The sequence below is a fragment of the Schistocerca gregaria genome, chromosome 6, assembly GCF_023897955.1.
Source record: "Schistocerca gregaria isolate iqSchGreg1 chromosome 6, iqSchGreg1.2, whole genome shotgun sequence".
Taxonomy (NCBI): domain Eukaryota; kingdom Metazoa; phylum Arthropoda; class Insecta; order Orthoptera; family Acrididae; genus Schistocerca; species Schistocerca gregaria.
In genome coordinates this window covers 23,341,628-23,413,716 of record NC_064925.1, presented here as the reverse complement: position 1 = coordinate 23,413,716, position 72,089 = coordinate 23,341,628, and positions in this window count along the sequence as shown.

The following is a 72,089-nucleotide window of genomic DNA, read 5'->3' as shown; positions in this document are numbered from 1 at the left end:
CATTACTCCTGTGGGGGAAAGTGCGCATGGTGACTGTAGTATTCAATCGCTATGCAATTTCTGTGTTTCATCAACACCCTGATAGTTCACAGATTACAGAATGCCACCAGATGTGCATCGGAAGCTACTACTGGTCTTCCAATGAACGATCAAAACGTAGACTGTTTGAGTTATTACTTCCATGAAGGAAAGTGCGAATGGTGACTGTTCAATTCAATCCCTATGCAATATTTGTGTTTCATCAACACTCTGATAGTCCACAGATTACAGAATGCCACCAGATGTGCATCGGAAACTACTACCGGTCTTCCAGGTAACGATCAAAGCGTAGACTGTTTGAGACATTACTAACATGGAGGAAAGTGCGCATGGTGACTGTTGTATTCAATCCCGATGAAATTTCTGTGTTTCATCAACACTCTGACAGTCCACAGATTACAGAATGCCACCAGATGTTCATCGGAAACTACTACTGGTCTTCCAGGGAACGATCAAAGCCTAGACTGTAGGAGACATTACTCCTGTGGAGGAATGTCCGCATGGTGACTGTTGTATTCAATCGCTATGCAATTTCTGTGTTTCATCAACACTCTGATATTCCACAGATTACAGAATGCCACCAGATGTGCATCGGAAGCTACTACTGGTCTTCCAATGAACGATCAAAGCGTAGACTGTTTTAGATATTACTCCCTTGGAGGAAAGTGAGTATGGTGACTGTTGTATTCAATCCCGATGCAATTTCTGTGTTTCATCAACACTCTGATAGTCCACAGGTTACAGAATGCCTCCAGATGTACATCGGAGACTACCACTGGTCTTCCAGGGAACGATCAAAGCGTAGACTGTTTGAGACATTACTCCCATGGAGGAAAGTGCGCATGGTGACTGTTGTATTCAATCTAGATGCAATTTCTGTGTTTCATCAACACTCAGTTAGTCCACAGATTTCAGAATGCCTCCAGATGTGCATCGGAAACTACTACTGGTCTTCCAGGGAACGATCAACGCGTAGGCGGTTTGACACATTACTCTCATGCAAGAAAGTGTGCATGGTGACTGTTGTATTGAATCCCGATGCAATCTCTGTGTTTCATCAACACTCTGATAGTCCACAGATTACAGAATGCCTCCAGATGTGCATTGGAAACTACCACTGGTCTTCCAGGTAACGATCAAATCGTAGACTGTTTGAGACATTACTAACATGGATTAAAGTGCGCATGGTGACTGTAGTATTCAATCCCGATGCAATTTCTGTGTTTCATCAACACTTTGAAGGTCCACATATTACAGAATGCCTCCAGATGTGCATCGGAAACTGCTACTGGTCTTCCAGGGAACGACCAAAGCGTAGACTGTTTGAGACATTACTCCCGTGGAGTAAAGTGAGCATGGTGAGTGTTGTATTCAATCCCGATGCAATTTCTGTGTTTCATCAACACTCTGATACTCTACAGTTTACAGAATGCCTCCAGATGTGCATCAGAAACTAGTACTGATCTTCCTAAAAACGATCCAAGCGTAGACTGTTAGAGACATTACTCCCATGGAGGGAAGTGCGCATGGTGACTGTTGTAATCAATCCCGATGCAATTTCTGTGTTTCATCAACACTCTGATAGTCCACAGATTACAGAATGCCAAAAGAAGTGCATCGGAAACTACTACTTGTCTTCCAGGTAACGATCAAAGCGTAGACAGATTGAGACATACCTCCCGTGGAGGAAAGTGCGCATGGTGACTGTTGTATTCACTCCCGATGGAATTTCTGTGTATCATCAACATTTTGAAGGTCTACAGATTACAGAATGCCTCCAGATGTGCATCAGAAACTACTACTGATCTTCCTAAAAACGATCCAAGCGTAGACTGTTAGAGACATTACTCCCATGGAGGGAAGTGCGCATGGTGACTGTTGTAATCAATCCCGATGCAATTTCTGTGTTTCATCAACACTCTGATAGTCCACAGATTACAGAATGCCACCAGATGTGCATCGGAAACTACTACCGGTCTTCCAGGTAACGATCAAAGCGTAGACTGTTTGAGACATTACTAACATGGAGGAAAGTGCGCATGGTGACTGTTGTATTCAATCCCGATGAAATTTCTGTGTTTCATCAACACTCTGACAGTCCACAGATTACAGAATGCCACCAGATGTTCATCGGAAACTACTACTGGTCTTCCAGGGAACGATCAAAGCCTAGACTGTAGGAGACATTACTCCTGTGGAGGAATGTCCGCATGGTGACTGTTGTATTCAATCGCTATGCAATTTCTGTGTTTCATCAACACTCTGATATTCCACAGATTACAGAATGCCACCAGATGTGCATCGGAAGCTACTACTGGTCTTCCAATGAACGATCAAAGCGTAGACTGTTTTAGATATTACTCCCTTGGAGGAAAGTGCGTATGGTGACTGTTGTATTCAATCCCGATGCAATTTCTGTGTTTCATCAACACTCTGATACTCCACAGTTTACAGAATGCCTCCAGATGTGCATCAGAAACTAATACTGGTCTTCCTGATAACGATCCAATCGTAGACTGTTAGAGACATTACTCCCATGGAGAGAAGTGCGCATGGTGACTGTTGTATTCAATTCCGATGCAATTTCTGTGTTTCATCAACACTCTGATGGTCCACAGGTTACAGAATGACTCCAGATGTGCATCGGAAACTACTACTGGTCTTCCTAAAAACGATCCAAGCGTAGACTGTTAGAGACATTACTCCCATGGAGGGAAGTGCGCATGGTGACAGTTGTATTCAATCCCGATGCAATTTCTGTGTTTCATCAACACTCTGATAGTCCACAGATTACAGAATGCCAAAAGAAGTGCATCGTAAACTACTACTTGTCTTCCAGGTAACGATCAAAGCGTAGACTGATTGAGACATACCTCCCGTGGAGGAAAGTGCGCATGGTGACTGTTGTATTCAATCCCGATGGAATTTCTGTGTTTCATCAACATTTTGAAGGTCCACAGATTACAGAATGCATCCTGATGTGTTTCAGAAACTACTACTTGTCTTCCTGGGAACGATCCAAGCGCAGACTGTTTGAGACATTACTCCAGTGGAGGAAAGTGCGCATGGTGACTGTTGTATTCAATCCCTATGCAATTTCTGTGTTTCATCAACACTCTGATAGTCCACAGATTACAGAATGCCTCCCGATGTGCATTGGAAACTACCACTGGTCTTCCAGGGAACGATCAAGACGTAGACTGTTTGAGACATTACTAACATGGAGGAAAGTGCGCATGGTGAATGTTGTGTTCAATCCCGATGCAATTTCTGTGTTTCATCAACACTCTGATAGTCCACAGGTTACAGAATGCCTCCAGATGTGCATCGGAGACTACCACTGGTCTTCCAGGGAACGATCAAAGCGTAGACTGTTTGAGACATTACTCCCATGGAGGAAAGTGCGCATGGTGACTGTTGTATTCAATCTAGATGCAATTTCTGTGTTTCATCAACACTCAGTTAGTCCACAGATTTCAGAATGCCTCCAGATGTGCATCGGAAACTACTACTGGTCTTCCAGGGAACGATCAACGCGTAGGCGGTTTGACACATTACTCTCATGCAAGAAAGTGTGCATGGTGACTGTTGTATTGAATCCCGATGCAATCTCTGTGTTTCATCAACACTCTGATAGTCCACAGATTACAGAATGCCTCCAGATGTGCATTGGAAACTACCACTGGTCTTCCAGGGAACGATCAAATCGTAGACTGTTTGAGACATTACTAACATGCATTAAAGTGCGCATGGTGACTGTAGTATTCAATCCCGATGCAATTTCTGTGTTTCATCAACACTTTGAAGGTCCACAGATTACAGAATGCCTCCAGATGTGCATCGGAAACTGCTACTGGTCTTCCAATGAACGATCAAAGCGTAGACTGTTTGAGTTATTACTTCCATGGAGGAAAGAGCGCATGGTGACTGTTGTATTCAATCCCGATGCAATTTCTGTGTTTCATCAACTCTCTGATACTCCACAGTTTACAGACTGCCCTCCAGATGTGCATCGGAAACTACTACTGGTCTTCCAGGTAACGATCAAAGCGTAGACAGATTGAGACATTGATCCTGTGGAGGAAAGTGCGCATGGTGACTGTAGTATTCAATCGCTATGCAATTTCTGTGTTTCATCAACACCCTGATAGTCCACAGATTACAGAATGCCACCAGATGTGCATCGGAAACTACTACCGGTCTTCCAGGGAACGTCCAAGCGTAGACTGTTTGAGACGTTACACCCATGGAGGAGAGTGCGCATGGTGACTGTTGTATTCAATCCCGATGCAATTTCTGTGTTTCATCATCACTGTGATAGGTCACAGATTACAGAATGCCACCAGGTGTGCATCGGAAACTACTACTGGTCTTCCAGGTAACGATCAAAGCGTAAACTGTGTGAGTCATTACTAACATGGACTAAAGTGCGCATGGTGACTGTTGTATTCAATCCCGATACAATTTCTTTGTTTCATCAACACTCCGATAGTCCACAGATTACAGAATGCCTCCAGAGGTGCATCGCAAACTACTACTGGTCTTCCAGGGAACGATCAAAGCGTAAACTGTTTTAGACATTACTCCCTTGGAGGAAGGTGAGCATGGTGACTGATGTATTCAATCCCGATGAAATTTCTGTGTTTCATCAACACTCTGACAGTCCACAGATTACAGAATGCCTCCAGATGTTCATCGGAAACTACAACTGGTCTTCCAGGGAACGATCAAAGCGTAAACTGTTTGAGACATTACTCCTGTGGAGGAAAGTCCGCATGGTGACTTTTGTATTCAAACGCTATGCAATTTCTGTGTTTCATCAACACACTGATAGTCCACAGATTACAGAATGCCACCAGAAGCGCATCGGAAACTACCACTTGTCTTCCAGGTAACGATCAAAACGTAGCCTGTTTGAGACATTACTCCCGTTGAGGAAAGTGCGCATGGTGACTGTTGTATTCAATCCCGATGCAATTTCTGTTTCATCAACATTCTGATGGTCCACAGATTACAGAATGACTCCAGATGTGCATCGGAAACTACTACTGGTGTTCCAGGGAACGATCAACGCGTAGGCTGTTTGACACATTACTCCCATGGAGGGAAGTGTGCATGGTGACTGTTGTATTCAATCCCGATGCAATCTCTGTGTTTCATCAACAATCTCATAGTCCACAGATTACAGAATGCCTCCAGATGTGCATTGGAAACTACCACTGGTCTTCCAGGGAACGATCAAATCGTAGACTGTTTGAGACATTACTAACATGGAGGAAAGTGTGCATGGTGACTGTAGTATTCAATCCCGATGCAATTTCTGTGTTTCATCAACACTTTGAAGGTACACAGATTACAGAATGCCTCCAGATGTGCAACGGAAACTACTACTGGTCTTCCAGGGAACGATCAAAGCGTAGACTGTTTGAGACATTACTCCCGTGGAGGAACGTGCGCATGGTGAGTGTTGTATTCAATCCCGATGCAGTTTCTGTGTTAAATAAACACTCTGATAGTCCACAGATTACAGAATGCCACCAGATGTTCATCGGAAACTACTACCGGTCTTCCAGGGAACGATCAAAGCGTAGACAGTTTGAGACATTACTTCTGTGGGGGAAAGTGCGCATGGTGACTGTAGTATTCAATCCCGATGCAATCTCTGTGTTTCATCAACACTTTGAAAGTCCACAGATTACAGAATGCCTCCAGATGTGCATCGGAAACTACTACTGGTCTTCCAGGGAACGATCAAAGCGTAGACTGTTTGAGACATTACTCCCTTGGAGGAAAGTGAGCATGGTGAGTGTTGTATTCAATCCCGATGCAATTTCTGTGTTTCATCAACACTCTGATACTCCACAGTTTACAGAATGCCTCCAGATGTGCATCAGAAACTACTACTGATCTTCCTAAAAACGATCCAAGCGTAGACTGTTAGAGACATTACTCCCATGGAGGGAAGTGCGCATGGTGACTGTTGTAATCAATCCCGACGCAATTTCTGTGTTTCATCAACACTCTGTTAGTCCACAGATTACAGAATGACAAAAGAAGTGCATCGGAAACTACTACTTGTCTTCCAGGTAACGATCAAAGCGTAGACTGATTGAGACATACCTCCCGTGGAGGAAAGTGCGCATGGTGACTGTTGTATTCACTCCCGATGGAATTTCTGTGTATCATCAACATTTCGAAGGTCTACAGATTACAGAATGCCTCCAGATGTGCATCAGAAACTACTACTGATCTTCCTAAAAACGATCCAAGCGTAGACTGTTAGAGACATTACTCCCATGGAGGGAAGTGCGCATGGTGACTGTTGTAATCAATCCCGATGCAATATCTGTGTTTCATCAACACTCTGATAGTCCACAGATTACAGAATGCCAAAAGAAGTGCATCGGAAACTACTACTTGTCTTCCAGGTAACGATCAAAGCGTAGACTGATTGAGACATACCTCCCGTGGAGGAAAGTGCGAATGATGACTGTTCTATTCAATCCCGATGCAATTTCTGTGTTTCATCAACACTCAGTTAGTCCACAGATTTCAGAATGCCTCCCGATGTGCATTGGAATCTACCACTGGTCTTCCAGGGAACGATCAAATCGTAGACTGTTTGAGACATTACTAACATGGAGGAAAGTGCGCATGGTGAGTGTTGTATTCAATCCCGATGCAATTTCTGGGTTTCATCAACACTCTGATACTCCACAGTTTACAGAATGCCCTCCAGATGTGCATCGGAAACTACTACTGGTCTTCCAGGTAACGATCAAAGCGTAGACAGATTGAGACATGGATCCTGTGGAGGAAAGTGCGCATGGTGACTGTAGTATTCAATCGCTATGCAATTTCTGTGTTTCATCAACACCCTGATAGTCCACAGATTACAGAATGCCACCAGATGTGCATCGGAAGCTACTACTGGTCTTCCAATGAACGATCAAAGCGTAGACTGTTTGAGTTATTACTTCCATGGAGGAAAGAGCGCATGGTGACTGTTGTATTCAATCCCGAAGCAATTTCTGTGTTTCATCAACTCTCTGATACTCCACAGTTTACAGACTGCCCTCCAGATGTGCATCGGAAACTACTACTGTTCTTCCAGGTAACGATCAAAGCGTAGACAGATTGAGACATTGATCCTGTGGAGGAAAGTGCGAATGGTGACTGTTCTATTCAATCCATATGCAATTTTTGTGTTTCATCAACACTCTGATAGTCCACAGATTACAGAATGCCACCAGATGTGCATCGGAAACTACTACCGGTCTTCCAGGGAACGTCCAAGCGTAGACTGTTTGAGACATTACACCCATGGAGGAGAGTGCGCATGGTGACTGTTGTATTCAATCCCGATGCAATTTCTGTGTTTCATCATCACTGTGATAGGTCACAGATTACAGAATGCCACCAGGTGTGCATCGGAAACTACTACTGGTCTTCCAGGTAACGATCAAAGCGTAGACTGTTTGAGACATTACTAACATGGACTAAAGTGCGCATGGTGACTGTTGTATTCAATCCCGATGCAATTTCTGTGTTTCATCAACACTCTGAGAGTCCACAGATTACAGAATGCCTCCAGAGGTCCATCGCAAACTACTACTGGTCTTCCAGGGAACGATCAAAGCGTAAACTGTTTGAGACATTACTCCCTTGGAGGAAGGTGAGCATGGTGACTGTTGTATTCAATCCCGATGAAATTTCTGTGTTTCATCAGCACTCTGACAGTCCACAGATTACAGAATGCCACCAGATGTTCATCGGAAACTACTACTGGTCTTCCAGGGAACGATCAAAGCGTAGACTGTTTGAGACATAACTCCTGTGGAGGAAAGTCCGCATGGTGACTGTTGTATTCAATCGCTATGCAATTTCTGTGTTTCATCAACACACTGATAGTCCACAGATTACAGAATGCCACCAGAAGTGCATCGGAAACTACCACTTGTCTTCCAGGTAACGTTCAAAGCGTAGACTGATTGAGACATACCTCCCGTGGAGGAAAGTGCGCATGGTGACTGTTGTATTCACTCCCGATGGAATTTCTGTGTTTCATCAACATTTTGAAGGTCCACAGATTACAGAATGCATTCAGATGTGTTTCAGAAACTACTACTTGTCTTCCTGGTAACGATCCAAACGGAGACAGTTTGAGACATTACTCGAGTGGAGGAAACTGCGCATGGTGACTGTTGAATTCAATCCCTATGCAATTTCTGTGTTTCATCAACACTCTGATAGTCCACAGATTACAGAATGCCTCCAGATGTGCATTGGAAACTACCACTGGTCTTCCAGGGAACGATCAAGACCTAGAATAATTGAGACATTACTAACATGGAGGAAAGTGCGCATGGTGACTGTTGTGTTCAAACCCGATGCAATTTCTGTGTTTCATCAACACTCTGATAGTCCACAGGTTACAGAATGCCTCCAGATGTGCATCGGAAACTACCACTGGTCTTCCAGGGATCGATCAAAGCGTAGACTGTTTGAGACATTACTCCCATGGAGGAAAGTGCGCATGGTGACTGTTGTATTCAATCTAGATGCAATTTCTGTGTTTCATCAACACTCACTTAGGCCACAGATTTCAGAATGCCTCCAGATGTGCATCGGAAACTACTACTGGTCTCCCAGGGAACGATCAACGCGTAGGCTGTTTGACACATTACTCCCATGGAGGAAAGTGTGCATGGTGACTGTTGTATTCAATCCCGATGCAATCTCTGTGTTTCATCAACACTCTGATAGTCCACAGATTACAGAATGCCTCCAGATGTGCAATGGAAACTACCACTGGTGTTCCAGGGAACGTTCAAATCGTAGACTGTTTGAGACATTACTAACATGGAGTAAAGTGCGCATGGTGACTGTAGTATTCAATCACGATGCAATTTCTGTGTTTCATCAACACTTTGAAGGTCCACAGATTACAGAATGCCTCCAGATGTGCATCGGAAACTACTACTGGTCTCCCAGGGAACGATCAAAGCGTAGACTGTTTGAGGCATTACTCCCATGGAGGAAAGTGCGCAAGGTGAGTGTTGTACTCAATCCCGATGCAGTTTCTGTGTTTCATCAACACTCTGATAGTCCACAGATGACAGAATGCCACCAGATGTTCATCGGAAACTACTACTGGTCTTCCAGGGAACGATCAAAGCGTAGACAGTTTGAGACATTACTCCTGTGGGGGAAAGTGCGCATGGTGACTGTAGTATTCAATCGCAATGCAATTTCTGTGTTTCATCAACACTCTGATAGTCCACAGATTACAGAATGCTACCAGATGTGCATCGGAAGCTAAAACTGGTTTTCCAATGAACGATCAAAGCATAGACTGTTTGAGTTATTACTTCCATGGAGGAAAGTGCGCATGGTGACTGTTGTATTCAATCCCGATGCAATTTCTGTGTTGCATCAACACTCAGTTGGTCCACAGATATCAGAATGCCTGCAGATGTGCATCGGAAATTACTACCGGTCTTCCAGGGAACGTCCAGACGTAGAATGTTTGAGACATTACACCCATGTAGGAAAGTGTGCATGGTGACTGTTGTATTCAATCCCGATGCAATTTCCGTGTTTCATCATCACTCTGATAGTCCACAGATTACAGAATGCCACCAGGTGTGCATCGGAAACTACTACTGGTCCTCCAGGTAACGATTAAACCGTAGACTGTTTGAGACATACCTCCCGTGGAGGAAAGTGCGCATGGGGACTGTTTTATTCAATCCCGATGTAATTTCTGGGTTTCATCAACACTCTGATAGTCCACAGATTACAGAATGCCTCCAGATGTGCATTGGAAACTACCACTGGTCTTCTAGGGAACGACCAAAACGTAGACTCTTTGAGACATTACTAACATGGATGAAAGTGCGCATGGTGACTGTTGTATTCAATCCGAATGCAATTTCTGTGTTTCATCAACACTCCAATAGTCCACAGATTACAGAATGCTTCCAGATGTGCATCGCAAACTACTACTGGTCTTCCAGGGAACGATCAAAGCGTAAACTGTTTGAGACATTACTCCCTTGGAGGAAGGTGAGCATGGTGACTGTTTTATTCAATCCCGATGCAATTTCTGTGTTTCATCAACAATCTGATACTCCACAGATTACAGAATGCTTCCAGATGTGCATCAGAAGCTACTACTGGTCTTCCTGGAAACGATCCAAGCGTAGACAGTTTGAGACATTACTAACATGGAGGGAAGTGCGCATGGTGACTGTTGTATTCAATCCCGATGCAATTTCTGCGTTTCATCAACACTCTGATAGTCCACAGATTACAGAATGCCTCCAGATGTGCATCGGAAACTCCCATTGGTTTTCCAGGGAACGATCAAAGCGTAGACTGTTTGAGACATTACTCCCATGGAGGAAAGTGCGCATGGTGACTCTTGAATTCAATTCCGATGCAATTTCTGTGTTTCATCAACACTCTGATAGTCCACAAAGTTCAGAATGCCTCCAGATGTGCATCGGGAACTACTACTGGTCCTCCAGGGAACGATCAAAGCGTAGACTGTTTGAGACATTACTCCTATGGAGGACAGTGCGCATGGTGACTGTTGTATTCAATCCCGATGCAATCTCTGTGTTTCATCAACACTCTGATAGTCCACAGATTACAGAATGCCTCCAGATGTGTATCGGAAACTACCACTGGTCTTCCAGGGAACGATCAAAGCGTAGACTGTTTGAGACATTACTCCCGTGGAGGAACGTGCGCATGGTGAGTGTTGTATTCAATCCCGATGCAGTTTCTGTGTTAAATAAACACTCTGATAGTCCACAGATTACAGAATGCCACCAGATGTGCATCGGAAGCTACTACTGGTCTTCCAATGAACGATCAAAGCGTAGACTGTTTGAGTTATTACTTCCATGAAGGAAAGTGCGCATGGTGACTGTTGAATTCACTCCCGATGGAATTTCTGTGTTTCATCAACACTCTGATATTCCACAGTTTACAGAATGCCTCCAGATGTGCTTCGGAAACTACTACTGGTCTTCCAGGTAACGATCAAAGCGTAGACAGATTGAGACATTGATCCTGTGGAGGAAAGTGCGAATGGTGACTGTTCAATTCAATCCCTATGCAATATCTGTGCTTCATCAACACTCTGATAGTCCACAGATTACAGAATGCCACCAGATGTGCATCGAAAACTACTACCAGTCTTCCAGGTAACGATCAAAGCGTAGACTGTTTGAGACATTACTAACATGGATTAAAGTGCGCATGGTGACTGTAGTATTCAATCCCGATGCAATCTCTGTGTTTCATCAACACTTTGAAAGTCCACAGATTACAGAATGCCTCCAGATGTGCATCGGAAACTACTACTGGTCTTCCAGGGAACGATCAAAGCGTAGACTGTTTGAGACATTACTCCCGTGGAGGAAAGTGAGCATGGTGAGTGTTGTATTCAATCCCGATGCAATTTCTGTGTTTCATCAACACTCTGATACTCCACAGTTTACAAAATGCCTCCAGATGTGCATCAGAAACTACTACTGATCTTCCTAAAAACGATCCAAGCGTAGACTGTTAGAGACATTACTCCCATGGAGGGAAGTGCGCATGGTGACTGTTGTAATCAATCCCGACGCAATTTCTGTGTTTCATCAACACTCTGTTAGTCCACAGATTACAGAATGCCAAAAGAAGTGCATCGGAAACTACTACTTGTCTTCCAGGTAACGATCAAAGCGTAGACTGATTGAGACATACCTCCCGTGGAGGAAAGTGCGCATGGTGACTGTTGTATTCACTCCCGATGGAATTTCTGTGTATCATCAACATTTTGAAGGTCTACAGATTACAGAATGCCTCCAGATGTGCATCAGAAACTACTACTGATCTTCCTAAAAACGATCCAAGCGTAGACTGTTAGAGACATTACTCCCATGGAGGGAAGTGCGCATGGTGACTGTTGTAATCAATCCCGATGCAATTTCTGTGTTTCATCAACACTCTGATAGTCCACATATTACAGAATGCCAAAAGAAGTGCGTCGGAAACGACTACTTGTCTTCCAGGTAACGATCAAAGCGTAGACTGATTGAGACATACCTCCCGTGGAGGAAAGTGCGAATGATGACTGTTCTATTCAATCCCGATGCAATTTCTGTGTTTCCTCAACACTCAGTTAGTCCACAGATTTCAGAATGCCTCCCGATGTGCATTGGAAACTACCACTGGTCTCCCAGGGAACGATCAACGCGTAGGCTGTTTGACACATTGCTCCCATGGAGGAAAGTGTGCATGGTGACTGTTGTATTCAATCCCGATGCAATCTCTGTGTTTCATCAACACTCTGATAGTCCACAGATTACAGAATGCCTCCAGATGTGCAATGGAAACTACCACTGGTGTTCCAGGGAACGTTCAAATCGTAGACTGTTTGAGACATTACTAACATGGAGTAAAGTGCGCATGGTGACTGTAGTATTCAATCACGATGCAATTTCTGTGTTTCATCAACACTTTGAAGGTCCACAGATTACAGAATGCCTCCAGATGTGCATCGGAAACTACTACTGGTCTCCCAGGGAACGATCAAAGCGTAGACTGTTTGAGGCATTACTCCCATGGAGGAAAGTGCGCATGGTGAGTGTTGTACTCAATCCCGATGCAGTTTCTGTGTTTCATCAACACTCTGATAGTCCACAGATGACAGAATGCCACCAGATGTTCATCGGAAACTACTACTGGTCTACCAGGGAACGATCAAAGCGTAGACAGTTTGAGACATTACTCCTGGGGGGGAAAGTGCGCATGGTGACTGTAGTATTCAATCGCAATGCAATTTCTGTGTTTCATCAACACTCTGATAGTCCACAGATTACAGAATGCTACCAGATGTGCATCGGAAGCTAATACTGGGTTTCCAATGAACGATCAAAGCATAGACTGTTTGAGTTATCACTTCCATGGAGGAAAGTGCGCATGGTGACTGTTGTATTCAATCCCGATGCAATTTCTGTGTTGCATCAACACTCAGTTGGTCCACAGATATCAGAATGCCTGCAGATGTGCATCGGAGGCTACTACTGGTCTTCTAGGGAACGAACAAATCGTAGACTCTTTGAGACATTACTCCTGTGGAGGAAAGTGCGCATGGTGAGTGTTGTATTCAATCCCGATGCAATTTCTGTGTTTCATCATCACTCTGATAGTCCACAGATTACAGAATGCCACCAGGTGTGCATCGGAAACTACTACTGGTCCTCCAGGTAACGATTAAACCGTAGACTGTTTGAGACATACGTCCCGTGGAGGAAAGTGCGCATGGGGACTGTTTTATTCAATCCCGATGTAATTTCTGGGTTTCATCAACACTCTGATAGTCCACAGATTACAGAATGCCACCAGGTGTGCATCGGAAACTACTACTGGTCCTCCAGGTAACGATTAAACCGTAGACTGTTTGAGACATACCTCCCGTGGAGGAAAGTGCGCATGGGGACTGTTTTATTCAATCCCGATGTAATTTCTGGGTTTCATCAACACTCTGATGGTCCACAGATTACAGAATGCCTCCAGATGTGCATTGGAAACTACCACTGGTCTTCTAGGGAACGAGCAAAACGTAGACTCTTTGAGACATTACTAACATGGACGAAAGTGCGCATGGTATCTGTTGTATTCTATCCGAATGCAATTTCTGTGTTTCATCAACACTCCAATAGTCCACAGATTACAGAATGCTTCCAGATGTGCATCGCAAACTACTACTGGTCTTCCAGGGAACGATCAAAGCGTAAACTGTTTGAGACATTACTCCCTTGGAGGAAGGTGAGCATGGTGACTGTTTTATTCAATCCCGATGCAATTTCTGTGTTTCATCAACAATCTGATACTCCACAGATTACAGAATGCTTCCAGATGTGCATCAGAAGCTACTACTGGTCTTCCTGGAAACGATCCAAGCGTAGACAGTTTGAGACATTACTAACATGGAGGGAAGTGCGCATGGTGACTGTTGTATTCAATCCCGATGCAATTTCTGCGTTTCATCAACACTCTGATAGTCCACAGATTACAGAATGCCTCCAGATGTGCATCGGAAACTCCCATTGGTTTTCCAGGGAACGATCAAAGCGTAGACTGTTTGAGACATTACTCCCATGGAGGAAAGTGCGCATGGTGACTGTTGAATTCAATCCCGATGCAATTTCTGTGTTTCATCAACACTCTGATAGTCCACAAAGTTCAGAATGCCTCCAGATGTGCATCGGGAACTACTACTGGTCCTCCAGGGAACGATCAAAGCGTAGACTGTTAGAGACATTACTCCTATGGAGGACAGTGCGCATGGTGACTGTTGTATTCAATCCCGATGCAATCTCTGTGTTTCATCAACACTCTGATAGTCCACAGATTACAGAATGCCTCCAGATGTGTATCGGAAACTACTACTGGCTTCCAGGGAACGATCCAATCGTAGACAGTTAGAGACATTACTCCCATGGAGGGAAGTGCGCATGGTGACTGTTGTATTCAATCCCGATGCAATTTCTGTGTTTCATCAACACTCTGATAGTCCACAGATTACAGAATGCCACCAGATGTGCATCGGAAGCTAATACTGGTCTTCCAATGAACGATCAAAGCGTAAACTCTTTGAGACATTACTCCCTTGGAGGAAGGTGCGCATGGTGAGTGTTGTATTCAATCCCGTTGCAATTTCTGTGTTTCATCAACAATCTGATACTCCACAGATTACAGAATGCCTCCAGATGTGCATCGGAAACTACTACTGGTCTTCCAGGGAACGATCAAAGCGTAGACTGTTTGAGACATTACTCCCATGGAGGAAAGTGCGCATGGTGATTGTTGTATTCAATCGCTATGCAATTTCTGTGTTTCATCAACACTCTGATAGTCCACAGATTACAGAATGCCACCAGAAGTGCATCGCAAACTACTACTTGTCTTCCAGGTAACGATCAAAGCGTAGACTGATTGAGACATACCTCCCGTGGAGGAAAGTGCGCATGGTGACTGATGTATTCACTCCCGATGGAATTTCTGTGTTTCATCAACATTTTGAAGGTCCACAGATAACAGAATGCATCCAGATGTGTTTCAGAAACTACTACTTGTCTTCCTGGGAACGATCCAAGCGCAGACTGTTAGAGACATTACTCCAGTGGAGGAAAGTGCGCATGGTGACTGTTGTATTCAATCCCTATGCAATTTCTGTGTTTCATCAACACTCTGATAGTCCACAGATTACAGAATGCCTCCAGATGTGCATTGGAAACTACCACTGGTCTACCAGGGAACGATCAAGACCTAGACTGTTTGAGACATTACTAACATGGAGGAAAGTGCGCATGGTGACTGTTGTGTTCAATCTCGATGCAATTTCTGTGTTTCATCAACACTCAGATAGTCCACACGTTACAGAATGCCTCCAGATGTGCATCGGAAACTACAACTGGTCTTCCAGGGAACGATCAAAGCGTAGGCTGTTTGACACATTACTCCCATGGAGGGAAGTGTGCATGGTGACTGTTGTATTCAATCCCGATGCAATCTCTGTGTTTCATCAACACTCTGATAGTCCACAGATTACAGAATGCCTCCAGATGTGTATCGGAAACTACTACTGGTCTTCCAGGGAACGATCCAATCGTAGACAGTTAGAGACATTACTCCCATGGAGGGTAGTGTGCATGGTGACTGTTGTATTCAATCCCGATGCAATTTCTGTGTTTCATCAACACTCTGATAGTCCACAGATTACAGAATGCCACCAGATGTGCATCGGAAGCTAATACTGGTCTTCCAATGAACGATCAAAGCATAGACTGACTTATTACTTCCATGGAGGAAAGTGCGCATGGTGACTGTTGTATTCAATCCCGATGCAATTTCTGTGTTTCATCAACACTCAGTTGGTCCACAGATTTCAGAATGCCTGCAGATGTGCATCGGAGACTACTACTGGTCTTCTAGGGAACGAACAAATCGTAGACTCTTTAAGACATTACTCCTGTGGAGGAAAGTGCGCATGGTGAGTGTTGTATTCAATCCAGATGCAATATCTGTGTATCATCAACACTCTGATAGTTCACAGATTACAGAATGCCACCAGATGTGCATCGGAAACTACTACTGGACTTCCAGGTAACGATCAAAGCGTAGACAGATTGAGAGATTGATCCTGTAGAGGAAAGTGCGAATGGTGACTGTTCTATTCAATCCCTATGCAATTTCTGTGTTTCATCAACACTCTGATAGTCCACAGATTACAGAATGCCACCAGATGTGCATCGGAAACTACTACCGGTCTTCCAGGAAACGTCCAAGCGTAGAATGTTTGAGACATTACACCCATGTAGGAAAGTGCGCATGGTGACTGTTGTATTCAATCCCGATGCAATTTCTGTGTTTCATCATCACTCTGATAGTCCACAGATTACAGAATGCCACCAGGTGTGCATCGGAAACTACTACTGGTCTTCCAGGTAACGATCAAAGCGTAGACTCCCGAATGAGATTTTCACTCTGCAGCAGAGTGTGCGCTGATATGAAACTTCCTGGCAGATTAAAACTGTGTGCCCGACCGAGACTCGAACTCGGGACCTTTGCCTTTCGCGTGCAAGTGCTCTACCAACTGAGCTACCGAAGCACGACTCACGTCCGGTACTCACAGCTTTACTTCTGCCAGTATCCGTCTCCTACCTTCCAAACTTTACAGAAGAGCTTCTGTAAAGTTTGGAAGGTAGGAGACGGATACTGGCAGAAGTAAAGCTGTGAGTACCGGACGTGATTCGTGCTTCGGTAGCTCAGTTGGTAGAGCACTTGCACGCGAAACGCAAAGGTCCCGAGTTCGAGTCTCGGTCGGGCACACAGTTTTAATCTGCCAGGAAGTTTCAAAGCGTAGACTGTTTGAGACATACCTCCCGTGGAGGAAAGTGCGCATGCTGACTGTTGTATTCAATCCGAATGCAATTTATGTGTTTCATCAGCACTCTAATAGTCCACAGGTTACAGAATGCCTCCAGATGTGCATCGCAAACTACTACTGGTCTTCCAGGGAAAGATCAAATCGTAAACTGTTTGAGACATTACTCCCTTGGAGGAAGGTGAGCATGGTGACTGTTTTATTCAATCCCGATGCAATTTCTGTGTTTCATCAACAATCTGATACTCCACAGATTACAGAATGCTTCCAGATGTGCATCAGAAGCTACTACTGGTCTTCCTGGAAACGATCCAATCGTAGACAGTTTGAGACATTACTCCCATGGAGGGAAGTGCGCATGGTGACTGTTGTATTCTATCCCGATGCAATTTCTGTGTTTCATGAACACTCTGATAATCCACAGATTACAGAATGCCTCCAGATGTGCATCGGAAACTACTACTGGTCTTCCACGGAACGATCAAAGCGTAGATTGTTTGAGACATTACTCCCATGGAGGAAAGTGCGCATGGTGATTGTTGTATTCAATCGCTATGCAATTTCTGTGTTTCATCACCACTCTGATAGTCCACAGATTACAGAATGCCACCAGATGTGCATCGGAAACTACTACTGGTCTTCCAAGGAACGATCAAAGCGTAGACTGTTTGAGACATTACTAACATGGAGGGAAGTGCGCATGGGGACTGTTGTATTCAATTCCGATGCAATTTCTGTGTTTCATCAACACTCTGATACTCCACAGATTACAGAATGCCTCCAGATGTGCATCGGAAACTACTACTGGTCTTCCAGGGAACGATCAAAGCATAGACTGTTTGAGACATTACTCCCATGGAGGAAAGTGCGCATGGTGATTGTTGTATTCAATCGCTATGCAATTTCTGTGTTTCATCAACACTCTGATAGTCCACAGATTACAGAATGCCACCAGAAGTGCATCGGAAACTACTACTTGTCTTCCAGGTAACGATCAAAGCGTAGACTGCTTGAGACATACCTCCCGTGGAGGAAAGTGCGCATGGTGACTGTTGTATTCACTCCCGATGGAATTTCTGTGTTTCATCAAAATTTTGAAGGTCCACAGATTACAAAATGCATCCAGATGTGTTTCAGAAACTACTACTTGTCTTCCTGGGAACGATCCAAGCGCAGACTGTTAGAGACATTACTCCAGTGGAGGAAAGTGCGAATGGTGACTGTTGTATTCAATCCCTATGCAATTTCTGTGTTTCATCAACACTCTGATAGTCCACAGATTACAGAATGCCTCCAGATGTGCATTGGAAACTACCACTGGTCTTCCAGGGAACGATCAAGACCTAGACTGTTTGAGACATTACTAACATGGAGGAAAGTGCGCATGGTGACTGTTGTGTTCAATCCCGATGCAATTTCTGTGTTTCATCAACACTCTGATAGTCCACACGTTACAGAATGCCTCCAGATGTATATCGGAAACTACCACTGGTCTTCCAGGGAACGATCAAAGCGTAGACTGTTTGAGACATTACTCCCATGGAGGAAAGTGCGCATGGTGACTGTTGTATTCATTCTAGATGCAATTTCTTGTTTCATCAACACTCAGTTAGCCCACAGATTTGAGAATGCCTCCCGATGTGCATCGGAAACTACTACTGGTCTTCCAGGGAACGATCAACGCGTAGGCTGTTTGACACATTAGTCCCATGGAGGAAAGTGTGCATGGTGACTGTTGTATTCAATCCCGATGCAATCTCTGTGTTTCATCAACACTCTGATAGTCCACAGATTACAGAATGCCTCCAGATGTGCATTGGAAACTACCACTGGTCTTCCAGGGAACGATCAAATCGTAGACTGTTTGAGACATTACTAACATGGAGGAAAGTGCGCACGGTGACTGTGGTATTCAATCCCGATGCAATTTCTGTGTTTCATCAACACTTTGAAGGTCCACAGATTACAGAATGCCTCCAGATGTGCATCGGAAACTACTACTGGTCTTCCAATGAACGATCAAAGCGTAGACTGTTTGAGTTATTACTTCCATGGAGGAAGGTGCGCATGGTGACTGTTGTATTCAATCCCGATGCAATTTCTGTGTTGCATCAACACTCAGTTGGTCCACAGATATCAGAACGCCTGCAGATGTGCATCGGAGGCTACTACTGGTCTTCTAGGGAACGAACAAATCGTAGACTCTTTGAGACATTACTCCTGTGGAGGAAAGTGCGCATGGTGAGTGTTGTATTCAATCCCGATGCAATTTCTGTGTTTCATCAACCCTCTGATAGTTCACAGATTACAGAATGCCACCAGATATGCATCGGAAACTGCTACTGGTTTTCCAGGTAACGATCAAAGCGTAGACAGATTGAGACTTTGATCCTGTAGAGGAAAGTGCGAATGGTGACTGTTCTATTCAATCCCTATGCAATTTCTGTGTTTCATCAACACTCTGATAGTCCACAGATTACAGAATGCCACCTGATGTGCATCGGAAATTACTACCGGTCTTCCAGGGAACGTCCAACCGTAGAATGTTTGAGACATTACACCCATGTAGGAAAGTGTGCATGGTGACTGTTGTATTCAATCCCGATGCAATTTCTGTGTTTTATCATCACTCTGATAGTCCACAGATTACAGAATGCCACCAGGTGTGCATCGGAAACTACTACTGGTCCTCCAGGTAACGATTAAACCGTAGACTGTTTGAGACATACCTCCCGTGGAGGAAAGTGCGCATGGGGACTGTTTTATTCAATCCCGATGTAATTTCTGGGTTTCATCAACACTCTGATAGTCCACAGATTACAGAATGCCTCCAGATGTGCATTGGAAACTACCACTGGTCTTCTAGGGAACGACCAAAACGTAGACTCTTTGAGACATTACTAACATGGATGAAAGTGCGCATGGTGACTGTTGTATTCAATCCGAATGCAATTTCTGTGTTTCATCAACACTCCAATAGTCCACAGATTACAGAATGCTTCCAGATGTGCATCGCAAACTACTACTGGTCTTCCAGGGAACGATCAAAGCGTAAACTGTTTGAGACATTACTCCCTTGGAGGAAGGTGAGCATGGTGACTGTTTTATTCAATCCCGATGCAATTTCTGTGTTTCATCAACAATCTGATACTCCACAGATTACAGAATGCTTCCAGATGTGCATCAGAAGCTACTACTGGTCTTCCAAGGAACGATCAAAGCGTAGACTGTTTGAGACATTACTAACATGGAGGGAAGTGCGCATGGGGACTGTTGTATTCAATTCCGATGCAATTTCTGTGTTTCATCAACACTCTGATACTCCACAGATTACAGAATGCCTCCAGATGTGCATCGGAAACTACTACTGGTCTTCCAGGGAACGATCAAAGCATAGACTGTTTGAGACATTACTCCCATGGAGGAAAGTGCGCATGGTGATTGTTGTATTCAATCGCTATGCAATTTCTGTGTTTCATCAACACTCTGATAGTCCACAGATTACAGAATGCCACCAGAAGTGCATCGGAAACTACTACTTGTCTTCCAGGTAACGATCAAAGCGTAGACTGATTGAGACATACCTCCCGTGGAGGAAAGTGCGCATCGTGACTGTTGTATTCACTCCCGATGGAATTTCTGTGTTTCATCAACATTTTGAAGGTCCACAGATTACAAAATGCATCCAGATGTGTTTCAGAAACTACTACTTGTCTTCCTGGGAACGATCCAAGCGCAGACTGTTAGAGACCTTACTCCAGTGGAGGAAAGTGCGAATGGTGACTGTTGTATTCAATCCCTATGCAATTTCTGTGTTTCATCAACACTCTGATAGTCCACAGATTACAGAATGCCTCCAGATGTGCATTAGAAACTACCACTGGTCTTCCAGGGAACGATCAAGACCTAGACTGTTTGAGACATTACTAACATGGAGGAAAGTGCGCATGGTGACTGTTGTGTTCAATCCCGATGCAATTTCTGTGTTTCATCAACACTCTGATAGTCCACACGTTACAGAATGCCTCCAGATGTGCATCGGAAACTACCACTGGTCTTCCAGGGAACGATCAAAGCGTAGACTGTTTGAGACATTACTCCCATGGAGGAAAGTGCGCATGGTGACTGTTGTATTCATTCTAGATGCAATTTCTTGTTTCATCAACACTCAGTTAGCCCACAGATTTGAGAATGCCTCCCGATGTGCATCGGAAACTACTACTGGTCTTCCAGGGAACGATCAACGCGTAGGCTGTTTGACACATTACTCCCATGGAGGAAAGTGTGCATGGTGACTGTTGTATTCAATCCCGATGCAATCTCTGTGTTTCATCAACACTCTGATAGTCCACAGATTACAGAATGCCTCCAGATGTGCATTGGAAACTACCACTGGTCTTCCAGGGAACGATCAAATCGTAGACTGTTTGAGACATTACTAACATGGAGGAAAGTGCGCACGGTGACTGTGGTATTCAATCCCGATGCAATTTCTGTGTTTCATCAACACTTTCAAGGTCCACAGATTACAGAATGCCTCCAGATGTGCATCGGAAACTACTACTGGTCTTCCAATGAACGATCAAAGCGTAGACTGTTTAAGTTATTACTTCCATGGAGGAAGGTGCGCATGGTGACTGTTGTATTCAATCCCGATGCAATTTCTGTGTTGCATCAACACTCAGTTGGTCCACAGATATCAGAATGCCTGCAGATGTGCATCGGAGGCTACTACTGGTCTTCTAGGGAACGAACAAATCGTAGACTCTTTGAGACATTACTCCTGTGGAGGAAAGTGCGCATGGTGAGTGTTGTATTCAATCCCAATGCAATTTCTGTGTTTCATCAACCCTCTGATGGTTCACAGATTACAGAATGCCACCAGATATGCATCGGAAACTGCTACTGGTTTTCCAGGTAACGATCAAAGCGTAGACAGATTGAGACTTTGATCCTGTAGAGGAAAGTGCGAATGGTGACTGTTCTATTCAATCCCTATGCAATTTCTGTGTTTCATCAACACTCTGATAGTCCACAGATTACAGAATGCCACCAGATGTGCATCGGAAATTACTACCGGTCTTCCAGGGAACGTCCAAGCGTAGAATGTTTGAGACATTACACCCATGTAGGAAAGTGTGCATGGTGACTGTTGTATTCAATCCCGATGCAATTTCTGTGTTTCATCATCACTCTGATAGTCCACAGATTACAGAATGCCACCAGGTGTGCATCGGAAACTACTACTGGTCCTCCAGGTAACGATTAAACCGTAGACTGTTTGAGACATACCTCCCGTGGAGGAAAGTGCGCATGGGGACTGTTTTATTCAATCCCGATGTAATTTCTGGGTTTCATTAACACTCTGATAGTCCACAGATTACAGAATGCCTCCAGATGTGCATTGGAAACTACCACTGGTCTTCTAGGGAACGACCAAAACGTAGACTCTTTGAGACATTACTAACATGGATGAAAGTGCGCATGGTGACTGTTGTATTCAATCCGAATGCAATTTCTGTGTTTCATCAACACTCCAATAGTCCACAGATTACAGAATGCTTCCAGATGTGCATCGCAAACTACTACTGGTCTTCCAGGGAACGATCAAAGCGTAAACTGTTTGAGACATTACTCCCTTGGAGGAAGGTGAGCATGGTGACTGTTTTATTCAATCCCGATGCAATTTCTGTGTTTCATCAACAATCTGATACTCCACAGATTACAGAATGCTTCCAGATGTGCATCAGAAGCTACTACTGGTCTTCCTGGAAACGATCCATGCGTAGACAGTTTGAGACATTACTAACATGGAGGGAAGTGCGCATGGTGACTGTTGTATTCAATCCCGATGCCATTTCTGCGTTTCATCAACACTCTGATAGTCCACAGATTACAGAATGCCTCCAGATGTGCATCGGAAACTCCCATTGGTTTTCCAGGGAACGATCAAAGCGTAGACTGTTTGAGACATTACTCCCATGGAGGAAAGTGCGCATGGTGACTGTTGAATTCAATCCCGATGCAATTTCTGTGTTTCATCAACACTCTGATAGTCCACAAAGTTCAGAATGCCTCCAGATGTGCATCGGGAACTACTACTGGTCCTCCAGGGAACGATCAAAGCGTAGACTGTTTGAGACATTACTCCTATGGAGGACAGTGCGCATGGTGACTGTTGTATTCAATCCCGATGCAATCTCTGTGTTTCATCAACACTCTGATAGTCCACAGATTACAGAATGCCTCCAGATGTGTATCGGAAACTACTACTGGACTTCCAGGGAACGATCCAATCGTAGACAGTTAGAGACATTACTCCCATGGAGGGAAGTGCGCATGGTGACTGTTGTATTCAATCCCGATGCAATTTCTGTGTTTCATCAACACTCTGATAGTCCACAGATTACAGAATGCCACCAGATGTGCATCGGAAGCTAATACTGGTCTTCCTATGAACGATCAAAGCGTAAACTCTTTGAGACATTACTCCCTTGGAGGAAGGTGCGCATGGTGACTGTTGTATTCAATCCCGTTCCAATTTCTGTGTTTCATCAACAATCTGATACTCCACAGATTACAGAATGCCTCCAGATGTGCATCGGAAGCTACTACTGGTCTTCCAGGGAACGATCAAAGCGTAGACTGTTTGAGACATTACTCCCATGGAGGAAAGTGCGCATGGTGATTGTTGTATTCAATCGCTATGCAATTTCTGTGTTTCATCAACACTCTGATAGTCCACAGATTACATAATGCCACCAGAAGTGCATCGCAAACTACTACTTGTCTTCCAGGTAACGATCAAAGCGTAGACTGATTGAGACATACCTCCTGTGGAGGAAAGTGCGCATGGTGACTGATGTATTCACTCCCGATGGAATTTCTGTGTTTCATCAACATTTTGAAGGTCCACAGATAACAGAATGCATCCAGATGTGTTTCAGAAACTACTACTTGTCTTCCTGGGAACGATCCAAGCGCAGACTGTTTGAGACATTACTCCAGTGGAGGGAAGTGCGCATGGGGACTATTGTATTCAATTCCGATGCAATTTCTGTGTTTCATCAACACTCCAATAGTCCACAGATTACAGAATGCTTCCAGATGTGCATCGCAAACTACTACTGGTCTTCCAGGGAACGATCAAAGCGTAAACTGTTTGAGACATTACTCCCTTGGAGGAAGGTGAGCATGGTGACTGTTTTATTCAATCCCGATGCAATTTCTGTGTTTCATCAACAATCTGATACTCCACAGATTACAGAATGCTTCCAGATGTGCATCAGAAGCTACTACTGGTCTTCCTGGAAACGATCCAAGCGTAGACAGTTTGAGACATTACTAACATGGAGGGAAGTGCGCATGGTGACTGTTGTATTCAATCCCGATGCCATTTCTGCGTTTCATCAACACTCTGATAGTCCACAGATTACAGAATGCCTCCAGATGTGCATCGGAAACTCCCATTGGTTTTCCAGGGAACGATCAAAGCGTAGACTGTTTGAGACATTACTCCCATGGAGGAAAGTGCGCATGGTGACTGTTGAATTCAATCCCGATGCAATTTCTGTGTTTCATCAACACTCTGATAGTCCACAAAGTTCAGAATGCCTCCAGATGTGCATCGGGAACTACTACTGGTCCTCCAGGGAACGATCAAAGCGTAGACTGTTTGAGACATTACTCCTATGGAGGACAGTGCGCATGGTGACTGTTGTATTCAATCCCGATGCAATCTCTGTGTTTCATCAACACTCTGATAGTCCACAGATTACAGAATGCCTCCAGATGTGTATCGGAAACTACTACTGGTCTTCCAGGGAACGATCCAATCGTAGACAGTTAGAGACATTACTCCCATGGAGGGAAGTGCGCATGGTGACTGTTGTATTCAATCCCGATGCAATTTCTGTGTTTCATCAACACTCTGATAGTCCACAGATTACAGAATGCCACCAGATGTGCATCGGAAGCTAATACTGGTCTTCCTATGAACGATCAAAGCGTAAACTCTTTGAGACATTACTCCCTTGGAGGAAGGTGCGCATGGTGACTGTTGTATTCAATCCCGTTCCAATTTCTGTGTTTCATCAACAATCTGATACTCCACAGATTACAGAATGCCTCCAGATGTGCATCGGAAACTACTACTGGTCTTCCAGGGAACGATCAAAGCGTAGACTGTTTGAGACATTACTCCCATGGAGGAAAGTGCGCATGGTGATTGTTGTATTCAATCGCTATGCAATTTCTGTGTTTCATCAACACTCTGATAGTCCACAGATTACATAATGCCACCAGAAGTGCATCGCAAACTACTACTTGTCTTCCAGGTAACGATCAAAGCGTAGACTGATTGAGACATACCTCCTGTGGAGGAAAGTGCGCATGGTGACTGATGTATTCACTCCCGATGGAATTTCTGTGTTTCATCAACATTTTGAAGGTCCACAGATAACAGAATGCATCCAGATGTGTTTCAGAAACTACTACTTGTCTTCCTGGGAACGATCCAAGCGCAGACTGTTTGAGACATTACTCCAGTGGAGGAAAGTGCGCATGGTGACTGTTGTATTCAATCCCTATGCAATTTCTGTGTTTCATCAACACTCTGATAGTCCACAGATTACAGAATGCCTCCAGATGTGCATTGGAAACTACCACTGGTCTACCAGGGAACGATCAAGACCTAGACTGTTTGAGACATTACTAACATGGAGGAAAGTGCGCATGGTGACTGTTGTGTTCAATCCCGATGCAATTTCTGTGTTTCATCAACACTCAGATAGTCCACACGTTACAGAATGCCTCCAGATGTGCATCGGAAACTACCACTGGTCTTCCAGGGAACGATCAAAGCGTAGGCTGTTTGACACATTACTCCCATGGAGGGAAGTGTGCATGGTGACTGTTGTATTCAATCCCGATGCAATCTCTGTGTTTCATCAACACTCTGATAGTCCACAGATTACAGAATGCCTCCAGATGTGTATCGGAAACTACTACTGGTCTTCCAGGGAACGATGCAATCGTAGACAGTTAGAGACATTACTCCCATGGAGGGAAGTGTGCATGGTGACTGTTGTATTCGATCCCGATGCAATTTCTGTGTTTCATCAACACTCTGATAGTCCACAGATTACAGAATGCCACCAGATGTGCATCGGAAGCTAATACTGGTCTTCCAATGAACGATCAAAGCATAGACTGTTTGAGTTATTACTTCCATGGAGGAAAGTGCGCATGGTGACTGTTGTATTCAATCCCGATGCAATTTCTGTGTTTCATCAACACTCAGTTGGTCCACAGATTTCAGAATGCCTGCAGATGTGCATCGGAGACTACTACTGGTCTTCTAGGGAACGAACAAATCGTAGACTCTTTAAGACATTACTCCTGTGGAGGAAAGTGCGCATGGTGAGTGTTGTATTCAATCCCGATGCAATTTCTGTGTATCATCAACACTCTGATAGTTCACAGATTACAGAATGCCACCAGATGTGCATCGGAAACTACTACTGGACTTCCAGGTAACGATCAAAGCGTAGACAGATTGAGAGATTGATCCTGTAGAGGAAAGTGCGAATGGTGACTGTTCTATTCAATCCCTATGCAATTTCTGTGTTTCATCAACACTCTGATAGTCCACAGATTACAGAATGCCACCAGATGTGCATCGGAAACTACTACCGGTCTTCCAGGGAACGTCCAAGCGTAGAATGTTTGAGACATTACACCCATGTAGGAAAGTGCGCATGGTGACTGTTGTATTCAATCCCGATGCAATTTCTGTGTTTCATCATCACTCTGATAGTCCACAGATTACAGAATGCCACCAGGTGTGCATCGGAAACTACTACTGGTCTTCCAGGTAACGATCAAAGCGTAGACTCCCGAATGAGATTTTCACTCTGCAGCGGAGTGTGCGCTGATATGAAACTTCCTGGCAGATTAAAACTGTGTGCCCAACCGAGACTCGAACTCGGGACCTTTGCGTTTCGCGTGCAAGTGCTCTACCAACTGAGCTACCGAAGCACGACTCACGTCCGGTACTCACAGCTTTACTTCTGCCAGTATCCGTCTCCTACCTTCCAAACTTTACAGAAGAGCTTCTGTAAAGTTTGGAAGGTGGGAGACGGATACTGGCAGAAGTAAAGCTGTGAGTACCGGACGTGAGTCGTGCTTCGGTAGCTCAGTTGGTAGAGCACTTGCACGCGAAACGCAAAGGTCCCGAGTTCGAGTCTCGGTCGGGCACACAGTTTTAATCTGCCAGGAAGTTTCAAAGCGTAGACTGTTTGAGACATACCTCCCGTGGAGGAAAGTGCGCATGGTGACTGTTTTATTCAATCCCGATGTAATTTCTGTGTTTCATCAACACTCTGATAGTCCACAGATTACAGAATGCCTCCAGATGTGCATTGGAAGCTACCACTGGATTTCTAGGGAACGACCAAAACGTAGACTCTTTGAGACATTACTAACATGGAGGAAAGTGCGCATGCTGACTGTTGTATTCAATCCGAATGCAATTAATGTGTTTCATCAGCACTCTAATAGTCCACAGGTTACAGAATGCCTCCAGATGTGCATCGCAAACTACTACTGGTCTTCCAGGGAAAGATCAAAGCGTAAACTGTTTGAGACATTACTCCCTTGGAGGAAGGTGAGCATGGTGACTGTTTTATTCAATCCCGATGCAATTTCTGTGTTTCATCAACAATCTGATACTCCACAGATTACAGAATGCTTCCAGATGTGCATCAGAAGCTACTACTGGTCTTCCTGGAAACGATCCAATCGTAGACGGTTTGAGACATTACTCTCATGGAGGGAAGTGCGCATGGTGACTGTTGTATTCTATCCCGATGCAATTTCTGTGTTTCATGAACACTCTGATAATCCACAGATTACAGAATGCCTCCAGATGTGCATCGGAATCTACTACTGGTCTTCCACGGAACGATCAAAGCGTAGATTGTTTGAGACATTACTCCCATGGAGGAAAGTGCGCATGGTGATTGTTGTATTCAATCGCTATGCAATTTCTGTGTTTCATCACCACTCTGATAGTCCACAGATTACAGAATGCCACCAGATGTGCATCGGAAACTACTACTGGTCTTCCAAGGAACGATCAAAGCGTAGACTGTTTGAGACATTACTAACATGGAGGGAAGTGCGCATGGGGACTGTTGTATTCAATTCCGATGCAATTTCTGTGTTTCATCAACACTCTGATACTCCACAGATTACAGAATGCCTCCAGATGTGCATCGGAAACTACTACTGGTCTTCCAGGGAACGATCAAAGCATAGACTGTTTGAGACATTACTCCCATGGAGGAAAGTGCGCATGGTGATTGTTGTATTCAATCGCTATGCAATTTCTGTGTTTCATCAACACTCTGATAGTCCACAGATTACAGAATGCCACCAGAAGTGCATCGGAAACTACTACTTGTCTTCCAGGTAACGATCAAAGCGTAGACTGATTGAGACATACCTCCCGTGGAGGAAAGTGCGCATGGTGACTGTTGTATTCACTCCCGATGGAATTTCTGTGTTTCATCAACATTTTGAAGGTCCACAGATTACAAAATGCATCCAGATGTGTTTCAGAAACTACTACTTGTCTTCCTGGGAACGATCCAAGCGCAGACTGTTAGAGACATTACTCCAGTGGAGGAAAGTGCGAATGGTGACTGTTGTATTCAATCCCTATGCAATTTCTGTGTTTCATCAACACTCTGATAGTCCACAGATTACAGAATGCCTCCAGATGTGCATTGGAAACTACCACTGGTCTTCCAGGGAACGATCAAGACCTAGACTGTTTGAGACATTACTAACATGGAGGAAAGTGCGCATGGTGACTGTTGTGTTCAATCCCGATGCAATTTCTGTGTTTCATCAACACTCTGATAGTCCACACGTTACAGAATGCCTCCAGATGTGCATCGGAAACTACCACTGGTCTTCCAGGGAACGATCAAAGCGTAGACTGTTTGAGACATTACTCCCATGGAGGAAAGTGCGCATGGTGACTGTTGTATTCATTCTAGATGCAATTTCTTGTTTCATCAACACTCAGTTAGCCCACAGATTTGAGAATGCCTCCCGATGTGCATCGGAAACTACTACTGGTCTTCCAGGGAACGATCCAATCGTAGACAGTTAGAGACATTACTCCCATGGAGGGAAGTGCGCATGGTGACTGTTGTATTCAATCCCGATGCAATTTCTGTGTTTCATCAACACTCTGATAGTCCACAGATTACAGAATGCCACCAGATGTGCATCGGAAGCTATAACTGGTCTTCCAATGAAGGATAAAAGCATAGACTGTTTGAGTTATTACTTCCATGGAGGAAAGTGCGCATGGTGACTGTTGTATTCAATCCCGATGTAATTTCTGTGTTTCATCAACACTCAGTTGGTCCACAGATTTCAGAATGCCTGCAGATGTGCATCGGAGACTACTACTGGTCTTCTAGGGAACGAACAATTCGTAAACTCTTTGAGACATTACTCCTGTGGAGGAAAGTGCGCATGGTGAGTGTTGTATTCAATCCCGATGCAATTTCTGTGTTTCATCAACACTCTGATAGTTCACAGATTACAGAATGCCACCAGATGTGCATCGGAAACTACTACTGGACTTTCAGGTAACGATCAAAGCGTAGACAGATTGAGAGATTGATCCTGTAGAGGAAAGTGCGAATGGTGACTGTTCTATTCAATCCCTATGCAATTTCTGTGTTTCATCAACACTCTGATAGTCCACAGATTACAGAATGCCACCAGATGTGCATCGGAAATTACTACCGGTCTTCCAGGGAACGTCCAAGCGTAGAATGTTTGAGACATTACACCCATGTAGGAAAGTGTGCATGGTGACTGTTGTATTCAATCCCGATGCAATTTCTGTGTTTCATCATCACTCTGATAGTCCACAGATTACAGAATGCCACCAGGTGTGCATCGGAAACTACTACTGGTCCTCCAGGTAACGATTAAACCGTAGACTGTTTGAGACATACCCCCCGTGGAGGAAAGTGCGCATGGGGACTGTTTTATTCAATCCCGATGTAATTTCTGGGTTTCATCAACACTCTGATAGTCCACAGATTACAGAATGCCTCCAGATGTGCATTGGAAACTACCACTGGTCTTCTAGGGAACGACCAAAACGTAGACTCTTTGAGACATTACTAACATGGATGAAAGTGCGCATGGTGACTGTTGTATTCAATCCGAATGCAATTTCTGTGTTTCATCAACACTCCAATAGTCCACAGATTACAGAATGCTTCCAGATGTGCATCGCAAACTACTACTGGTCTTCCAGGGAACGATCAAAGCGTAAACTGTTTGAGACATTACTCCCTTGGAGGAAGGTGAGCATGGTGACTGTTTTATTCAATCCCGATGCAATTTCTGTGTTTCATCAACAATCTGATACTCCACAGATTACAGAATGCTTCCAGATGTGCATCAGAAGCTACTACTGGTCTTCCTGGAAACGATCCAAGCGTAGACAGTTTGAGACATTACTAACATGGAGGGAAGTGCGCATGGTGACTGTTGTATTCAATCCCGATGCAATTTCTGCGTTTCATCAACACTCTGATAGTCCACAGATTACAGAATGCCTCCAGATGTGCATCGGAAACTCCCATTGGTTTTCCAGGGAACGATCAAAGCGTAGACTGTTTGAGACATTACTCCCATGGAGGAAAGTGCGCATGGTGACTGTTGAATTCAATCCCGATGCAATTTCTGTGTTTCATCAACACTCTGATAGTCCACAAAGTTCAGAATGCCTCCAGATGTGCATCGGGAACTACTACTGGTCCTCCAGGGAACGATCAAAGCGTAGACTGTTTGAGACATTACTCCTATGGAGGACAGTGCGCATGGTGACTGTTGTATTCAATCCCGATGCAATCTCTGTGTTTCATCAACACTCTGATAGTCCACAGATTACAGAATGCCTCCAGATGTGTATCGGAAACTACTACTGGTCTTCCAGGGAACGATCCAATCGTAGACAGTTAGAGACATTACTCCCATGGAGGGAAGTGCGCATGGTGACTGTTGTATTCAATCCCGATGCAATTTCTGTGTTTCTTCAACACTCTGATAGTCCACAGATTACAGAATGCCACCAGATGTGCATCGGAAGCTAATACTGGTCTTCCAATGAACGATCAAAGCGTAAACTCTTTGAGACATTACTCCCTTGGAGGAAGGTGCGCATGGTGACTGTTGTATTCAATCCCGTTGCAATTTCTGTGTTTCATCAACAATCAGATACTCCACAGATTACAGAATGCCTCCAGATGTGCATCGGAAACTACTACTGGTCTTCCAGGGAACGATCAAAGCGTAGACTGTTTGAGACATTACTCCCATGGAGGAAAGTGCGCATGGTGATTGTTGTATTCAATCGCTATGCAATTTCTGTGTTTCATCAACACTCTGATAGTCCACAGATTACAGAATGCCACCAGAAGTGCATCGCAAACTACTACTTGTCTTCCAGGTAACGATCAAAGCGTAGACTGATTGAGACATACCTCCCGTGGAGGAAAGTGCGCATGGTGACTGATGTATTCACTCCCGATGGAATTTCTGTGTTTCATCAATATTTTGAAGGTCCACAGATAACAGAATGCATCCAGATGTGTTTCAGAAACTACTACTTGTCTTCCTGGGAACGATCCAAGCGCAGACTGTTTGAGACATTACTCCAGTGGAGGAAAGTGCGCATGGTGACTGTTGTATTCAATCCCTATGCAATTTCTGTGTTTCATCAACACTCTGATAGTCCACAGATTACAGAATGCCTCCAGATGTGCATTGGAAACTACCACTGGTCTACCAGGGAACGATCAAGACCTAGACTGTTTGAGACATTACTAACATGGAGGAAAGTGCGCATGGTGACTGTTGTGTTCAATCCCGATGCAATTTCTGTGTTTCATCAACACTCAGATAGTCCACACGTTACAGAATGCCTCCAGATGTGCATCGGAAACTACCACTGGTCTTCCAGGGAACGATCAAAGCGTAGGCTGTTTGACACATTACTCCCATGGAGGGAAGTGTGCATGGTGACTGTTGTATTCAATCCCGATGCAATCTCTGTGTTTCATCAACACTCTGATAGTCCACAGATTACAGAATGCCTCCAGATGTGTATCGGAAACTACTACTGGTCTTCCAGGGAACGATCCAATCGTAGACAGTTAGAGACATTACTCCCATGGAGGGAAGTGTGCATGGTGACTGTTCTATTCAATCCCGACGCAATTTCTGTGTTTCATCAACACTCTGATAGTCCACAGATTACAGAATGCCACCAGATGTGCATCGGAAGCTAATACTGGTCTTCCAATGAACGATCAAAGCATAGACTGTTTGAGTTATTACTTCCATGGAGGAAAGTGCGCATGGTGACTGTTGTATTCAATCCCGATGCAATTTCTGTGTTTCATCAACACTCAGTTGGTCCACAGATTTCAGAATGCCTGCAGATGTGCATCGGAGACTACTACTGGTCTTCTAGGGAACGAACAAATCGTAGACTCTTTAAGACATTACTCCTGTGGAGGAAAGTGCGCATGGTGAGTGTTGTATTCAATCCCGATGCAATTTCTGTGTATCATCAACACTCTGATAGTTCACAGATTACAGAATGCCACCAGATGTGCATCGGAAACTACTACTGGACTTCCAGGTAACGATCAAAGCGTAGACAGATTGAGAGATTGATCCGGTAGAGGAAAGTGCGAATGGTGACTGTTCTATTCAATCCCTATGCAATTTCTGTGTTTCATCAACACTCTGATAGTCCACAGATTACAGAATGCCACCAGATGTGCATCGGAAACTACTACCGGTCTTCCAGGGAACGTCCAAGCGTAGAATGTTTGAGACATTACACCCATGTAGGAAAGTGCGCATGGTGACTGTTGTATTCAATCCCGATGCAATTTCTGTGTTTCATCATCACTCTGATAGTCCACAGATTACAGAATGCCACCAGGTGTGCATCGGAAACTACTACTGGTCTTCCAGGTAACGATCAAAGCGTAGACTCCCGAATGAGATTTTCACTCTGCAGCGGAGTGTGCGCTGATATGAAACTTCCTGGCAGTTTAAAACTGTGTGCCCGACCGAGACTCGAACTCGGGACCTTTGCGTTTCGCGTGCAAGTGCTCTACCAACTGAGCTACCGAAGCACGACTCACGTCCGGTACTCACAGCTTTACTTCTGCCAGTATCCGTCTCCTACCTTCCAAACTTTACAGAAGAGCTTCTGTAAAGTTTGGAAGGTAGGAGACGGATACTGGCAGAAGTAAAGCTGTGAGTACCGGACGTGAGTCGTGCTTCGGTAGCTCAGTTGGTAGAGCACTTGCACGCGAAACGCAAAGGTCCCGAGTTCGAGTCTCGGTCGGGCACACAGTTTTAATCTGCCAGGAAGTTTCAAAGCGTAGACTGTTTGAGACATACCTCCCGTGGAGGAAAGTGCGCATGGTGACTGTTTTATTCAATCCCGATGTAATTTCTGTGTTTCATCAACACTCTGATAGTCCACAGATTACAGAATTCCTCCAGATGTGCATTGGAAACTACCACTGGATTTCTAGGGAACGACCAAAACGTAGACTCTTTGAGACATTACTAACATGGAGGAAAGTGCGCATGCTGACTGTTGTATTCAATCCGAATGCAATTAATGTGTTTCATCAGCACTCTAATAGTCCACAGGTTACAGAATGCCTCCAGATGTGCATCGCAAACTACTACTGGTCTTCCAGGGAAAGATCAAAGCGTAAACTGTTTGAGACATTACTCCCTTGGAGGAAGGTGAGCATGGTGACTGTTTTATTCAATCCCGATGCAATTTCTGTGTTTCATCAACAATCTGATACTCCACAGATTACAGAATGCTTCCAGATGTGCATCAGAAGCTACTACTGGTCTTCCTGGAAACGATCCAATCGTAGACGGTTTGAGACATTACTCTCATGGAGGGAAGTGCGCATGGTGACTGTTGTATTCTATCCCGATGCAATTTCTGTGTTTCATGAACACTCTGATAATCCACAGATTACAGAATGCCTCCAGATGTGCATCGGAAACTACTACTGGTCTTCCACGGAACGATCAAAGCGTAGAATGTTTGAGACATTACTCCCATGGAGGAAAGTGCGCATGGTAATTGTTGTATTCAATCGCTATGCAATTTCTGTGTTTCATCACCACTCTGATAGTCCACAGATTACAGAATGCCTCCAGATGTGCATTGGAAACTACCACTGGTCTTCCAGGGAACGATCAAGACCTAGACTGTTTGAGACATTACTAACATGGAGGAAAGTGCGCATGGTGACTGTTGTGTTCAATCCCGATGCAATTTCTGTGTTTCATCAACACTCTGATAGTCCACACGTTATAGAATGCCTCCAGATGTGCATCGGAAACTACCACTGGTCTTCCAGGGAACGATCAAAGCGTAGACTGTTAGAGACATTACTCCCATGGAGGAAAGTGCGCATGGTGACTGTTGTATTCATTCTAGATGCAATTTCTTGTTTCATCAACACTCAGTTAGCCAACAGATTTGAGAATGCCTCCCGATGTGCATCGGAAACTACTACTGGTCTTCCAGGGAACGATCAACGCGTAGGCTGTTTGACACATTACTCCCATGGAGGAAAGTGTGCATGGTGACTGTTGTATTCAATCCCGATGCAATCTCAGTGTTTCATCAACACTCTGATAGTCCACAGATTACAGAATGCCTCCAGATGTGCATTGGAAACTACCACTGGTCTTCCAGGGAACGATCAAATCGTAGACTGTTTGAGACATTACTAACATGGAGGAAAGTGCGCACGGTGACTGTGGTATTCAATCCCGATGCAATTTCTGTGTTTCATCAACACTTTGAAGGTCCACAGATTACAGAATGCCTCCAGATGTGCATCGGAAACTACTACTGGTCTTCCAATGAACGATCAAAGCGTAGACTGTTTGAGTTATTACTTCCATGGAGGAAGGTGCGCATGGTGACTGTTGTATTCAATCCCGATGCAATTTCTGTGTTTCATCAACATTCTGATACTCCACAGTTTACAGAATGCCTCCAGATGTGCATCGGAAACTACTACTGGTCTTCCAGGGAACGATCCAATCGTAGACAGTTAGAGACATTACTCCCATGGAGGGAAGTGCGCATGGTGACTGTTGTATTCAATCCCGATGCAATTTCTGTGTTTCATCAACACTCTGATAGTCCACAGATTACAGAATGCCACCAGATGTGCATCGGAAGCTAATACTGGTCTTCCAATGAAGGATAAAAGCATAGACTGTTTGAGTTATTACTTCCATGGAGGAAAGTGCGCATGGTGACTGTTGTATTCAATCCCGATGTAATTTCTGTGTTTCATCAACACTCAGTTGGTCCACAGATTTCAGAATGCCTGCAGATGTGCATCGGAGACTACTACTGGTCTTCTAGGGAACGAACAATTCGTAAACTCTTTGAGACATTACTCCTGTGGAGGAAAGTGCGCATGGTGAGTGTTGTATTCAATCCCGATGCAATTTCTGTGTTTCATCAACACTCTGATAGTTCACAGATTACAGAATGCCACCAGATGTGCATCGGAAACTACTACCGGTCTTCCAGGGAACGTCCAAGCGTAGAATGTTTGAGACATTACTAACATGGAGGAAAGTGCGCATGCTGACTGTTGTATTCAATCCGAATGCAATTTCTGTGTTTCATCAACACTCAGTTGGTCCACAGATTACAGAATGCCTCCAGATGTGCATCGCAAACTACTACTGGTCTTCCAGGGAACGATCAAAGCGTAAACTGTTTGAGACATTACTCCCTTGGAGGAAGGTGAGCATGGTGACTGTTTTATTCAATCCCGATGCAATTTCTGTGTTTCATCAACAATCTGATACTCCACAGATTACAGATTGCTTCCAGATGTGCATCAGAAGCTACTACTGGTCTTCCTGGAAACGATCCAAGCGTAGACAGTTTGAGACATTACTCCCATGGAGGGAAGTGCGCATGGTGACTGTTGTATTCAACCCCGTTGCAATTTCTGTGTTTCATCACCACTCTGATAGTCCACAGATTACAGAATGCCTCCAGATGTGCATCGGAAACTTCCATTGGTTTTCCAGGGAACGATCAAAGCGTAGACTGTTTGAGACATTACTCCCATGGAGGAAAGTGCGCATGGTGACTGTTGATCTCAATCCCGATGCAATTTCTGTGTTTCATCAACACTCTGATAGTCCACAGATTTCAGAATGCCTCCAGATGTGCATTGGAAACTACCACTGGATTTCTAGGGAACGACCAAAACGTAGACTCTTTGAGACATTGCTAACATGGAGGAAAGTGCGCATGCTGACTGTTGTATTCAATCCGAATGCAATTTCTGTGTTTCATCAACAATCGGATAGTCCACAGATTACAGTATGCCTGCAGATGTGCATCGGAAACTACTACTGGTCTTCCAAGGAACGATCAAAGCGTAGACTGTTTGAGACATTACTAACATGGAGGGAAGTGCGCATGGGGACTGTTGTATTCAATCCCGATGCAATTTCTGTGTTTCATCAACACTCTGTTAGTCCACAGATTACAGAATGCCTCCAGATGTGCATCGGAAACTACTACTGGTCTTCCAGGGAACGATCAAAGCGTAAACTCTTTGAGACATTACTCCCTTGGAGGAAGGTGCGCATGGTGACTGTTGTATTCAATCCCGTTGCAATTTCTGTGTTTCATCAACACTCTGATAGTCCACAGATTTCAGAATGCCTCCAGATGTGCATCGGGAACTACTACTGGTCCTCCAGGGAAAGATCAAAGCGTAGACTGTTTGAGACATTACTCCTATGGAGGACAGTGCGCATGGTGACTGTGTATTTAATCCCGATGCAATTTCTGTGTTTCATCAACACTCTGATAGTCCACAGATTACAGGATGCCTCCAGATGTGCATCGGAAACTACTACTGGTCTTCCAAGGAACGATCAAAGCGTAGACTGTTTGAGACATTACAAACATGGAGGGAAGTGCGCATGGGGACTGTTGTATTCAATCCCGATGCAATTTCTGTGTTTCATCAACACTCTGATAGTCCACACGTTACAGAATGCCTCCAGATGTGCATCGGAAACTACTACTGGTCTTCCAGGGAACGATCAAAGCGTAAACTCTTTGAGACATTACTCCCTTGGAGGAAGGTGCGCATGGTGACTGTTGTATTCAATCGCTATGCAATTTCTGTCTTTCATCAACACTCTGATAGTCCACAGGTTACAGAATGCCACCAGAAGTGCATCGGCAACTACTACTTGTCTTCCAGGTAAAGACCAAAGCGTAGACTGATTGAGACATACCTCCCGTGGAGGAAAGTGCGCAAGGTGACTGTTGTATTCACTCCCGATGGAATTTCTGTGTTTCATCAACATTTTGAAGGTCCACTGATTACAGAATGCATCCAGATGTGTTTCAGAAACTACTACTTGTCTTCCTGGGAACGATCCAAGCGCAGACTGTTAGAGACATTACTCCAGTGGAGGAAAGTGCGAATGGTGAATGTTGTATTCAATACCTATGCAATTTCTGTGTTTCATCAACACTCTGATAGTCCACAGTTTACAGAATGCCTCCAGATGTGCATTGGAAACTACCACTGGTCTTCCTGGGATCGATCAAGACCTAGACTGTTTGAGACATTACTAACATGGAGGAAAGTGCGCATGGTGACTGTTGTGTTCAATCCCGATGCAATTTCTGTGTTTCATCAACACTCTGATAGTCCACACGTTACAGAATGCCTCCAGATGTGCATCGGAAACTACCACTGGTCTTCCAGGGAACGATCAAAGCGTAGACTGTTTGAGACATTACACCCATGGAGGAAAGTGCGCATGGTGACTGTTGTATTCAATCTAGATGCAATTTCTTGTTTCATCAACACTCAGTTAGTCCACAGATTTCAGAATGCCTCCCGATGTGCATCGGAAACTACTACTGGTCTTCCAGGCAACGATCAACGTGTAGGCTGTTTGACACATTACTCCCATGGAGGAAAGTGTGCATGGTGACTGTTGTATTCAATCCCGATGCAATCTCTGTGTTTCATCAACACTCTGATTGTCCACAGATTACAGAATGCCTCCAGATGTGCATTGGAAACTACCACTGGTCTTCCAGGGAACGATCAAATCGTAGACTGTTTGAGACATTACTAACATGGAGGAAAGTGCGCATGGTGACTGTAGTATTCAATCCCGATGCAATTTCTGTGTTTCATCAACACTTTGAAGGTCCACAGATTACATAATGCCTCCAGATGTGCATCGGAAACTACTACTGGTCTTCCAATGAACGATCAAAGCGTAGACTGTTTGAGACATTACTCCCATGGCGGAAAGTGCGCATGGTGATTGTTGTATTCAATCGCTATGCAATTTCTGTGTTTCATCAACACTCTGATAGTCCACAGATTACAGAATGCCACTAGAAGTGCATCGGAAATTACTACTTGTCTTCCAGGTAACGATCAAAGCGTAGACTGATTGAGACATACCTCCCGTGGAGGAAAGTGCGCATGGTGACTGTTGTATTCACTCCCGATGGAATTTCTGTGTTTCATCAACATTTTGAAGGTCCACAGATTACAGAATGCATCCAGATGTGTTTCAGAAACTACTACTTGTCTTCCTGGGAACGATCCAAGCGCAGACTGTTTGAGACATTACTCCAGTGGAGGAAAGTGCGAATGTTGACTGTTGTATTCAATCCCTATGCAATATCTGTGTTTCATCAACACTCTGATAGTCCACAGATTACAGAATGCCTCCAAATGTGCATTGGAAACTTTCACTGGTCTTCCAGGGAACGATCAAGACCTAGACTGTTTGAGACATTACTAACATGGAGGAAAGTGCGCATGGTGACTATTGTGTTCAATCCCGATGCAATTTCTGTGTTTGATCAACACTCTGATAGTCCACACGTTACAGAATGCCTCCAGATGTGCATCGGAAACTACCACTGGTCTTCCAGGGAACGATCAAAGCGTAGACTGTTTGAGGCATTACTCCCATGGAGGAAAGTGCGCATGGTGACTGTTGTATTCAATCTAGATGCAATTTCTTGTTTCATCAACACTTAGTTAGTCCACAGATTTCAGAATGCCTCCCGATGTGCATCGGAAACTACTACTGGTCTTCCAGGGAACGATCCACGCGTAGGCTGTTTGACACATTACTCCCATGGAGGAAAGTGTGCATGGTGACTGTTGTATTCAATCCCGATGCAATCTCTGTGTTTCATCAACACTCTGATAGTCCAAAGATTACAGAATGCCTCCAGATGTGCATTGGAAACTACCACTGGTCTTCCAGGGAACGATCAAATCGTAGACTGTTTGAGACATTACTAACATGGAGGAAAGTGCGCATGGTGACTGTAGTATTCAATCCCGATGCAATTTCTGTGTTTCATCAACACTTTCAAGGTCCACAGATTACAGAATGCCTCCAGATGTGCATCGGAAACCACTACTGGTCTTCCAGGGAACGATCAAATCGTAGACTGTTTGAGACATTACTCCCGTGGAGGAAAGTGCGCATGGTGAGTGTTGTATTCAATCCCGATGCAGTTTCTGTGTTTCATCAACACTCTGATAGTCCACAGATTACAGAATGCGACCAGATGTTCATCGGAAACAACTACTGGCCTTCCAGGGTACGATCAAAGCTTAGACAGTTTGAGACATTACTCCTATGGGGGAAAGTGCGCATGGTGACTGTAGTATTCAATCGCTATGCAATTTCTGTGTTTCATCAACACTCTGATAGTCCACAGATTACAGAATGCCACCAGATGTGCATCGGAAGCTACTACTGGTCTTCCAATGAACGATCAAAGCGTAGACTGTTTGAGTTATTACTTCCATGGAGGAAAGTGCGCATGGTGACTATTGTATTCAATCCCGATGCAATTTCTGTGTTTCATCAACATTCTGATACTCCACAGTTTACAGAATGGCTCCAGATGTGCATCGGAATCTACTACTGGTCATCCAGGGAACGATCCAATCGTAGACAGTTAGAGACATTACTCCCATGGAGGGAAGTGCGCATGGTGACTGTTGTATTCAATCCCGATGCAATTTCTGTGTTTCATCAACACTCTGATAGTCCACAGATTACAGAATGCATCCAGATGTGCAATGGAAACTATCACGGGTCTTACAGTGAACGATCAAAGCGTAGACTGTTTGAAACAATACTAACATGGAGGAATGTGCGCATGGTGACTGTTGTATTCAATCCCGATGCAATTTCTGTGTTTCATCAACACTTTGAAGGTCAACAGATTACAGAATGCCTCCAGATGTGCATCGGAAACTACTACTGGTCTTCCAAGGAACGATCAAAGCGTAGACTCTTTGAGACATTACTCCCGTGGAGGAAAGTGCGCACGTTGAGTGTTGTATTCAATCCCGATGCAATTTCCTGTGTTTCATCAACACTCTGATAGTTCACAGATTACAGAATGCCACCAGATGTGCATCGGAAACTACTACTGGTCTTCCAGGTAACGATCAAAGCGTAGACAGATTGAGACATTGATCCTGTAGAGGAAAGTGCGAATGGTGACTGTTCTATTCAATCCCTATGCAATTTCTGTGTTTCATCAACACTCTGATAGTCCACAGATTACAGAATGCCTCCAGATGTGCATCGCAAACTACTACTGGTCTTCCAGGGAACGATCAAAGCGTAAACTGTTTGAGACATTACTCCCTTGGAGGAAGGTGAGCATGGTGACTGTTGTATTCAATCCCGATGCAATTTCTGTGTTTCATCAACAATCTGATACTCCACAGATTACAGAATGCCTCCAGATGTGCATCAGAAACTACTACTGGTCTTCCTGGGAACGATCAAAGCGTAGACTGTTTGAAACATTACTAACATGGAGGAATGTGCGCATGGTGACTGTTGTATTCAATCCCGATGCATTTTCTGTGTTTCATCAACACTCTGTTAGTCCACAGATTACAGAACGCCTCCATATGTGCATCGGAAACTACTACTGGTCTTACAGGGAACGATCAAAGCGTAAGCTCTTTGAGACATTACTCACTTGGACGAAGGTGCGCATGGTGACTGTTGTATTCAATCCCGTTGCAATTACTGTGTTTCATCAACACTCTGATACTCCACAGATTACAGAATGCATCCAGATGTGCATCGGAAACTACTACTGGTATTCCAGGGTACGATCAAAGCGTAAACTGTTTAGACATTACTCCCATGGAGGAAAGTGCGCATGGTGACTGTTGTATTCAATCCCTATGCAATTTCTGTGTTTCATCAACACTCGGAAAGTCCACAGATTACAGAATGCCACCAGATATGCATCTGAAACTACTACTGGTCTTCCAGGTAACGATCAAAGCGTAGACTCTTTGAGACATACCTCCCGTGGAGGAAAGTGCGCAAGGTGACTGTTTTATTCAATCCCGATGCAATTTCTGTGTTTCATCAATACTCTGATAGTCCACAGATTACAGAATGCCACCAGATGTGCATCGGAAACTACTACCGGTCTTCCAGTGAACGATCAAAGGGTGGAATGTTTAAGACATTACTCCCATGGAGGAAAGTGTGCATGGTGACTGTTGTATTCAATCCTGATGCAATTTCTATGTTTCATCAACACTCTGATAGTCCACAGATTACAGAATGCCTCCAGATGTACATCGGAAACTACTACTATTCTTCCAGGGAACGATCAAAGCGTTGACTGTTTGAGACATTACTAACATGTAGGAAAGTGCGCATGGTGACTGTAGTATTCAATCCCGATGCAATTTCTGTGTTTAATCAACAATTTGAAGGTCCACAGATTACAGAATGCCTCCAGATGTGCATCGGAAACTACTACTGGTCTTCCAGGGAACGATCAAAGTGTAGACTGTTTGTGACCTTACTCCCATCTAGGAAGCTGCGCATGGTGAGTGTTGTATTCAATCCCGATGCAATATCTGTGTTTCATCAACACTCTGATAGTCCACAGATTACAGAATGCCTCCAGATGTGCATTGGAAACTACCACTGGTCTTCCAGTGAACGATCAAGACATAGACTGTTTCAGACATTACTAACATGGAGGAAAGTGCGCATGGTGACTGTTGTATTCAATCCCGGTGCAATTTCTGTGTTTCATCAACACTTTGAAGGTCCACAGATTACAGAATGCCTCCAGATGTGCATCGGAAACTACTACTGGTCTTCCAAGGAACGATCAAAGCGCAGACTCTTTGAGACATTACTCCCGTGGAGGAAAGAGCGCATGGAGAGTGTTGTATTCAATCCCGATGCAATTTCTGTGTTTCATCAACATTCTGATAGTCCACAGATTACAGAATGCCACGAGATGTGCATCGGAAACTACTACTGGTAATCCAGGGAACGATCAAAGCGTAGACTGTTTGAGACATTACTCCTGTGGAGGAAAGTGCGCATGATGACTGTTGTATTCAATCCCTATGCAATTTCTGTGTTTCATCAACACTCTGATAGTCCGCAGATTACAGAATGCCACCAGATGTGCATCGGAAACAACTACTGGTCTTCCAGGTAACGATCATAGCGTAGACTGTATGAGACATACCCCCCGTGGAGGAAAGTGCGCATGGTGGCTGTTTTATTCAATCCCGATGCAATTTCTGTGTTTCATCAACACTCTGATACCCCACAGATTACAGAAGGCCTCCAGATGTGCATCGGAAACTGCTACTGGTCTTCCTGGGAACGATCCAAGCGTAGACTGATAGAGACATTACTCCTGTGGAGAAAGTGCGCATGGTGACTGTTGTATTCAATCCCGATGCAGTTTCAGTGTTTCATCAACACTCTGATAGTCCACAGATTACAGAATGCCTCCAGATGTAAATCGGAAACTACTACTGGTCTTCCAGGGAACGATCAAAGGGTGGACTGTTTCAGACATTACTCCCGTGGAGGAAAGTGTGCATGGTGACTGTTGTATTCAGTCCCGATGCAAGTTCTGTCTTTCATCAAAACTCTGATAGTCCACAGATTACAGAATGCCTCCAGATGTGCATTGGAATCTACCATTGGTCTTCCAGGGACGATCAAAGCGTAGATTGTTTGAGACATTACTAACATTGAGGAATGTGCGCATGGTGACTGTTGTATTCAATCCCGATGAAAGTTCTGTGTTTTATCAACACTCTGATACTCCACAGATTACAGAATGCCACCAGGTGTGCATCGTAAACTACTACTGGTCTTCCTGGGAACGTTCCAAGCGTAGACTGTTAGAGACATTACTCCCATGGAGGGTAGTGCGCATGGTGACTGTTGTATTCAATCCCGATGCAATATCTGTGTTTCATCAACACTCTGACAGTCCACAGATTACAGAATGCCTCCAGATGTGCATCGGAAACTACCACTTGTCTTCCAGGGAACGATCGAAGCGTAGACTGTATGAGACATTACTCCCATGGAGGAAAGTGCACATGGTGACTGTTGTATTCAATTACGATTCCATTTCTGTGTTTCATCAACACTCAGTTAGTCCACAGATTTCAGAATGCCTCCAGATGTGCATCGGAGACTACTACTGGTCTTCCAGGGTACGATCAAAGCGTAGGCAGTTTGAGATATTACTCCCATGGAGGAGAGTGCGCATGGTGACTCTTGTATTCAATCCCTATGCAATTTCTGTGTTTCATGAACACTCTGATAGTCCGCAGATTACAGAATGCCACCAGATGTGCATCGGAAACTACTACTGGTCTTCCACGTAACGATCAAAGCGTAGACTCTTTCAGAAATACATCCCGTGGAGGAAAGTGCGCATGGTGAATGTTTTATTCAATCCCGATGCAATTTCTGTGTTTCATCAACACTCCGATAGTCCACAGATTACAGAATGCCACCACATGTGCAACGGAAAATACTACTGGTCTTCCAGGGAACGATCAAAAGGTGGACTGTTTCAGACATTACTCCCATGGAGGAAAGTGTGCATGGTGACTGTCGTATTCAATCCCGATGCAATTTCTGTGTTTCATCAACATTCTGATACTCCACAGATTACAGAATGCCTCCAGATGTGCATCGGAAACTGCTACTGGTCTTCCTGGGAACGATCAAAGCGTAGACTGTTTGAGACATTACTCCCGTGGAGGAAAGTGCGCATGGTGAGTGTTGTATTCAATCCCGATGCAACTTCTGTGTTTCATCATCACTCTGATACCCCACAGATTACAGAAGGCCTCCAGATGTGCATCGGAAACTGCTACTGGTCTTCCAGTTAACGACCAAAGAGTAGACTGTTGTAGACATTACTCCTGTGGAGGAAAGTGCGAATGATGACTGTTTTATTCAATCCCGATGCAATTTCTGTGTTTCATCAACACTCTGATAGTCCACAGATTACAGAATGCCAACAGATGTGCATCGGAAACTACTACTGGTCATCCAGGGAACGATCAAAGGGTGGACTGTTTCAGACATTACTCCCATGGAGGAAAGTGCGCCTGGTGACTGTTGTATTCAATCCCGATGCAATTTCTGTGTTTCATCAACACTCTGATAGTCCACATATTACAGAATGCCTCCAGATGTGCATTGGAAATTGCCACTAGTCTTCCAGGGAACGATCCAGGCGTAGACTGTTTGAGACATTACTCCAGTGGAGGAAAGTGCGCATGGTGACTGTTGTATTCAATCCCGATGCAATTTCTGTGTTTCATCAACACTCTGATAGCCCACAGATTACAGAATGCCTCCAGATGTGCATCGGAAACTACTACTGGCCTTTCAGTGAACGATCAAAGCGTAAACTCTTTGAGACATTACTCCCTTGTAGAAAGGTGCGCATGGTGACTCTTGTATTCAATCCCGATGCAATTTCTGTGTTTCATCAACACTCTGATACTCCACAGATTACAGAATGCCTCCAGATGTGCATCGGAAACTGCTACTGGTCTTCCTGGGAACGATCCAAGCGTAGACTGTTAGAGACATTACTCCCACGGAGGGAAGTGCGCATTGTGACTGTTGTATCCAATCCCGATGCAATTTCAGTGTTTCATCAACACTCTGATAGTCCACAGATTACAGAATGCCTCCAGATGTGCATTGGAAACTACCATTGGTCTTCCAGGGACGATCAAAGCGTAGACTGTTTGAGACATTACTAACATGTAGGAATGTGCGCATGGTGGCTGTTGTATTCAATCCCGATGAAATTTCTGTGTTTTATCAACACTCTGATAGTCCACAGATTACAGAATGCCTCCAGATGTACATCGGAAACTACTACTATTCTTCCAGGGAACGATCAAAGTGTAGACTGTTTGAGACATTACTCCCGTGGAGTAAAGTGTGCATGGTGATTGTTGTATTCAATCCCGATGCAATCTCTGTGTTTCATCAACACTCTGGTAGTCCAGAGATTACAGAATGCCTCTAGATGTGCATTGGAAACTACCACTGGTCTTCCAGGGAACGATCAAAGCGTTGACTGTTTGAGACATTACTAACATGTAGGAAAGTGCGCATGGTGACTGTAGTATTCGATCCCGATGCAATTTCTGTGTTTAATCAACAATTTGAAGGTCCACAGATTACAGAATGCCACCAGATATGCATCTGAAACTACTACTGGTCTTCCAGGTAACGATCAAAGCGTAGACTCTTTGAGACATACCTCCCGTGGAGGAAAGTGCGCAAGGTGACTGTTTTATTCAATCCCGATGCAATTTCTGTGTTTCATCAACACTCTGATAGTCCACAGATTACAGAATGCCACCAGATGTGCATCGGAAACTACTACTGGTCTTCCAGTGAACGATCAAAGGGTGGAACGTTTAAGACATTACTCCCATGGAGGAAAGTGTGCATCATGACTGTTGTATTCAATCCTGATGCAATTTCTATGTTTCATCAACACTCTGATAGTCCACAGATTACAGAATGCCTCCAGATGTACATCGGAAACTACTACTATTCTTCCAGGGAACGATCAAAGTGTAGACTGTTTGTGACCTTACTCCCATCTAGGAAGCTGCGCATGGTGAGTGTTGTATTCAATCCCGATGCAATATCTGTGTTTCAACAACACTCTGATAGTCCACAGATTACAGAATGCCTCCAGATGTGCATTGGAAACTACCACTGGTCTTCCAGTGAACGATCAAGACATAGACTGTTTCAGACATTACTAACATGGAGGAAAGTGCGCATGGTGACTGTTGTATTCAATCCCGATGCAATTTCTGTGTTTCATCAACACTTTGAAGGTCCACAGAATACAGAATGCCTCCAGATGTGCATCGGAAACTACTACTGGCCTTCCAGTGAACGATCAAAGCGTAAACTCTTTGAGACATTACTCCCTTGTAGAAAGGTGCGCATGGTGACTCTTGTATTCAATCCCGATGCAATTTCTGTGTTTCATCAACACTCTGATACTCCACAGATTACAGAATGCCTCCAGATGTGCATCGGAAACTGCTACTGGTCTTCCTGGGAACGATCCAAGCGTAGACTGTTAGAGACATTACTCCCATGGAGGGAAGTGCGCATTGTGACTGTTGTATCCAATCCCGATGCAATTTCAGTGTTTCATCAACACTCTGATAGTCCACAGATTACAGAATGCCTCCAGATGTGCATTGGAAACTACCATTGGTCTTCCAGGGGCGATCAAAGCGTAGACTGTTTGAGACATTACTAACATGGAGGAATGTGCGCATGGTGACTGTTGTATTCAATCCCGATGAAATTTCTGTGTTTTATCAACACTCTGATACTCCACAGATTACAGAATGCCTAAAGATGTGCATCGTAAACTACTACTGGTCTTCCTGGGAACGATCCAAGCGTAGACTGTTAGAGACATTACTCCCATGGAGAGAAGTGCGCATGGTGACTGTTGTATTCAATCCCGATGCAATTTCTGTGTTTCATCAAGACTCTGATAGTCCACAGATTACAGAATGCCTCCAGATGTGCATCGGAAACTACCACTGGGGTTCCAGGGAACGATCGAAGCGTAGACTGTTTGAGACATTACTCCCATGGAGGAAAGTGCACATGGTGACTGTTGTATTCAATCCCGATTCAATTTCTGTGTTTCATCAACACTCAGTTAGTCCACAGATTTCAGAATGCCTCCAGATGTGCATCGGAGACTACTACTGGTCTTCCAGGGTACGATCAAAGCGTAGGCAGTTTGAGATATTACTCCCATGGAGGAGAGTGCGCATGGTGGCTCTCGTATTCAATCCCTATGCAATTTCTGTGTTTCATCAACACTCTGATAGTCCGCAGATTACAGAATGCCACCAGATGTGCATCGGAAACTACTACTGGTCTTCCAGGTAACGATCAAAGCGTAGACTCTTTGAGACATACATCCCGTGGAGGAAAGTGCGCATGGTGACTGTTTTATTCAATCCCGATGCAATTTCTGTGTTTCATCAACACTCCGATAGTCCACAGATTACAGAATGCCACCACATGTGCAACGGAAAATACTACTGGTCTTCCAGGGAACGATCAAAAGGTGGACTGTTTCAGACATTACTCCCATGGAGGAAAGTGTGCATGGTGACTGTTGTATTCAATCCCGATGCAATTTCTGGGTTTCATCAACATTCTGATACTCCACAGATTACAGAATGCCTCCAGATGTGCATCGGAAACTGCTACTGGTCTTCTTGGGAACGATCCAAGCGTAGACTGTTAGAGACATTTCTCCCATTTAGGGAAGTGCGCATGGTGACTGCTGTATTCAAGCCCGATGCAACTTCTGTGTTTCATCAACACTCTGATAGTCCTCAGATTACAGAATGCCTCCAGATGTGCATCGGAAACTACCACTGGTCTTCCAGGGAACGACCAAAGAGTAGACTGTTGTAGATATTACTCCTGTGTAGGAAAGTGCGCATGATGACTGTTTTATTCAATCCCGATGCAATTTCTGTGTTTCATCAACACTCTGATAGTCCACAGATTACAGAATGCCAACAGATGTGCATCGGAAACTACTACTGGTCATCCAGGGAACGATCCAAGCGTAGACTGTTCGAGACATTACTCCAGTGGAGGAAAGTGCGCATTGTGACTGTTGTATTCAATCCCGATGCAATTTCAGTGTTTCATCAACACTCTGATAGTCCACAGATTACAGAATGCCTCCAGATGTGCATTGGAAACTACCATTGGTCTTCCAGGGACGATCAAAGCGTAGACTGTTTGAGACACTACTAACATGGAGGAATGTGCGCATGGTGGCTGTTGTATTCAATCCCGATGAAATTTCTGTGTTTTATCAACACTCTGATACTCCACAGATTACAGAATGCCTCCAGATGTGCATCGGAGACTACTACTGGTCTTCCAGGGTACGATCAAAGCGTAGGCAGTTTGAGATATTACTCCCATGGAGGAGAGTGCGCATGGTGTCTCTTGTATTCAATCCCTATGCAATTTCTATGTTTCATCAACACTCTGATAGTCCGCAGATTACTGAATGCCACCAGATGTGCATCGGAAACTACTACTGGTCTTCCAGGTAACGATCAAAGCGTAGACTCTTTGAGACATACATCCCGTGGAGGAAAGTGCGCATGATGACTGTTTTATTCAATCCCGATGCAATTTCTGTGTTTCATCAACACTCCGATAGTCCACAGATTACAGAATGCCACCACATGTGCAACGGAAAATACTACTGGTCTTCCAGGGAACGATCAAAAGGTGGACTGTTTCAGACATTACTCCCATGGAGGAAAGTGTGCATGGTGACTGTTGTATTCAATCCCGATGCAATTTCTATGTTTCATCAACATTCTGATACTCCACAGATTACAGAATGCCTCCAGATGTGCATCGGAAACTGCTACTGGTCTTCCTGGGAACGATCCAAGCGTAGACTGTTAGAGACATTACTCCCATGGAGGGAAGTGCGCATGGTTACTGCTGTATTCAATCCCGATGCAATTTTTGTGTTTCATCAACACTCTGATAGTCCACAGATTACAGAATGCCTCCAGATGAGCATCGGAGACTACTACTGGTCTTCCAGGGAACGATCAAAGCGTAGACTGTTTGAGACATTACTCCCGTGGAGGAAAGTGCGCATGGTGACTGTTGTATTCAATCCCGATGCAATTTCTGTGTTTCATCAACACTCTGATAGTCCACAGATTACAGAATGCCTCCAGATGTGCATCGGAAGCTGCTACTGGTCTTCCTGGGAACGATCCAAACGTAGACTGTTAGAGACATTACTCCCACGGAGGGAAGTGCGCATTGTGACTGTTGTATTCAATCCCGATGCAATTTCTGTGTTTCATCAACACTCTGATAGTCCACAGATTACAGAATGCCACCAGATGTGCATCGGAAACTAGAACTGGTCTTCCAGGTAACGATCAAAGCGTAGACTCTTTGAGACATACCTCCCGTGGAGGAAAGTGCGCATGGTGACTGAATTATTCAATCCCGATGCAATTTCTGTGTTTCATCAACACTCCGATAGTCCACAGATTACAGAATGCGACCAGATGTGCATCGGAAACTACTACTGGTCTTCCAGGGAACGATCAAAGGGTAGACTGTTTGAGACATTACTCCCTTGGGGGAAAGTGCGCATGGTGAGTGTTGTATTCAATCCCGATGCAACTTCTGTGTTTCATCAACACTCTGATAGTCCACAGATTACAGAATGCTTCCAGATGTGCATCGGATACTACCACTGGTCTTCTAGGGAACGATCAAAGCGTAGACTGTTTGAGACATTACTCCTGAGGAGGAAAGTGCGCATGATGAAAGCTGTATTCAATCCCTATGCAATTTCTGTGTTTCATCAACACTCTGATAGTCCGCAGATTACAGAATGCCACCAGATGTGCATAGGAAACTACTACTGGTCTTGCAGGGAACGATCAAAGCGTAGACTGTTTGAGCCATTACTCCCATTTAGGAAAATTGCGCATGGTGGCTGTTGTATTCAATCCCGATGCAATTTCTGTGTTTCATCAACACACTGATAGTCCACACATTACAGAATGCACCCAGATGTGCATCGGAAACTACAACTGGTCTTCCAGAGAACGATTAAAGCGTAATCTGTTGGAGACATTACTCCCATGGATGAAAGTGCGCATGGTGACGGTTGTATTCAATCCTGATGCAATTTCTGTGTTTCATCAACACTCTGATAGTGCACAGATTACAGAATGCCTCCAGATGTGCAATGGAAACTACTACTGCTCATCCAGGGAACGATCAAAGCGTAGACTGTTTGAGACATTAGTCCCATGGAGGAAGTGCGCATAGTGACTGTTGTATTCAATCCCGATGCAATTTCTGTGTTTCAACAACACACTGATAGTCCACACATTACAGAATGAACCCAGATGTGCATCGGAAACTACTACTGGTCTTGCAGGGAACGATCAAAGCGTAGACTGTTTGAGCCATTACTCCCATTTAGGAAAATTGCGCATGGTGGCTGTTGTATTCAATCCCGATGCAATTTCTGTTTTTCAACAACACTCTGATAGTCCACACATTACAGAATGCTCCCAGATGTGCATCGGAAACTACAACTGGTCTTCCAGAGAATGATTAAAGCGTAATCTGTTGGAGACATTACTCCCATGGATGAAAGTGCGCATGGTGACGGTTTTATTCAATCCTGATGCAATTTCAGTGTTTCATCAACATTCTGATAGTCCACAGATTACAGAATGCCTCCAGATGTGCATCGGAAACTACTACTGGTCTTCCAGGGAATGATCAAAGCGTAAACTTTTTGAGACATTACTCACTTGGAGGAAGGTGCGCATGGTGACTGTTGTATTCAATCGCGATGCAATTTCTGTGTTTCATCAACACTCTGATACTCCACAGATTACAGAATGACTCCAGATGTGCATCGTAAACTACTACTGGTTTTCCTGGGAACGATCCAAGCGTAGACTGTTAGAGACATTACTCCTATGGAGGGAAGTGCGAATGGTGACTGTTGTATTCAATCTCGATGCAATTTCTGTGTTTCATCAACACTCTGATAGTGCACAGATTACAGAATGCCACCAGATGTGCATCGGAAACTACTACTGGTCTTCCAGGTAACGATCAAAGCGTAGACTCTTTGAGACATACATCCCGTGGAGGTAAGTGCGCAAGGTGACTGTTTTATTCAATCCCGATGCAATTTCTGTGTTTCATCAACACTCCGATAGTCCACAGATTACAGAATGCCACCACATGTGCAACGGAAACTACTACTGGTCTTCCAGGGAACGATCAAAAGGTGGACTGTTTCAGACATTACTCCCATGGAGGAAAGTGTGCATGGTGAATGTTGTATTCAATCCCGATGCAATATCTGTGTTTCATCAACACTCTGATAGTCCACAGATTACAGAATGCCTCCAGATGTGCATCGGAAAATACTACTGGTCTTCCAGGGAACGATTAAAGCGTAGACAGTTTGAGACATTACTCCAATGGAGGGGAGTGCGCATGGTGACTGTTGTATTTAATCCCGGTGCAATTTCTGCGTTTCATCAACACTCTGATAGTCCACATATTACAGAATGCCTCCAGATGTGCATTGGAAACTACCAATGGTCTTCCAGGGAACGATCAAAGCGTAGACTGTTTGAGACATTATTCCTGTTGAGGAAAGTGCGCATGATGACTGTTGTATTCAATCCCTATGCAATTTCTTTGTTTCATCAACACTCTGATAGTCCGCAGATTACAGAATGTCACCAGATGTGCATAGGAAACTACTACTGGTCATCCAGGGAACGATAAAAACGTAGACTGTTTGAGACATTACTCCCATGGAGGAAAGTGTGCGTGTCGACTGTTGTATTCAATCCCGATGCAATATCTGTGTTTCATCAACACTCTGATAGTCCACTGATTACAGAATGCCTCCATATGTGCATCGGAAACTATTACTGGTCTTCCAGGGAACGATCAAAGCGTAAACTCTTTGAGACATTACTCCCTTGGAGGAAGGTGCGCATGGTGACTGTTGTATTCAATCCCTTTGCAATTTCTGTGTTTCATCAACACTCTGATACTCCACAGATTTTAGAATGCCTCCAGATGTGCATCGGAAACTGCTACAGTTCTTCCTGGGAACGATCCAAGCGTAGACTGTTAGAGACATTACTCCCACGGAGGGAAGTGCGCATGGTGACTGTTGTATTCAATCTCGATGCAATTTCTGTGTTTCATTAACACTCTTATAGTGCACAGATTACAGAATGCCTCCAGATGTGCAATGGAAACTACTACTGCTCATCCAGGGAACGATCAAAGCGTAGACTGTTTGAGACGTTAGTCCCATGGAGGAAAGTGCGCATGGTGACTGTTGTATTCAATCCCGATGCAATTTCTGTATTTCAACAACACACTGATAGTCCACACATTACAGAATGAACCCAGATGTGCATCGGAAACTACTACTGGTCTTTCAGGGAACGATCAAAGCGTAGACTGTTTGAGCCATTACTCCCATTTAGGAAAATTGCGCATGGTGGCTGTTGTATTCAATCCCGATGCAATTTCTGTGTTTCAACAACACTCTGATAGTCCACACAATACAGAATGCACACAGGTGTGCATCGGAAACTACAACTGGTCTTCCAGAGAACGATTAAAGCGTAATCTGTTGGAGACATTACTCCCATTGATGAAATAGCGCATGGTGACGGTTGTTTTCAATCCTGATGCAATTTCTGTGTTTCATCAACACTCTGATAGTCCACAGATTACAGAATGCCTCCAGATGTGCATCGGAAACTACTACTGGTCTTCCAGGGAATGATGAAAGCGTAAACTCTTTGAGACATACATCCCATGGAGGAAAGTGCGCATGGTGACTGTTTTATTCAATCCCGATGCCATTTCTGTGTTTCATCAACACTCCGATAGTCCACAGATTACAGAATGCCTCCAGATGTGCATCGGAAACTGCTACTGGTCTTCCTGGGAACGATCCAAGCGTAGACTGTTAGAGACATTACTCCCATGGAGGGAAGTGCGCATTGTGACTGTTGTATCCAATCCCGATGCAATTTCAGTGTTTCATCAACACTCTGATAGTCCACAGATTACAGAATGCCTCCAGATGTGCATTGGAAACTACCATTGGTCTTCCAGGGACGATCAAAGCGTAGACTGTTTGAGACATTACTAACATGGAGGAATGTGCGCATGGTGACTGTTGTATTCAATCCCGATGAAATTTCTGTGTTTTATCAACACTCTGATACTCCACAGATTACAGAATGCCTAAAGATGTGCATCGTAAACTACTACTGGTCTTCCTGGGAACGATCCAAGCGTAGACTGTTAGAGACATTACTCCCATGGAGAGAAGTGCGCATGGTGACTGTTGTATTCAATCCCGATGCAATTTCTGTGTTTCATCAACACTCTGATAGTCCACAGATTACAGAATGCCTCCAGATGTGCATCGGAAACTACCACTGGGGTTCCAGGGAACGATCAAAGCGTAGACTGTTTGAGACGTTAGTCCCATGGAGGAAAGTGCGCATGGTGACTGTTGTATTCAATCCCGATGCAATTTCTGTATTTCAACAACACACTGATAGTCCACACATTACAGAATGAACCCAGATGTGCATCGGAAACTACTACTGGTCTTTCAGGGAACGATCAAAGCGTAGACTGTTTGAGCCATTACTCCCATTTAGGAAAATTGCGCATGGTGGCTGTTGTATTCAATCCCGATGCAATTTCTGTGTTTCAACAACACTCTGATAGTCCACACAATACAGAATGCACACAGGTGTGCATCGGAAACTACAACTGGTCTTCCAGAGAACGATTAAAGCGTAATCTGTTGGAGACATTACTCCCATTGATGAAATAGCGCATGGTGACGGTTGTTTTCAATCCTGATGCAATTTCTGTGTTTCATCAACACTCTGATAGTCCACAGATTACAGAATGCCTCCAGATGTGCATCGGAAACTACTACTGGTCTTCCAGGGAATGATGAAAGCGTAAACTCTTTGAGACATACATCCCATGGAGGAAAGTGCGCATGGTGACTGTTTTATTCAATCCCGATGCCATTTCTGTGTTTCATCAACACTCCGATAGTCCACAGATTACAGAATGCCTCCAGATGTGCATCGGAAACTGCTACTGGTCTTCCTGGGAACGATCCAAGCGTAGACTGTTAGAGACATTACTCCCATGGAGGGAAGTGCGCATTGTGACTGTTGTATCCAATCCCGATGCAATTTCAGTGTTTCATCAACACTCTGATAGTCCACAGATTACAGAATGCCTCCAGATGTGCATTGGAAACTACCATTGGTCTTCCAGGGACGATCAAAGCGTAGACTGTTTGAGACATTACTAACATGGAGGAATGTGCGCATGGTGACTGTTGTATTCAATCCCGATGAAATTTCTGTGTTTTATCAACACTCTGATACTCCACAGATTACAGAATGCCTAAAGATGTGCATCGTAAACTACTACTGGTCTTCCTGGGAACGATCCAAGCGTAGACTGTTAGAGACATTACTCCCATGGAGAGAAGTGCGCATGGTGACTGTTGTATTCAATCCCGATGCAATTTCTGTGTTTCATCAACACTCTGATAGTCCACAGATTACAGAATGCCTCCAGATGTGCATCGGAAACTACCACTGGGGTTCCAGGGAACGATCGAAGCGTAGACTGTTTGAGACATTACTCCCATGGAGGAAAGTGCACATGGTGACTGTTGTATTCAATCCCGATTCAATTTCTGTGTTTCATCAACACTCAGTTAGTCCACAGATTTCAGAATGCCTCCAGATGTGCATCGGAGACTACTACTGGTCTTCCAGGGTACGATCAAAGCGTAGGCAGTTTGAGATGTTACTCCCATGGAGGAGAGTTCGCATGGTGGCTCTCGTATTCAATCCCTATGCAATTTCTGTGTTTCATCAACACTCTGATAGTCCGCAGATTACAGAATGCCACCAGATGTGCATCGGAAACTACTACTGGTCTTCCAGGTAACGATCAAAGCGTAGACTCTTTGAGACATACATCCCGTGGAGGAAAGTGCGCATGGTGACTGTTTTATTCAATCCCGATGCAATTTCTGTGTTTCATCAACACTCCGATAGTCCACAGATTACAGAATGCCACCACATGTGCAACGGAAAATACTACTGGTCTTCCAGGGAACGATCAAAAGGTGGACTGTTTCAGACATTACTCCCATGGAGGAAAGTGTGCATGGTGACTGTTGTATTCAATCCCGATGCAATTTCTGGGTTTCATCAACATTCTGATACTCCACAGATTACAGAATGCCTCCAGATGTGCATCGGAAACTGCTACTGGTCTTCTTGGGAACGATCCAAGCGTAGACTGTTAGAGACATTTCTCCCATTTAGGGAAGTGCGCATGGTGACTGCTGTATTCAAGCCCGATGCAACTTCTGTGTTTCATCAACACTCTGATAGTCCTCAGATTACAGAATGCCTCCAGATGTGCATCGGAAACTACCACTGGTCTTCCAGGGAACGACCAAAGAGTAGACTGTTGTAGACATTACTCCTGTGTAGGAAAGTGCGCATGATGACTGTTTTATTCAATCCCGATGCAATTTCTGTGTTTCATCAACACTCTGATAGTCCACAGATTACAGAATGCCAACAGATGTGCATCGGAAACTACTACTGGTCATCCAGGGAACGATCCAAGCGTAGACTGATTGAGACATTACTCCAGTGGAGGAAAGTGCGCATTGTGACTGTTGTATTCAATCCCGATGCAATTTCAGTGTTTCATCAACACTCTGATAGTCCACAGATTACAGAATGCCTCCAGATGTGCATTGGAAACTACCATTGGTCTTCCAGGGACGATCAAAGCGTAGACTGTTTGAGACACTACTAACATGGAGGAATGTGCGCATGGTGGCTGTTGTATTCAATCCCGATGAAATTTCTGTGTTTTATCAACACTCTGATACTCCACAGATTACAGAATGCCTCCAGATGTGCATCGGAGACTACTACTGGTCTTCCAGGGTACGATCAAAGCGTAGGCAGTTTGAGATATTACTCCCATGGAGGAGAGTGCGCATGGTGTCTCTTGTATTCAATCCCTATGCAATTTCTATGTTTCATCAACACTCTGATAGTCCGCAGATTACTGAATGCCACCAGATGTGCATCGGAAACTACTACTGGTCTTCCAGGTAACGATCAAAGCGTAGACTCTTTGAGACATACATCCCGTGGAGGAAAGTGCGCATGATGACTGTTTTATTCAATCCCGATGCAATTTCTGTGTTTCATCAACACTCCGATAGTCCACAGATTACAGAATGCCACCACATGTGCAACGGAAAATACTACTGGTCTTCCAGGGAACGATCAAAAGGTGGACTGTTTCAGACATTACTCCCATGGAGGAAAGTGTGCATGGTGACTGTTGTATTCAATCCCGATGCAATTTCTATGTTTCATCAACATTCTGATACTCCACAGATTACAGAATGCCTCCAGATGTGCATCGGAAACTGCTACTGGTCTTCCTGGGAACGATCCAAGCGTAGACTGTTAGAGACATTACTCCCATGGAGGGAAGTGCGCATGGTTACTGCTGTATTCAATCCCGATGCAATTTTTGTGTTTCATCAACACTCTGATAGTCCACAGATTACAGAATGCCTCCAGATGAGCATCGGAGACTACTACTGGTCTTCCAGGGAACGATCAAAGCGTAGACTGTTTGAGACATTACTCCCGTGGAGGAAAGTGCGCATGGTGACTGTTGTATTCAATCCCGATGCAATTTCTGTGTTTCATCAACACTCTGATAGTCCACAGATTACAGAATGCCTCCAGATGTGCATCGGAAGCTGCTACTGGTCTTCCTGGGAACGATCCAAACGTAGACTGTTAGAGACATTACTCCCACGGAGGGAAGTGCGCATTGTGACTGTTGTATTCAATCCCGATGCAATTTCTGTGTTTCATCAACACTCTGATAGTCCACAGATTACAGAATGCCACCAGATGTGCATCGGAAACTAGAACTGGTCTTCCAGGTAACGATCAAAGCGTAGACTCTTTGAGACATACCTCCCGTGGAGGAAAGTGCGCATGGTGACTGAATTATTCAATCCCGATGCAATTTCTGTGTTTCATCAACACTCCGATAGTCCACAGATTACAGAATGCGACCAGATGTGCATCGGAAACTACTACTGGTCTTCCAGGGAACGATCAAAGGGTAGACTGTTTGAGACATTACTCTCTTGGGGGAAAGTGCGCATGGTGAGTGTTGTATTCAATCCCGATGCAACTTCTGTGTTTCATCAACACTCTGATAGTCCACAGATTACAGAATGCTTCCAGATGTGCATCGGATACTACCACTGGTCTTCTAGGGAACGATCAAAGCGTAGACTGTTTGAGACATTACTCCTGAGAAGGAAAGTGCGCATGATGAAAGCTGTATTCAATCCCTATGCAATTTCTGTGTTTCATCAACACTCTGATAGTCCGCAGATTACAGAATGCCACCAGATGTGCATCGGAAACTACTATTGGTCATCCAGGAAACGATCAAAACGTAGACTGTTTGAGACATTACTCCCATGGAGGAAAGTGCACGTGGTGAATGCTGTATTCAATTACGAGGCAATTTCTGTGTTTCATCAACACTCTGATTGTCCACAGATTACAGAATGCCACCAGATGTGCATCGGAGACTACTACTGGTCTTCCAGGGAACGATGAAAGCGTAGACAGTTTGAGACATTACTCCAATGGAGGGGAGTGCGCATGGTGACTGTTGTATTTAATCCCGATGCAATTTCTGTGTTTCATCAACACTCTGATAGTCCACATATTACAGAATGCCTCCAGATGTGCATTGGAAACTACCAATGGTCTTCCAGGGAACGATCAAAGCGTAGACTGTTTGAGACATTATTTCTGTTGAGGAAAGTGCGCATGATGACTGTTGTATTCAATCCCTATGCAATTTCTTTGTTTCATCAACACTCTGATAGTCCGCAGATTACAGAATGTCACCAGATGTGCATAGGAAACTACTACTGGTCTTGCAGGGAACGATCAAAGCGTAGACTGTTTGAGCCATTACTCCCATTTAGGAAAATTGCGCATGGTGGCTGTTGTATTCAATCCCGATGCAATTTCTGTGTTTCATCAACACACTGATAGTCCACACATTACAGAATGCACCCAGATGTGCATCGGAAACTACAACTGGTCTTCCAGAGAACGATTAAAGCGTAATCTGTTGGAGACATTACTCCCATGGATGAAAGTGCGCATGGTGACGGTTGTATTCAATCCTGATGCAATTTCTGTGTTTCATCAACACTCTGATAGTGCACAGATTACAGAATGCCTCCAGATGTGCAATGGAAACTACTACTGCTCATCCAGGGAACGATCAAAGCGTAGACTGTTTGAGACATTAGTCCCATGGAGGAAGTGCGCATAGTGACTGTTGTATTCAATCCCGATGCAATTTCTGTGTTTCAACAACACACTGATAGTCCACACATTACAGAATGAACCCAGATGTGCATCGGAAACTACTACTGGTCTTGCAGGGAACGATCAAAGCGTAGACTGTTTGAGCCATTACTCCCATTTAGGAAAATTGCGCATGGTGGCTGTTGTATTCAATCCCGATGCAATTTCTGTTTTTCAACAACACTCTGATAGTCCACACATTACAGAATGCTCCCAGATGTGCATCGGAAACTACAACTGGTCTTCCAGAGAATGATTAAAGCGTAATCTGTTGGAGACATTACTCCCATGGATGAAAGTGCGCATGGTGACGGTTTTATTCAATCCTGATGCAATTTCAGTGTTTCATCAACACTCTGATAGTCCACAGATTACAGAATGCCTCCAGATGTGCATCGGAAACTACTACTGGTCTTCCAGGGAATGATCAAAGCGTAAACTTTTTGAGACATTACTCACTTGGAGGAAGGTGCGCATGGTGACTGTTGTATTCAATCGCGATGCAATTTCTGTGTTTCATCAACACTCTGATACTCCACAGATTACAGAATGACTCCAGATGTGCATCGTAAACTACTACTGGTTTTCCTGGGAACGATCCAAGCGTAGACTGTTAGAGACATTACTCCTATGGAGGGAAGTGCGAATGGTGACTGTTGTATTCAATCTCGATGCAATTTCTGTGTTTCATCAACACTCTGATAGTGCACAGATTACAGAATGCCACCAGATGTGCATCGGAAACTACTACTGGTCTTCCAGGTAACGATCAAAGCGTAGACTCTTTGAGACATACATCCCGTGGAGGTAAGTGCGCAAGGTGACTGTTTTATTCAATCCCGATGCAATTTCTGTGTTTCATCAACACTCCGATAGTCCACAGATTACAGAATGCCACCACATGTGCAACGGAAACTACTACTGGTCTTCCAGGGAACGATCAAAAGGTGGACTGTTTCAGACATTACTCCCATGGAGGAAAGTGTGCATGGTGAATGTTGTATTCAATCCCGATGCAATATCTGTGTTTCATCAACACTCTGATAGTCCACAGATTACAGAATGCCTCCAGATGTGCATCGGAAAATACTACTGGTCTTCCAGGAAACGATTAAAGCGTAGACAGTTTGAGACATTACTCCAATGGAGGGGAGTGCGCATGGTGACTGTTGTATTTAATCCCGGTGCAATTTCTGTGTTTCATCAACACTCTGATAGTCCACATATTACAGAATGCCTCCAGATGTGCATTGGAAACTACCAATGGTCTTCCAGGGAACGATCAAAGCGTAGACTGTTTGAGACATTATTCCTGTTGAGGAAAGTGCGCATGATGACTGTTGCATTCAATCCCTATGCAATTTCTTTGTTTCATCAACACTCTGATAGTCCGCAGATTACAGAATGTCACCAGATGTGCATAGGAAACTACTACTGGTCATCCAGGGAACGATAAAAACGTAGACTGTTTGAGACATTACTCCCATGGAGGAAAGTGTGCGTGTCGACTGTTGTATTCAATCCCGATGCAATATCTGTGTTTCATCAACACTCTGATAGTCCACTGATTACAGAATGCCTCCATATGTGCATCGGAAACTATTACTGGTCTTCCAGGGAACGATCAAAGCGTAAACTCTTTGAGACATTACTCCCTTGGAGGAAGGTGCGCATGGTGACTGTTGTATTCAATCCCTTTGCAATTTCTGTGTTTCATCAACACTCTGATACTCCACAGATTTTAGAATGCCTCCAGATGTGCATCGGAAACTGCTACAGTTCTTCCTGGGAACGATCCAAGCGTAGACTGTTAGAGACATTACTCCCACGGAGGGAAGTGCGCATGGTGACTGTTGTATTCAATCTCGATGCAATTTCTGTGTTTCATCAACACTCTTATAGTGCACAGATTACAGAATGCCTCCAGATGTGCAATGGAAACTACTACTGCTCATCCAGGGAACGATCAAAGCGTAGACTGTTTGAGACATTACTCCCATGGAGGAAAGGGCGCATGGTGACTGTTGTATTCAATCCCGATGCAATTTCTGTATTTCAACAACACACTGATAGTCCACACATTACAGAATGAACCCAGATGTGCATCGGAAACTACTACTGGTCTTTCAGGGAACGATCAAAGCGTAGACTGTTTGAGCCATTACTCCCATTTAGGAAAATTGCGCATGGTGGCTGTTGTATTCAATCCCGATGCAATTTCTGTGTTTCAACAACACTCTGATAGTCCACACAATACAGAATGCACACAGGTGTGCATCGGAAACTACAACTGGTCTTCCAGAGAACGATTAAAGCGTAATCTGTTGGAGACATTACTCCCATTGATGAAATAGCGCATGGTGACGGTTGTTTTCAATCCTGATGCAATTTCTGTGTTTCATCAACACTCTGATAGTCCACAGATTACAGAATGCCTCCAGATGTGCATCGGAAACTACTACTGGTCTTCCAGGGAATGATGAAAGCGTAAACTCTTTGAGACATACATCCCATGGAGGAAAGTGCGCATGGTGACTGTTTTATTCAATCCCGATGCCATTTCTGTGTTTCATCAACACTCCGATAGTCCACAGATTACAGAATGCCACCACATGTGCAACGGAAACTACTACTGGTCTTCCAGGGAACGATCAAAAGGTGGACTGTTTCAGACATTACTCCCATGGAGGAAAGTGTGCATTGTGACTGTTGTATTCATTCCCGATGCAATTACTGTGTTTCATCAACACTCTGATAGTCCACAGATTACAGAATGCCTCCAGATGTGCATCGGAAACTACTACTGGTCTTCCAGGGAACGATCAAAGCGTAAACTTTTTGAGACATTACTCCCTTGGAGGAAGGTGCGCATGGTGACTGTTGTATTCAATCCCTTTGCAATTTCTGTGTTTCATCAACAATCTCATACTCCACAGATTAAAGAATGCCTCCAGATGTGCATCGGAAACTACTACTGGTCTTGAGGGAACGATCAAAGCGTTGACAGTTTGAGACAATAATCCAATGCAGAAATGTACGCATGGTGCCTGTTGTATTCAATCCCGATGCAATTTCTGTGATTCATCAACACTTTGAAGGTCCACAGATTACAGAATGCCTCCAGATGTGCATCGGAAACTACCAATGGTCTTCCAGGGAACGATCAAAGCCTAGACTGTCTGAGACATTATTCATGCTGAGGAAAGTGCGCATGATGACTGTTGTATTCAATCCCTATGCAATTTCTGTGTTTCATCAACACTCTGATAGTCCGCAGATTACAGAATGTCACCAGATGTGCATTGGAAACTACTACTGGTCATCCAGGGAACGATCAAAGCGTAGACTGTTTCAGACATTACTCCCATGGCGGAAAGTGTGCGTGTCGACTGTTGTATTCAATCCCGTTGCAATTTCTGTGTTTCATCAACACTCTGATAGTCCACTGATTACAGAATGCCTCCATATGTCCATCGGAAACTACTACTGGTCTTCCAGGGAACGATCAAAGCGTAAACTCTTTGAGACTTTACTCCCTTGGAGGAAGGTGCGCATGGTGACTCTTGTATTGAATCCCGTTGCAATTTCTGTGTTTCATCAACACTCTGATACTCCACAGATTAGAGAATGCCTCCAGATGTGCATCGGAAACTGCTACTGGTCTTCCTGGGAACGATCCAAGCCTAGACTGTTAGAGACATTACTCCCACGGAGGGAAGTGCGCATGGTGACTGTTGTATTCAGTCTCGATGCAATTTCTGTGTTTCATCAACACTCTGATAGTGCACAGATTACAGAATGCCACCAATGTGCATCGGAAACTAATACTGGTCTTCCAGGTAACGATCAAAGCGTAGACTCTTTAAGACATACCTTCCGTTGAGGAAAGTGCGCATGGTGACTGTGTTATTCAATACCGATGCAATTTCTGTGTTTCATCAACACTCCGATAGTCCACAGATTACATAATGCCACCAGATGTCCATCGGAAACTACTACTGCTCTTCCAGGGAACGATCAAAGGGTGGACTGTTTCAGACATTACTACCATGGAGGAAAGTGTACATTGTGACTGTTGTATTCAATCCCGATGCAATTTCTGTGTTTCATCAACACTCTGATAGTCCACAGATTACAGAATGCCTCCAGATGTGCATTGGAAACTACCACTGGTCTTCCAGGGACGATCAAAGCGTAGACTGTTTGAGACATTATTAACATGGAGGAAAGTGCGCATGGTGACTGTTGTATTCAATCGCGATGCAATTCATGTGTTTCATCAACACTCTGATACTCCACAGATTACAGAATGACTCCAGATGTGCATCGTAAACTACTACTGGTCTTCCTGGGAACGATCCAAGCGTAGACTGTTAGAGACATTACTCCCATGGAATGAAGTGCGCATGGTGACTGTTGTATTCAATCTCGATGCAATTTCTGTGTTTTATCAACACTCTGATAGTCCACAAATTACAGAATGCCACCAGATGTGCATCGGAAACTACTACTGGTCTTCCAGGTAACGATCAAAGCGTAGACTCCTTGAGACATATATCCCATGGAGGAAAGTGCGCATGGTGACTGTTTTATTCAATCCCGATGCAATTTCTGTGTTTCATCAACACTCCGATAGTCCACAGATTACAGAATGCCACCACATGTGCAACGGAAACTACTACTGGTCTTCCAGGGAACGATCAAAAGGTGGACTGTTTCAGACATTACTCCCATGGAGGAAAGTATGCATGGAGACTGTTGTATTCAATCCCGATGCAATTTCTGTGTTTCATCAAAACTCTTAAAGTCCACAAATTACAGAATGACTCCAGATGTGCATTGGAAACAACCACTGGTCTTCCAGGGTCGATCAAAGCGTAGACTGTTTGAGACATTACTAACATGGATGAAAGTGCGCATGGTGACTGTTGTATTCAATCCCGATGCAATTTCTGTGTTTCATCAACACTCTGATAGTCCACAGATTACAGAATGCCTCCAGATGTGCATCTTAAACTACTACTGATCTTCCAGGGAATGATCAAAGCGTAAACCCTTTGAGACATAACTCCCTTGGAGGAAGGTGCGCATGGTGACTGTTGTATTCATTCGCGATCAATTTCTGTGTTTCGTCAACACTCTGATACTGAACAGATTACAGAATGCCTCCAGATGTGCATCGTAAACTACTCGTGGTCTTCCTGGGAACGATCCAAGCGTACACTGTTAGAGACATTACTCCCATGGAGGAAAGTGCGCATGGTGAGTGTTGTATTCAATCCCGATGCAATTTCTGTGTTTCATAACACTCTGATAGTCCACAGATTACAGAATGCCACCAGATGTGCATCGGAAACTACTACTGGTCTTCCAGGGAACGATCAAAGGGTGGATTGTTTCAGACATTACTCCCGTGGAGGAAAGTGAGCATGGTGACTGTTGTATTCAATCCCGATGCAATTTCTGTGTTTCATCAACACTCTGATAGTCCACAGATTACAGAATGTCACCAGATGTGCATCGGAAACTACTACTGGACTTTCAGGTAACGATCAAAGCGTAGACTCTTTGAGACATACCTCCCATGGAGGAAAGTGCGCATGGTGACTGAATTATTCAATCCCGATGCAATTTCTGTGTTTCATCAACACTCCAATAGTCCACAGATTACAGAATGCGACCAGATGTGCATCGGAAACTACTACTGGTATCCAGGGAACGATCAAAGGTTGGACTATTTCAGACATTACTCCCATGGAGGAAAGTATGCTTGGAGACTGTAGTATTCAATCTCGATGCAATTTCTGTGTTTCATCATAACTCTTAAAGTCCACAGATTACAGAATGCCTCCAGATGTGCATTGGAAACAACCAATGGTCTTCCAGGGTCGATCGAAGCGTAGACTGTTTGAGACATTACTAACATGGAGGAAAGTGTGCATGGTGACTATTGTATTCAATCCCGATGCGATTTCTGTGTTTCATCAACACTCTGATACTCCACAGATTACAGAATGCCTCCAGATGTGCATCGGAAACTACTACTGGTCTTCCAGGGAATGATCAAAGCGTAAACTCTTTGAGACATTACTCCCTTGGAGGAAGGTGCGCATGGTGACTGTTGTATTCAATCCCGATGCAATTTCTGTGTTTCATCAACACTCAGATAGTCCACAGATTACAGAATGCCTGCAGATGTGCATTGGAAACTACCACTGGTCTTCCAGGGACGATCAAAGCGTAGACTGTTTGAGACATTATTAACATGGAGGAAAGTGCGCATGGTGACTGTTGTATTCAATCGCGATGCAATTTCTGTGTTTCATCAACACTCCGATACTCCACAGATTACAGAATGACTCCAGATGTGCATCGTAAACTACTACCGGTCTTCCTGGGAACGATCCAAGCGTAGACTGTTAGAGACATTACTCCCATGGAATGAAGTGCGCATGGTGACTGTTGTATTCAATCTCGATGCAATTTCTGTGTTTCATCAACACTCTGATAGTCCACAGATTACAGAATGCCACCAGATGTGCATCGGAAACTACTACTGGTCTTCCAGGTAACGATCAAAGCGTAGACTGTTTGAGACATACATCCCGTGGAGGAAAGTGCGCATGGTGACTGTTTTATTCAATCCCGATGCAATTTCTGTGTTTCATCAACACTCCGATTGTCCACAGATAACAGAATGCGACCACATGTGCAACGGAAACTACTACTTTTCTTCCAGGGAACGATCAAAAGGTGGACTGTTTCAGACATTACTCCCGTGGAGGAAAGTGCGCATGGTGGCTGTTGTATTCAATCCCCATGCAATTTCTGTGTTTCATCAACACTCTGATAGTCCACAGATTACAGAATGCCACCAGATGTGCATTGGAAACAACCACTGGTCTTCCAGGGTCGATCAAAGCGTAGACTGTTTGAGACATTACTAACATGGAGGAAAGTGCGCATGGTGACTGTTGTATTCAATCCCGATGCAATTTCTGTGTTTCATCAACACTCCAATAGTCCACAGATTACAGAATGCGACCAGATGTGCATCGGAAACTACTACTGGTCTTCCAGGGAACGATCCAAGCGTAGACTGTTAGAGACATTACTCCCACGGAGGGAAGTGCGCATGGTGAGTGTAGTATTCAATCTCGATGCAATTTCTGTGTTTCATCAACACTCTGATTGTCCACAGATTACAGAATGCTACCAGATGTGCATCGGAGACTACTACTGGTCTTCTAGGTAACGATCAAAGCGTAGACAGTTTGAGACATTACTCCAATGGAGGGGAGTGCGCATGGTGACTGTTGTATTTAATCCCGATGCATTTTCTGTGTTTCGTCAACACTCTGATACTCCACAGATTACAGAATGCCTAAAGATGTGCATCGTAAACTACTACTGGTCTTCCTGGGAACGATCAAAGCGTAGACTGTTTGAGACATTATTCCTGTTGAGGAAAGTGCGCTTGATGACTGTTGTATTCAATCCCTATTCAATGTCTGTGTTTCATCAACACTCTGATAGTCCGCAGATTACAGAATGTCACCAGATGTGCATTGGAAACTACTACTGGTCATCCAGGGAACGATCAAAACGTAGACTGTTTGAGACATTACTCCCATGGAGGAAAGTGTGCGTGTCGACTGTTGTATTCAATCCTGATGCAATTTCTCTGTTTCATCAACACTCTGATAGTCCACTGATTACAGAATGCCTCCATATGTGCATCAGAAACTAGTACTGGTCTTCCATTGAACGATCAAAGCGTAAACTCTTTGAGACATTACTCCCTTGGAGGAAGGTGCGCATGGTGACTGTTGTATTCAATCCCTTTGCAATTTCTGTGTTTCATCAACACTCTGATACTCCACAGATTACAGAATGCCTCCAGATGTGCATCGGAAACTGCTACTGGTTTTCCTGGGAATGATCCAAGCGAAGACTGTTAGAGACATTACTCCCACGGAGGGAAGTAAGCATGGTGACTGTTGTATTCAATCTCGATGCAATTTCTGTGTTTCATCAACACTCTGATAGTGCACAGATTACAGAATGCCACCAGATGTGCATCAGAAACTAATACTGGTCTTCCAGGTAACGATCATAACGTAGACTCTTTAAGACATACCTTCCGTTGAGGAAAGTTCGCATGATGACTGTTTTATTCAATCCCGATGCAATTTCCGTGTTTCATCAACACTCCGATAGTCCACAGATTACAGAATGCCACCAGATGTCCATCGGAAACTACTACTGGTCTCCCAGGGAACGATCAAAGGGTGGACTGTTTCAGACATTACTCCCATGGAGGAAAGTATGCATGGAGACTGTTGTATTCAATCCCGATGCAATTTCTGTGTTTCATCAAAACTCTTAAAGTCCACAAATTACAGAATGCCTCCAGATGTGCATTGGAAACAACCACTGGTCTTCCAGGGTCGATCAAATCGTAGACTGTTTGAGACATTACTAACATGGATGAAAGTGCGCATGGTGACTGTTGTATTCAATCCCGATGCAATTTCTGTGTTTCATCAACACTCTGATAGTCCACAGATTACAGAATGCCTCCAGATGTGCATCGTAAATTACTACTGGTCTTCCAGGGAATGATCAAAGCGTAAACCCTTTGAGACATTACTCCCTTGGAGGAAGGTGCGCATGGTGACTGTTGTATTCATTCGCGATCAATTTCTGTGTTTCGTCAACACTCTGATACTGAACAGATTACAGAATGCCTCCAGATGTGCATCGTAAACTACTCGTGGTCTTCCTGGGAACGATCCAAGTGTACACTGTTAGAGACATTACTCCCATGGAGGAAAGTGCGCATGGTGAGAGTTGTAATCAATCCCGATGCAATTTCTGTGTTTCATAACACTCTGATAGTCCACAGATTACAGAATGCCACCAGATGTGCATCGGAAACTACTACTGGTCTTCCAGGGAACGATCAAAGGGTGGATTGTTTCAGACATTACTCCCGTGGAGGAAAGTGCGCAAGGTGACTGTTGTATTCAATCCCGATGCAATTTCTGTGTTTCATCAACACTCTGATAGTCCACAGATTACAGAATGTCACCAGATGTGCATCGGAAACTACTACTGGACTTTCAGGTAACGATCAAAGCGTAGACTCTTTGAGACATACCTCCCATGGAGGAAAGTGCGCATGGTGACTGAATTATTCAATCCCGATGCAATTTCTGTGTTTCATCAACACTCCTTAGTCCACAGATTACAGAATGCGACCAGATGTGCATCGGAAACTACTACTGGTATCCAGGGAACGATCAAAGGGTGGACTATTTCAGACATTACTCCCATGGAGGAAAGTATGCATGGAGACTGTTGTATTCAATCCCGATGCAATTTCTGTGTTTCATCAAAACTCTTAAAGTCCACAGATTACAGAATGCCTCCAGATGTGCATTGGAAACAACCAATGGTCTTCCAGGGTCGATCGAAGCGTAGACTGTTTGAGACATTACTAACATGGAGGAAAGTGTGCATGGTGACTATTGTATTCAATCCCGATGCGATTTCTGTGTTTCATCAACACTCTGATACTCCACAGATTACAGAATGCCTCCAGATGTGCATCGGAAACTACTACTGGTCTTCCAGGGAATGATCAAAGCGTAAACTCTTTGAGACATTACTCCCTTGGAGGAAGGTGCGCATGGTGACTGTTGTATTCAATCCCGATGCAATTTCTGTGTTTCATCAACACTCAGATAGTCCACAGATTACAGAATGCCTGCAGATGTGCATTGGAAACTACCACTGGTCTTCCAGGGACGATCAAAGCGTAGACTGTTTGAGACATTATTAACATGGAGGAAAGTGCGCATGGTGACTGTTGTATTCAATCGCGGTGCAATTTCTGTGTTTCATCAACACTCTGATACTCCACAGATTACAGAATGACTCCAGATGTGCATCGTAAACTACTACTGGTCTTCCAGGGAACGATCAAAGGGTGGACTGTTTCAGACATTACTCCCATGGAGGAAAGTGTGCATAGTGACTGTTGTATTCAATCCCGATGAAATTTCTGTGTTTCATCAACACTCTGATAGTTCACAGATTACAGAATGCCTGCAGATGTGCATTGGAAACTACCACTGGTCTTCCAGGGACGATCAAACCGTAGACTGTTTGAGACATTATTAACATGGAGGCAAGTGCGCATGGTGACTGTTGTATTCAATCGCGATGCAATTTCTGTGTTTCATCAACACTCTGATACTCCACAGATTACAGAATGACTCCAGATGTGCATCGTAAACTACTAATGGTCTTCCTGAGAACGATCCAAGCGTAGACTGTTAGAGACATTACTCCCATGGAATGAAGTGCGCATGGTGACTGTTGTATTCAATCTCGATGCAATTTCTGTGCTTCATCAACACTCTGATAGTCCACAGATTACAGAATGCCACCAGATGTGCATCGGAAACTACTACTGGTCTTCCAGGTAACGATCAAAGCGTAGACTCCTGGAGACATACATCCCGTGGAGGAAAGTGCGCATGGTGACTGTTTTATTCAATCCCGATGCAATTTATGTGTTTCATCAACACTCCAATAGTCCACAGATAACAGAATGCCACCAAATGTGCAACGGAAACTACTACTGGTCTTCCAGGGAACGATCAAAAGGTGGACTGTTTCTGACATTACTCCCATGGAGGAAAGTGTGCATGGTGACTGTTGTATTCAATCCCGATGCAATTTCTGTGTTTCATCAACACTCTGATAGTCCACAGATTACAGAATGCCTCCAGATGTGCATCGGAAACTGTTACTGGTCTTCCTGGGAGCGATCCAAGCGTAGACTGTTACAGACATTAGTCGCACGGAGGGAAGTGCGCATGGTGACTGTTGTGTTCAATCTCGATGCAATTACTGTGTTTCATCAACACTCTGATAGTCCACAGATTACAGAATGTCACCAGATGTGCATCGGAAACTACTACTGGTCTTCAAGGTAACGATCAAAGCGTAGACTCTTTGAGACATAACTCCCGTGGAGGAAAGTGCGCATGGTGACTGTTGTATTCAATCCCGATGCAATTTCTCTGTTTCATCAACACTTTGAAGGTCCACAGAATACAGAATGCCTCCAGATGTGCATCGGAAACTACTACTGGTCTTCCAGGGAATGATCAAAGCGTAAACTCTTTGAGACATTACTCCCTTGGAGGAAGGAGCGCATGGTGACTGTTGTATTCATTCGCGATGCAATTTCTGTGATTCGTCAACACTCTGATACTGAACAGATTACAGAATGCCTCCAGATGTGCATCGTAAACTACTCCTGGTCTTCCTGTGAACGATCCAAGCGTAGACTGTTAGAGACATTACTCCCATGGAGGGAAGTGCGCATGGTGACTGTTGTATTCAATCCCGATGCAATTTCCCTGTTTCATCAACACTTTGAAGGTCCACAGATAACAGAATGCCTCCAGATGTGCATCGGAAACTACTACTGGTCTTCAAGGAAACGACGAAAGCGTAGACTGTATGAGACATTACTCCCGACGAGGAAAGTGCGCATGGTGATTGTTGTATTCAATCCCGATGCAATTTCTCTGTTTCATCAACACTTTGAAGGTCCACAGATAACAGAATGCCTCCAGATGTGCATCGGAAACTACTACTGGTTTTCAAGGGAACGACGAAAGCGTAGACTGTATGAGACATTACTCCCGTGGAGGAAAGTGCGCATGGTGAGTGTTGTATTCAATCCCGATGCAATTTCTGTGTTTCATAACACTCTGATAGTCCACAGATTACAGAATGCCACCAGATGTGCATCGGAAACTACTACTGGTCTTCCAGGGAACGATCAAAGTGTGGATTGTTTCAGACATTACTCCCGTGGAGGAAAGGGCGCATGGTGACTGTTGTATTCAATCCCGATGCAATTTCTGTGTTTCATCAAAACTCTGAAAGACCACAGATTACAGAATGCCTCCAGATGTGCATTGGAAACAACCAATGGTCTTCCAGGGTCGATCAAAGCGTAGACTGTTTCAGACATTACTAACATGGAGGAAAGTGCGCATGGTGACTGTTGTATTCAATCCCGATGCAATTTCTCTGTTTCATCAACACTTTGAAGGTCCACAGATAACAGAATGCCTCCAGATGTGCATCGGAAACTACTACTGGTTTTCAAGGGAACGACGAAAGCGTAGACTGTATGAGACATTACTCCCGTGGAGGAAAGTGCGCATGGTGAGTGTTGTATTCAATCCCGATGCAATTTCTGTGTTTCGTCAACACTCTGATACTGAACAGATTACAGAGTGCCTCCAGATGTGCATCGTAAACTACTCCTGGTCTTCCTGGGAACGATCCAAGCGTAGACTGTTAGAGACATTACTCCCATGGAGGGAAGTGCGCATGGTGACTGTTGTATTCAATCGCGGTGCAATTTCTGTGTTTCATCAAGACTCTCATAATCCACAGATTACAGAATGACTCCAGATGTGCATCGTAAATTACTACTGGTCTTCCTGGGAACGATCCAAGCGTAGACTGTTAGAGACATTACTCCCTTGGGGGGAAGTGCGCATGGTGACTGTTGTATTCAATCCCGATGCATTTTCTGTGTTTCATCAACACTCTGATAGTGCACAGATTACAGAATGCCACCAGATGTGCACCGGAAACTACTACTGGTCTTCCAGGGAATGATCAAAGCGTAGACTGTTTGAGACATTGCTCCTGTGGAGGAAAGTGCGCATGGTGACTGTTGTATTCAATCCCTATGCAATTTCTGTGTTTCATCAACACTCTGATAGTCCACAGATTACAGAATGCCACGAGATGTGCATCGGAAACTACTACAGGTCCTCCAGGGAACGATCAAAGCGTAGACTGTTTGAGACATTGCTCCTGTGGAGGAGAGTGAACATGATGACTGAATTATTCAATCCCGATGCAATTTCTGTGTTTCATCAACACTCTGATAGTCCGCAGATTACAGAATGCCACCAGATGTGCATCGGAAACTACTACTGGTCATCCAGGGAACGATAAAAGCATAGACTGTTTGAGACGTTACTCCCATATAGGAAAGTGCGCGTATTGACTGGTGTATTCAATCCGGAAGCAATTTCTGTGTTTCATCAACACTCTGATAGTCCACAGATTACAGAATGCCACCAGATGTGATTCGGAAACTACTACTGGTCTTCCAGGTAACGATCAAAGCCTAGACTGTTTGAGACATACCCCCCCTGGAGGACAGTGCGCATGGTGGCTGTTTTATTCAAACCCGATGCAATTTCTGTGTTTCATCAACACTCTGATACTCCACAGATTACAGAATGCCTCCAGATGTGCATCGGAAACTGCTACTGGTC